Below are 72,089 nucleotides of genomic sequence, written 5' to 3'. Positions count from 1 at the left end.
TATAATTTGAGCATATATACGAAATTGTAAAATAAAATAAATAAAGTTAACAACTAAAAGAAGAATAAAAACAAAAAATAAAAAAAAGTGTTTAAAAATCCTATAATTATTAATTTTATAATAGTAATCACTCTTTTATTTAATAAAAAAAATAAAAATCTTTGGCCCGGCGGACCGGCCCACCCCGCCCCGCCAATTTGGCAGTGCGGGTTTGGCGGGTTTTTTTAATTTGGCAGGCTCCAAATCCTAGCCCGACCCGCCTTTTTTAGCGGGTTTAGCGGATCGGCCCGACGGGCTCGACCCGTTTTGCCACCCCTAGAAGTGATGGCTCTTGCTAAAGACCTTTAAACTAAGGTAATTTGACATGAAGGATCCTTTTTCTTCTAGCTTATGTCATACATATACATTTGTTCTAAATAATGCATTAAGTATGTATTCATCTCATAATTTTTATTTTTTATTTTATTTAAGGGTAAAGTATATTTTTTGTCTTTGAAGTTTGACAAAAGTTTCAAAAATATCCCTAAGTTTTATTTTGTTTCAATTTTATCCCAAAAGTTTTCGATTTGCATCAAATATACCCCTGACGGCTAATTTTTCAAAAAATTTAAGACAATTCAACAACAATTTCATAAGAACAACCCTCAACACAAGCAAATCAAGCATAATTTTTATGCATTATTGTCAGATTGATCTTAAATTTTTTAAAAATTTAGCCGTCGAAGGTATATTTGATGCAAATCAAAAATTTTTGGGACAAAATTGAAACAAAATAAAACTTAGGAGTATTTTTAAAACTTTTACCAAACTTCAAAGACAAACAGTATACTTTACCCTTTATTTAATAATGTAGAGCAACAAGAAAGTTTTATGGGGAATGACTCAATTATTCATGTATTCTCGCTCTATGCATGGTGGTGCTACTAGGTATATATCTTATATATGTGATCTTTAATTTATTCCAATTATATATGCTGAGTTGATGGCAAACAAATTGAGTTGTTTTGATAATTCCGAATTACAGATGTATGCATATGCTGCTGTTCAAGTGAAAAAGCCATGGAAGTACATTTGTGTGTATAAATTGAATGTAGCAGTAGTAGAAGAAAGATCCATTTGGCTAATTTAATTTGCAGGTGACACATTATTTGGGGGGAGAAAATTATATTTTCTGGGGTGGTCATGAAGGTTATCAGTCTCTTTTAAACACAGATATAAAACTAGAAAATTATATTTGGGAGAAAATTATATTTGGGAGCTTCTCTCTTAATAGCTTGTGCCTCCTTCTCATCTGGGGGTGTTTTTGCATGCTCCATATATCAGAAAATAGGGTCTATCCATGAGGGGAGGTTCGGCACCTGGGCTGTGCACATGACGATTGCAGGTTCAGTTGCTAGCCCCTGGATTAGGGATCTGTTCCCTGTCCCGGATTTGGTGCTTGCTAGCTTGGAAAGGAGGTCGGCTCGGACGTTTCTTTCTCTGGGGACGTGCTGGATTGTGACTTCTTCGAAGCTTTGGCATAGTTCTTTTACCTTTTCCAGGTATTTTTGTAGCAGCGCGTCCCTAGCTTGGTAGCTGCCATTTACCTGGGAGGTGACAACCTGAGAATCACTGCTGACTTCCACCCTAGACGCCCCGACCTCTTTGGCTAGTATCAGTCCCCCTATCAGGGCCTCATATTCGGCCTGGTTATTGGAGACCGAGAAGTCAAACTTGATGGATTGTTCATAGGCTACTCCTGCCGAGTTTTCGAGGATGATTCCGGCCCCTCCAAATGCTTGGTTGGATGCTCCGTCAACGTGGAGTTTCCACCGTGTGTTCGGTGGGTCGGGAGCCTCTCCTATGACTTCTACGAGGAAATATGCCATGGCTTGGGCTTTGATTGCCTGTCTGGGCTCATATTGCAAATCATATTGAGAGAGTTCTATCGCCCATGCCATCATTCTTCCCGCCAGGTCGGGTTTCTGGAGGACTTGTCAGATGGCCTGGTCGGTTCTCAGGATTATTGTGTGCCCTTGGAAGTATTGTTTTAGCCTTCTGGATGAGATCAGTCGGGCGTAGGCCAGCTTTTCCAACTTGGTGTACCTCGTCTCTGCTCCTTGGAGTATTTTGCTGATGAAGTATATTGGGCGCTGAGTTTTGTCCTCTTCTCGGACCAGTACTGCCGCTATTGCTTGCGTGGTTACAGCCAAGTACAAGTATAGGGGCTCCCCTTCTCTAGGCTTGCTGAGTACGAGAGGTTCCGAGAGTATCTTCTTGAAGTGGCTGAACGCTTCTTCGCATGCCGGGGTCCACTCGAAGGCGATCCCTTTTTTCATTAGGTTGAAGAATGGGATGGCCCTTTCTGCCGAGGTGCTGAGGAATCGAGACAAAGTCGTGAGCTTCCTGGTGAGTCGTTGTACATCTTTGATGCACCCAGGGCTTGTCATTTTGAGGTCGGCTTCACATTTATTCGGGTTGGCTTCTACCCCTCTTTGTGTTATCATGAATCCTAGGAACTTCCCTGCTTCCATGGCGAATGCGCATTTAAGCGGGTTGAGTCTCATGTTGAATTTCCTTAGTGCCTTGAAGACAGCCTAGAGGTCGTCTATTAGCTTGTTCGACTCTGCTGTTTTTACCAGGATGTCGTCAACGAAAACCTCTACCGACTTGCCGATGAGGTCGTGGAAGACTTTTCTCATTAGTCTTTGGTAGGTGGCTCCTGCGTTCTTCAGTCCAAAGGGCATTACTTTGTAACAAAAAGTGCCCCCTAGTGTTATGAATGCCGTTTTATCCTCGTCAGGTCGGTGCATTGGGATCTGATTATAGCCAGAATAGGAATCCATAAAGCTGAGAAAACGATATCCTGCCGCCGAGTCAAACAAGGTGTCAATGTTAGGGAGGGGAAAGGAGTCTTTTGGGCACACTTTGTTTAGGTCGGAGTAATCGACGCACATTCTCCAATTTCCGCTGGCTTTTTTGACTAGGACGACATTAGACAGCCATGTCGAGTACTCGAGTTCCTTAATGAACCCTGCTTCTAGTAATCCTGCTATTTGTTTGGCGACTTCTTCAGCCCTTTCTTGGGACATCTTCCTTCGCCGCTGGGCTATCGGTTTGGCATCAGGTTTTATGGCTAGCCGGTGGGACATGACCTCAGAATCCAATCCCGGCATGTCTAATGGGGTCCATGCGAAGATGTCGCCGTTTGCCCTCACGATCTTTATAAGGGGGCCCTTAAGTTCATGGGGCAGGTTTCTATTTACGAAGGTAAACTGATCTGCCATTTTTCCTATCTGGAACTTTTCCATGTCCCTTTCTGGTTCTGGTCTTGGCTTGTCCTCCATCCTGACATCCAGATCTGCCAGGAACACGCCGGCTGCCCTCTTAGATTCTTTCCTTAAGAAGAGACTGGCGTTGTCGCAAGCGACTGCCGTTTCTAGGTCTCCCCTTATGGAACCAACTGTTCCCTTGTCCATTATGAACTTCATTGTTAGGAACTTGGTGCATATTATAGCTGAGAATTCATTGATAGTTTTTCTTCCTAGGAAGATGTTGTAGGCAGTGGAGTCTCTAAGGACTACGAAGTCTGCCATAACCGATTTCCTGGCATCACTGGTTCCTAGGCAGATTGGGAGAGAGATTGTCCCGTCGGGTTTAATGTAGTTATCGTCTAGTCCCATGACTCTATGTTGGTGATTCTTGAGGTTGGATTCCCTGAGCCCCATGGCGTCGAACACGTTTCTAAATAAAATGTTTGAATCTGCTCCTGTGTCGACGAGGATACGCCTGACTAGTCATGTCCCGACCATCGCGGTAACTACCATGGGGGGTTTTCGGGGAGGTTATTGAACCACTTATCTTTTGGGCCAAATGATATTGTGGGATGCCTTTTGCTGGGGGCGGGGCCATCTGTCGAGATAGAGAGTACTCGGGTGTCCCTTTTGGCTGCCGACTTGGATTTAGGGGGGCTGTCGCGCCCGACCACGATGTTGACCACAAAAGTTGGGGGGTTATTGGCATCCCCTGTGGGTTCTTGCCTTGGTTTGATAGTTCGGCTCCGATCTTCCTCAGAGTGTTCCCTTTCCCGCCTCCTCGGTTCTCTGATGAGCCGGGAGAATTCACTCAGCTTTCCTTCTCTTATGGCCTGTTCCAGGGCATCCTTGAGGTCGAAGCAGTCTTGGGTTTTATGGCCAAACCCCTTGTGATAATCGCAGTAAAAGCTCTTGTTGCCTCCCGTTCTTTCCTTCAATGGCCTAGGTCTGGACGGGATTCCCTTGTCTGTAATTTGTTGTAGACTTCTACTATAGGCGCCGCAAGTGGCGTATAGTTCGTGAACCTTCCTACCCGTGGGTACTTGGGTGGCTTGTTTAGGGTGCTGATAAACTACTATTTTATGGTTTATCTTGTACTCAATTGAGTAGATTTTATCAATCTTTCATACACTTATTCATACTATTTGCATGATTTTACATTCTCCTTCCTGATTTTGTGCTATGATTGAAAACATGCTTCTTTGGCCTTATATTTTCTAATATTAATCCTCTCTCATTACCATTAGATGTCTTGATATGTGTGTTAAGTGATTTCAGAGTTTATAGGGGAGGAATGACTTAGAGGATGGAAAGGAAGCATGCAAAATGGAAGGAATACAAGAATCTGAAGGAACTGCTAAAGCTGTCCAGCCTGACCTCTTGATACTAAATCAACCATAACTTGAGCTACAGAGGTCTAAATGACGCAGTTTCAGTTGTGATGGAAAGCTAACATCTGGGGCTTCGCAACGATATATAATTTGTCATAGCTTCCTTGAAGCTAGGCGACGTGAACGCGTGGATCACGTGGACGTGTGACCTGGCAAAAACCCAATCCGCGCAAACGCGTGGACGACGCTTCCGCGTCACTTTCCCGCAACCTGTACGTACCAGAAATTGTTGGGGGCAATTTCTGGGCTGTTTTTGACCCAGTTTTTGACCCAGAAAACACAGATTAGAGGCTATAAAGTGGGGGAATGCATCCATTCAACAACATGTCTTCCATTATTCACTTTTCATAATTTAGATGTAGTTTTTAGAGAGAGAGGTTCTCTCCTCTCTCTTAGGATTAGGATTAGGATTTCTCTCAATTTTAGGGCTGCTTATCTTCATTACAGGTTCAATGTTCCTTTTATTTATTTTATCAATTTAGTTTATGAACTCTTTATGTTTAGATTGATTTTCTATTATTAATGCAATTGAGGTATTTCAGATTTATTATTTTTATTTAGCCTTTTATATTCTTGGCTTTAATTGATTAATTGGAGACTCTTGAGTTATCAAACTCATCGTGATTGATAATTGTTATTTTTGCTAATTGATTTGAATTCCAATAACTCTATTCTTTCCTTAGGAATTGACTAGGACATGAGGATCAAAATTGATTAGTCCACTTGACCTTCCTTTGTTTAGCAAAGGTTAACTTAGTGGGAAGCAAAATATAATTCTCATCACCATTGATAAGAATAACTAGGATAGGACTTCTAATTCTCATACCTTGCCAAGAGTTTACTTTATAATTATTTATTTATTTTTCTTGCCATTCAAATTACTTATTCCCTATTTCAAAAACCCAAAATTCTACCTTTTTCATAGCTAATAATAAGTCATACTTCCCTGCAATTCCTTGAGAAGACGACCCGAGGTTTAAATACTTCGGTTATAAATTTTTATTGGGTTTGCTTAAGTGACAACCAAAAACTTTTGTAAGAAACGAATTCTTGTCGGTCTAGAAGCTATACTTACAACGCAAATTTATTTGTGAAAATTCTAGATCGCGCGAGAGTTTCGCTCTTTCAAAATGGCGCCGTTGCCGGGAAATTGTAAACGTGTGCCTTATTATTGGTTATTGTAAATATTTGCTTTTTGATTTGTTTTTATTTTTGTTTTTATTTTTGCTTTTTCGTAAATTAAGAAGTTATTGGTTTTTATTTAGTTATAAAAAAAATTTCAGATTTTTATTTTAAAATTTTTTTATCTTATCTTATCTTAGTTTTAAATTTCAAAATTCAAATTTTTTTTTCAAAAATCATATCTTTTTCAAAATCTTATCTTATCTTATTTCAAATTCAAATTTCAAATTTCAATTAAATTCCAAAATTCAAAATTCAAATTTCAAAATTTAAATTTAAAATTTTAAAAATCAAACATTTTCAAAATTTAAATCTTTTTCAAATCTTTATCTTATATTGTTGACTTTTTCAAAATTCAAAATTCAAAATTTAATTTTCAAATTCAAAAATTTAAATTTCAATAACCTTTTAATTTAAATTTGTTTTTATTTTCGTTTTTAATTTTTATTTGCTATTATGAGTTCTCACCCCCATCGCTTTAAGTTTGGTTCCAATGTTGTTGTAAGGAATGGAAACTATAATGAAAATAGGCATCAAGGTTGGAAGAATCAAAGATGAGAGGAGCCACAAGGATTTGATCAACCCTCTTGGCAACAACCCCCTCCAATGCACTATAACCAACAACCATTCTGTGATGCATACCAAAATGATGACTATGGTGGAACCCCTTGTAGTTACCAACAAGCCCCACCATATGCTTATGAACCATCTCCTCAACACAACTTTGAACCACCATACTCACAAGCCCCTTACCACCAAACATCACCATATGACCCTAACCTGTATCCACCACACCAACCACCATATGAACCACACCCAGAACCACCACCTCAATATTCACCATCTCCATATCCTTATCAAGAAGAACCACCTTCCTATTATGAACCCTTTCTCCAAAATAATTAACCCTCATATCCACCCCAATCTCCAATGGATGACATCCTTCGTGGTCTTCTTCAAGGGCAAGCGAAGATGAAAAGGAATGTACTGGAATTAGTGACTGCCTTAACCGAGGTAGTAAATCAATTAGCTTCCCAACATCTGAACACTCAAGGAACCCCCACGGTTTTATGTGGAGAATCTATTGAAGAACGTAGCATGAAGGAGACACTAGAAACTCTGGTGGACAGTGAGCAGCACGACTTTGTATTGGAACAATTGGAGGAAGCCATGATCGTTGAAGAGGAAGAAGTAGTTGAAGACTTGGGAGATGCGGAACCTCCATGGGAAACTCAAGTCATAGAGCCCCCTTCTAAGGAGTTTGAAATTGATGTTGAGGAGGGTGTATGATGAGCGGATAATTTATACGCTTTTTGGCATTGTTTTTAGTATGTTTTTAGTAGAATCTAGTTACTTTTAGGGATGTTTTCATTATTTTTTATGTTAAATTCACATTTCTGGACTTTACTATGAGTTTGTGTGTTTTTCTGTGATTTCAGGTATTTTCTGGCTGAAATTGAGGGACTTGAGCAAAAATCAGATTCAGAGGTTGAAGAAGGACTGCTGATACTGTTGGATTCTGACCTCCCTGCACTCAAAATAGATTTTTTGGAGCTACAGAACTTAAAATGGCGCGCTTCCAATTGCGTTGGAAAGTAGACATCCAGGGCTTTCCAGCAATATATAATAGTCCATACTTTTCCCAAGTTTAGATGACGTAAACTGGCGTTCAACGCCAGCTCTCTGCCCAATTCTGGCGTCCAGTGCCAGAAACAAGTTGCAAAGTGGAGTTCAACGCCCAAACTGGCACAAAAGCTGGTGTTCAACTCCAAGAATGACCTCTCCACGTGTAGACTTCAAGCTCAGCCCAAGCACACACCAAGTGGGCCCCGGAAGTGGATTTATGCATCAATTACTTACTTTTGTAAACCCTAGTAGCTAGTTTATTATAAATAGGACTTTTACTATTGTATGAGACATCTTTGATCAGTTGTATGCTATCTTAGATCACGTTTGAGGGCTGGCCTCCTGGCCATGCCTGGACCTTCTTCACTTATGTATTTTCAAACGGTAGAGTTTCTACACTCCATAGATTAAGGTGTGGAGCTCTGGTGTCCCTCAAAGATTAATGCAAATTACTACTGTTTTTCTATTCAATTCATCTTATTTCGCTTCTAAGATATTCATTCGCACTTCAACCTGAATGTGATGAACGTGACAATCATCATCATTCCCTATGAACGTGTGCCTGACAACCACTTCCGTTCTACCTTCGACTGAATGATTATCTCTTGGATTTCTTAATCGGAATCTTCGTGGTATAAGCTAGATTGATGGCGGCATTCATGAGAGTCCGGAAAGTCTAAACCTTGTCTGTGGTATTTCGAGTAGGATTCGAGGATTGAATGACTGTGACGAGCTTCAAACTCGCGAGTGCTGGGCGTAGTGACAGACGCAAAAGGATAGTAAATCCTATTCCAGTATGATCGAGAACCTCCAGATGATTAGCCATGCAGTGACAGCGCATCAGACCATTTTCACAGAGAGGAATAGGATGCAGCCATCGACAAGGGTGATGCCTCCAGAAGATTAGCCGTGCTGTGACAGAGCATTTGGACCATTTTCCCGAGAGGATTAAAAGTAGCCATTGACAACGGTGACATCCTTACATAAAGCCAGCCATGGAAAGGAGTAGGACTGATTGGATGAAGACAGCAGGAAAGCAGAGATTCAGAGGGACGAAAGCATCTCCATGCGCTTATATGAAATTCTTACCAATGAATTACATAAGTGTTTCTATCTTTAACTTCCTTTATTATTTATTTTTGAAAACTCCATAACTATTTTATATCCGCCTGACTGAGATTTACAAGGTGACCATAGCTTGCTTCATACCAACAATCTCCGTGGGATCGACCCTTACTCACGTAAGGTTTATTACTTGGACGACCTAGTGCACTTGCTGGTTAGTTCTATCGAAGTTGTGGCAAATTATGAATTGAAATTAGAGCACCAAGTTTTTGGAGCCATTACCAGAGATCACAATTTCGTGCATCAAGTTTTTGGCGCCGTTGCCGGGGATTGTTCGAGTTTGAACAACTGACGGTTCATCTTGTTGCTCAGATTAGGTAATTTTCTTTTTGTTTTGTTTTCAAAAATTTCAAAAAAAATTCTTTCAAAAATTTCTCCTTTGTTTTCGAAAAAAAAATTTAGAAAATCAAAAAAATCAAAAATATTTTGTGTTTCTTGTTTGAGTCTTGTGTCAATTGCATGCTCATCTTGCATTTTTCGAAAATTCATGCATTCATGGTGTTCTTCATGATCTTCAAGTTGTTCTTGGTAAGTCTTCTTGTTTGATCTTGATGTTTTCTTGTTTTGCATCTTTGCTTGTTTTTCATGTGCATTTTTGCATTCATAGTGTCCATACATGCAAAATTTCTAAGTTTGGTATCTTTCATGTTTTCTTTGCATCAAAAATTTTTCAAAAATAAGTTCTTGATGTTCATCTTGACATTCAAAGTGTTCTTGGTGTTCATCTTGACATTCATAGCATTCTTGCATGCATTCATTGTTTTGATCTAAAAATTTTCATGCATTGCATCATTTTCATGTTTTTCTCTCTCATCATAAAAATTCAAAAAATCAAAAAAATATCTTTCCCTTTTTCTCTCTTAAAATTTCGAAAATTAGATTTGACTTTTTCAAAAATTTTTAAAATTTAGTTGTTTCTTGTGAGTCAAATCAAATTTTCAATTTAAAAATCTCATCTTTTTCAAAATCTTTTTCAAAAATCAAATCTTTCTCATTTTTCTTAGTTATTTTCGAAAATTCTAAAAACATTTTTCAAAAATCTTTTTCTATTTTTATCACATAATTTTCGAAAATAACATCATCAATTAATGTTTTGATTCAAAAATTTCAAGTTTGTTACTTACTTGTTAAGAAAGATTCAAACTTTAAGTTCTAGAATCATATCTTGTGATTTCTTATGAATCAAGTCATTAATTGTGATTTTAAAATTCAAATCTTTTTCAAAACTAATTTCAATCATATGTTTTCAAAAATATCTTCTTATTTTATCTTTTTCAAAAATTTGATTTTAAAATATCTCTTCTAACTTCCTATCTTCGTATCTTTTCAAAATTGATTTTCAAATTTGTTTCAACTAACTAACTAACTTTTTGTTTGTTTCTTATCTTTTTCAAAACTACCTAACTAACTCTCTCTCTCTCTAATTTTCGAAAATATCTTCCCCCTTTTTCAAAATTTCTTTTTAATTAACTAATTATTTTCATTTTTTATTTTAATTTTCAAAAATTACTAACCTTTTTCAAAAACTATTTTCGAAAATCACTACCTCTTTTTCAAAAAAATTATTTTCGAAATTCTCCCTCTCCCATCTCCTTCTATTTATTTATTCATCTACTAACACTTCTCTTCATCTCACACCTCTGCTCCTATCATCACCTTTGTGTTTGGATTATCCATTCTTCCTTTCTTCCACTTACACAGGGACCTCTATACTGTGGTATAAAGGATCTCTACTATTATTATTATTATTCTTTTTCTGTGCCCTCTTCTTTGTCATATGAGCAGGAGCAAGGACAAGAACATTCTTGTTGAAGCAGATCCAGAACCTGAAAGGACTCTGAAGAGAAAATTAAGAGAAGCTAAATTACAACAATCCAGCAAGCACCTTTCAGAAATTTTCGAACAGGAAAAAGAGATGGTAGCCGAAAATAATAATAATGCAAGGAGGATGCTTAGTGACTTTACTGCACCAAATTCCAATTTACATGGAAGAAGCATCTCCATCCCTACCATTGGAGCAAACAATTTTGAGCTGAAACCTCAGCTAGTTTCTCTGATGCAGCAGAACTGCAAGTTTCATGGACTTCCATCTGAAGATCCCTTTCAGTTCTTAACTGAATTCTTGCAGATCTGTGATACTGTTAAGACTAATGGAGTAGATCCTGAAGTCTACAGGCTCATGCTTTTCCCATTTGCTGTAAGAGACAGAGCTAGAATATGGTTGGACTCTCAACCTAAAGATAGCCTGAACTCTTGGGATAAGCTGGTCACGGCTTTCTTAGCCAAGTTCTTTCCTCCTCAAAAGCTGAGCAAGCTTAGAGTGGATGTTCAAACCTTCAAACAAAAAGATGGTGAATCCCTCTATGAAGCTTGGGAAAGATACAAACAGTTGACCAAAAAGTGTCCTTCTGACATGCTCTCAGAATGGACCATCCTGGATATATTCTATGATGGTTTATCTGAGCTATCAAAGATGTCATTGGACACTTCTGCAGGTGGATCCATTCACCTAAAGAAAATGCCTGCAGAAGCTCAAGAACTCATTGACATGGTTGCTAATAACCAGTTCATGTACACTTCTGAGAGGAATCCTATGAGTAATGGGACGCCTATGAAGAAGGGAGTTCTTGAAATTGATACTCTGAATGCCATATTGGCTCAGAACAAAATATTGACTCAGCAAGTCAATATGATCTCTCAGAGTCTGAATGGAATGCAAGCTGCATCCAACAGTACTCAAGAGGCACCTTCTGAAGAAGAGGCCTATGATCCTGAAAACCCTGCAATAGCAGAGGTGAATTACTTAGGTGAACCTTATGGAAACACCTATAATCTATCATGGAGAAATCATCCAAATCTCTCATGGAAGGATCAACAAAAGCCTCAACAAGGCTTTAATAATGGTGGAAGATACAGGCTTAGCAACAGCAAGCCTTTTCCATCATCCACTCAGCAACAGACAGAGAACTCTAAACAAAATACCTCTAATTTAGCAAACTTAGTCTCTGATCTATCCAAGGCCACTGTAAGTTTCATGAATGAAACAAGGTCTTTCATTAGAAATTTGGAAGCACAAGTGGGCCAGCTGAGTAAAAGGATCACTGAAATCCCTCCTAGTACTCTCCCAAGCAATACAGAAGAGAATCCAAAAGGAGAGTGCAAGGCCATTGAATTAATTACAATGACCGAACCTGTAAGGGAAGGAGAGGACGGGAATCCCAAGGAAGAAGACCTCCTGGGATATCCAGTGATCAATAAGGAGCTTCCCTCTGAGGAACCAAAGGACTCTGAGGCTCAATTAGAGACCATAGAGATTCCATTGAACCTCCTTATGCCATTCATGAGCTCTGATGAATACTCCTCTTCTGAAGAGAATGAGGATGTTACTAAAGAGCAAGCTGCCAAGTTCCTTGGTGCAATCATGAAGCTGAATGCCAAATTATTTGGCATTGAAACTTGGGAAGATGAACCTCCCTTGTTCACCAATGAAGTAAGTGATCTGGATCAACTGACATTGCCTCAGAAGAAACAGGATCCTGGAAAGTTCATAATACCTTGTATCATAGGCACCATGATCTTTGAAAAGACTCTATGTGACCTTGGATCAGGGATAAACCTCATGCCCCTCTCTGTAATGGAGAAACTGAGAATCTTTGAGGTACAAGCTGCTGATATCTCATTAGAGATGGCAGACAATTCCAGAAAACAGGCTTATGGACAAGTAGAGGACGTGTTAGTAAAGGTTGAAGGCCTTTACATCCCTGCTGATTTCATAATCTTGGATACTGGAAAAGGAAGAGGATGAATCCATCATCCTTAGAAGACCCTTCCTAGCCACAGCAAGAGCTGTGATTGATGTGGACAGAGGAGAATTAATCCTTCAACTAAATGAGGATAACCTTGTGTTTACAACTCAAGGATCTCTCTCTGCATCCATGGAGAGGAAGCATGAAAAGCTTCTCTCAAAGCAGAGTCAACCAAAGCCCCCACAGTCAAACTCTAAGTTTGGTGTTGGGAGGCCACAACCAAACTCTAAGTTTGATGTCAAACCCCCATATCCAAACTCTAAGTTTGGTGTTGGGAGGTCTCAACAAAGCTCTGCACATCTGTGAGGCTCCATGAGAGCCCACTGTCAAGCTATTGACATTAAGAAGCGCTTATTGGGAGGCAACCCAATGTTTATTTATCTAAATTTCATTGTTTTTCTTGTTTTATTAGGTTCATGATCATGTGGAGTCACGAAAAAAATAGAAAAATTAAAAACAGAATAAAAAACAGCAGAAGAAAAATCACACCCTGGAGGAAGACCTTACTGGCGTTTAAACGCCAGTAAGAAGCATGTTTTGGGCGTTCAACACCAGAACAGAGCATGGTTCTGGCGCTGAACACCAGAAATGGGCAGCATCTGGGCGTTTGAACGCCAGAAATGCACCCTGGAGAAGAGCTGGCGCTGAACGCCCAGAACAAGCATGGTTCTGGCGTTCAACGCCAGAAATGGGCAACAAATGGGCGTTCAACGCCCAAAACAAGCACCAATCTGGCGCTGAACGCCCAGAGTTGTGTGCAAGGGCATTTTGCATGCCTAATTTGGTGCAAGGTTGTAAATCCTTGAACACCTCAGGATCTGTGGACCCCACAGGATCCCCACCTACCTCCACTCACTTCTTTTCACCCCTCTTTCACACAATCCCATAAACACTCTTCCCCAAAACTCCTCACCAATCACCTCAATCTCCTTTTCCCATCACCTCTTTACCACTCACATCCATCCACTCTTCCCCATAAACCTACCTCATAAGCTCCACCTACCTTCAAAATTCAAAATCAATTTTCCACCCAAACCCACCCTATATGGCCGAAACTTAACCCCCCTCTCTTCCCTATATATAGCCCTCCATTCTTCCTCATTTTCACACAAAACAACCCTCTCTTCCTCTTCTTGGCCGAAACACACCTCCCCCCTCCTCTCCATATTTTCTTCTTCTTCTTCATCTATTCTTTCTTCTCTTGCTCGAGGGTGAGCAAAATTCTAAGTTTGGTGCGGTAAAAGCATAAGCTTTTTATTTTTCCATTACCATTGATGGCACCCAAGACCAGAGGATCCTCTAGAAAAGGGAAAGGGAAGACAAAAGCTTCCACCTTCGAGTCATGGGAGATGGAAAGGTTCATCTCCAAAGCTCATCAAGACCACTTCTATGATGTTGTGGCCAAGAAGAAGGTGATCCCCAAGGTCCCTTTCAAACTCAAGAAAAATGAGTATCCGGAGATCCGACATGAAATCCAAAGAAGAGGTTGGGAAGTCCTAACAAACCCCATCCAACAAGTCGGCATCCTAATGGTTCAAGAGTTCTATGCCAATGCATGGATCACTAGGAACCATGATCAAAGTAAGAACCCGAATCCAAAAAATTATGTTACAATGGTTCGGGGGAAATACTTAGATTTTAGTCCGGAGAATGTGAGGTTGGCGTTTAACTTGCCTATGATGCAAGGAGATGAGCACCCCTACACTAGAAGGGTCAACTTTAATCAAAGGTTGGACCAAGTCCTCATGGACATATGTGTGGAAGGAGCTCAATGGAAGATTGGCTCCAAAGGCAAGCCGGTTCAACTGAGAAGACTGGACCTCAAGCCTGTAGCTAGAGGATGGTTGGAATTCATCCAACGCTCCATCATCCCCACTAGCAACTGATCTAAAGTTACTGTGGGTCGGGCCATCATGATCCATAGCATCATGATTGGAGAGGAAGTAGAAGTTCATGAAGTCATCTCCCTTGAACTCTATAAAATAGCCGAAAAGCCCTCCCATGGGGCAAGGCTAGCTTTTCCTCATCTTATTTGCCATCTATGTTACTCAGCTGGAGCTTTCATAGAAGGAGACATTCACATTGAGGAAGATAAGCCCATCACTAAGAAAAAGATGGAGCAAGCAAGAGAGCCCAGTCATGGATCTCAAGAGGCGCATGAAGCTCATCACCATGAGATCCCGGAGATGCCTCAAATGCATTTTCCTCCACAAAACTATTGGGAGCAAATCAACACCTCCCTAGAAGAATTAAGTTCCAACATGGGACAATTAAGGGTGGAACATCAAGAGCACTCCATCATCCTTCATGAAATTAGAGAAGATCAAAAAGCAATGAGGGAGGAGCAACAAAGACAAGGAAGAGACATAGAAGAGCTCAAAGACATCATTGGTTCCTCAAGAAGGAAACGCCACCATCACTAAGGTGGACTCATTCCTTGTTCTTACATTCTCTGTTTTTCGTTTTCTATGTTAAGTGTTTATCTATGTTTGTGTCTTCATTACATGATCATTAGTAGTTAGTAACTATGTCTTAAAGTTATGAATGTCCTATGAATCCATCACCTCTCTTAAATGAAAAATGTTTTAATTCAAAAGAACAAGAAGTACATGAGTTTCGAATTTATCCTTGAACTTAGTTTAATTATATTGATGTGGTGACAATGCTTCTTGTTTTCTGAATGAATGCTTGAACAGTGCATATGTCTTTTGAAGTTATTGTTTAAGAATGTTAAATATGTTGGCTCTTGAAAGAATGATGACAAGGAGACATGTTATTTGATAATCTGAAAAATCATAAAAATGATTCTTGAAGCAAGAAAAAGAAGCAAAGAACAAAGCTTGCAGAAAAAAAAAATAGGCGAAAAAAAATACAAAGAAAAAGCAAGCAGAAAAAGCCAAAAGCTCTTAAAACCAAGAGGCAAGAGCAAAAAGCCAATAACCCTTAAAAACAAAAGGCAAGGGTAAATAAAAAGGATCCCAAGGCTTTGAGCATCAGTGGATAGGAGGGCCTAAAGGAATAAAATCCTGGTCTAAGCGGCTAAACCAAGTTGTCCCTAACCATGTGCTTGTGGCGTGTAAGTGTCAAGTGAAAACTTGAGACTGAGCGGTTAAAGTCAAGGTCCAAAGCAAAAAAAAGAGTGTGCTTAAGAACCCTGGACACCTCTAATTGGGGACTTTAGCAAAGCTGAGTCACAATCTGAAAAGGTTCACCCAATTATGTGTCTGTGGCATTTATGTATCCGGTGGTAATACTGGAAAACAAAGTACTTAGGGCCACGGCCAAGACTCATAAAAAAAGTTGTGTTCAAGAATCATCAAACTGAACTAGGAGAATCAATAACACTATCTGAACTCTGAGTTCCTATAGATGCCAATCATTCTGAACCTCAATGGATAAAGTGAGATGCCAAAACTATTCAAGAGGCAAAAAGCTACAAGTCCCGCTCATCTGATTGAAGCTATGTTTCATTGATAGTTTGGAATTTATAGTATATTCTCTTCTTTTTATCCTATTTGATTTTCAGTTGCTTGGGGACAAGCAACAATTTAAGTTTGGTGTTGTGATGAGCGGATAATTTATACGCTTTTTGGCATTGTTTTTAGTATGTTTTTAGTAGAATCTAGTTACTTTTAGGGATGTTTTCATTAGTTTTTATGTTAAATTCATATTTCTGGACTTTACTATGAGTTTGTGTGTTTTTCTGTGATTTCAGGTATTTTCTGGCTGAAATTGAGGGACTTGAGCAAAAATAAGATTCAGAGGTTGAAGAAGGACTGCTGATGCTGTTGGATTCTGACCTCCCTGCACTCAAAATAGATTTTCTGGAGCTACAGAACTCAAAATGGCGCGCTTATAATTGCTTTGGAAAGTAGACATCCAGGGCTTTCCAGCAATATATAATAGTTCATACTTTACCCAAGTTTAGATGACGCAAACTGGCGTTCAACGCCAGCTCTCTGCCCAATTCTGGCGTCCAGCGCCAGAAACAAGTTGCAAAGTGGAGTTCAACGCCCAAACTGGCACAAAAGCTGGCGTTCAACTCCAAGAATGAACTCTCCACGTGTAGACTTCAAGCTCAGCCCAAGCACACACCAAGTGGGCCCCGGAAGTGGATTTATGCATCAATTACTTACTTTTGTAAACCCTAGTAGCTAGTTTATTATAAATAGGACTTTTTACTATTGTATGAGACATCTTTGATCAGTTGTATGCTATCTTAGATCATGTTTGAGGGCTGGCCTCTCGGCCATGCCTGGACCTTCTTCACTTATGTATTTTCAAACGGTAGAGTTTCTACACTCCATAGATTAAGGTGTGGAGCTCTGCTGTCCCTCAAAGATTAATGCAAAGTACTACTATTTTTCTATTCAATTCATCTTATTTCGCTTCTAAGATATTCATTCGCACTTCAACCTGAATGTGATGAACGTGACAATCATCATCATTCCCTATGAACGCGTGCCTGACAACCACTTCCGTTCTACCTTCGACTGAATGATTATCTATTGGATTTCTTAATCGGAATCTTCGTGGTATAAGCTAGATTGATGGCGGCATTCATGAGAGTCCAGAAAGTCTAAACCTTGTCTGTGGTATTTCGAGTAGGATTCGAGGATTGAATGACTGTGATGAGCTTCAAACTCGCGAGTGCTGGGCATAGTGATAGACGCAAAAGGATAGTAAATCCTATTCCAGTATGATCGAGAACCTCCAGATGATTAGCCATGCAGTGACAGCGCATCGGACCATTTTCACAGAGAGGAATAGGATGCTGGCATGCAGCCATCGACAAGGGTGATGCCTCCAGACGATTAGCCGTGCTGTGACAGAGCATTTGGACCATTTTCCTGAGAGGATTAAAAGTAGCCATTGACAACGGTGACATCCTTACATAAAGCCAGCCATGGAAAGGAGTAGGACTGATTGGATGAAGACAGCAGGAAAGCAGAGATTCAGAGGGACGAAAGCATCTCCATAAGTGTTTCTATCTTTACTTTCCTTTATTATTTATTTTCGAAAGCTCCATAACTATTTTATATTTGCCTGACTGAGATTTACAAGGTGACCATAGCTTGCTTCATACCAACAATCTCCGTGGGATCGACCCTTACTCACGTAAGGTTTATTACTTGGACGATCCAGTGCACTTGCTGGTTAGTTGTATCGAAGTTGTGACAAATTATGAATTGAGATTAGAGCACCAAGTTTTTGGAGCCATTACCAGAGATCACAATTTCGTGCATCAGTGTACAACCTCCAAAGCATATCATGGTTGAAGACTTTGAAGGGGATGATCAAGAGATGGATTTAATCATTAATGAATTATTATCTACAATTGAATCCTCTCCCATTGGACTCGAGATGGAGATTCAAGAAGAAAAAGCACAACCTCCTATGCCCTTGGTAAGTAATAAAGAAGAGACTGAATTGGAAGAAATCTACCAAGAGGAAGAGGTTGAAATTGAAGAAGCTTGCAAAGAGGTGGAAGTTGTCAAAGAAGAGGCCAAGGAAATGGAGCTGGAAATCACCGTGCCAAGGTTGCTGGAGACCTCTTCCCCAAAGCCATCACCATCCATCCCTTCATTCAAGTGGGTAAATCTCTCATCTCTAAGCTTAATTAGCTCACTTGAATATGCTTTGCTTGAAACAGATGGTCAGCTTAGAGCTCTTTGTGGCTTTAAGAGTAAGAGGGAGATGGTTAGTGGTAGGAGTCGTCATGCAAGATTCAATATGGTGGAAATCTCAAAGTTTAAATGCAAAGGTTGGGGTAAATCCCAACTGAATGGGTTTAGGAAGTTGTTTGGCCGCTTTAGTGAGAAATTAGATTGCTTGCCACCCGGTTGGAACACTAATGATCAAGAAGAAGATGGGTGCAAAAGCAAGGTTTGGGACCCCGGAATTCAGTCTAGAAATCAACACTCTTGGGGCTTTGTCACTTGCTTTAACCTGCTTGAAGGCTTTCTATGCCTAGTTTGGGCCCCCGGAGGCCATTGGAATCACAAACATTGGTGGAGATTCCTGGTTGAGTTCAAGCACAAGCCACCATAACAAAGGACTCTCTAAATGTCCAACTTAAGGACAATAACTAAAAGTGCTAGGTGGGAGACAACCCACCATGGTATGATCTTTCATTTTTATTCTTAGTTTTATTTTATTTTATTTTCATTTTTATTAGTGGTCATTCATAAATTTTGCATAAGCATCTGCATTCTGCATTCTGCATTTTTTACATTAAAAAAAAATGCACGCGACGCGTAAGCGTTGCCGACGCGTCCGCGTCACAAGTGCATTAGGAAGACAAGAAAAGTGAACAGAAAGTCACACGAAAGCGTGGCTGGAGGCGTGCCTTAGGCACAAATATGATCACGCAACCACATCACTGATGCGTTCGCATCGTTTGCGAAATAGCCTCCCACGCGTCCACGTCACCCACGCGAACGCGTGGCTCTGTAAAATCGACGTAAAGGGGTGTATGGCAGTATGTTGGGCTGGAATGGGGCTGAACTCGTGCTGGAAGCGCAAGCCCTCCCACGCGAACGCGTTCCCCACGCGGCCGCGTCATTTTCCAAAAATGGTCATCCACGCAATTGCGTCAACCACACAACCGCGTCACCCAAAAATTTGGCAAAAAGAGTTTCGAACAGAGAGTTGCGCGAACGCGAGGCTTCACTCGCGCCAATCGCACAAATCAGGCCACGCGATCGCATGACCCACGCGTCCGCGTCACCTGATAATTATTGTACACCACGCGACCGCGTCACTCATGCGTCCGCGTCGCCTGCGTCGCACAACTTATCCTGATCAGCGCCAATTATCTTTTCTTTTCTTTTCTAATCCTAATTTTTTTTCTATCTTTTCTTCTTTCTTCTTTCTTTCTTACTTCATCTTTTTAACTTCTCATCCCTCTTCACTTACATTCTATTTTATTTAATTTATTTGCATACTTTCATCCATTGCATTTTAATTCTGGGTATATTTTTATTTTCTTTTCTAAAATTATTATTTTTTCATTGGTGTTAAAATTTTCTCATTCAACTGTTACATCTTTTTGAATTATTCTGGTGCTTCATGACTTATTTTATTCGAATTGGGTATTATTATTCATAAGTCAATGCCAATTTTTATAATACTGATATTCCTTTTGCATTGATATGCACTTACACTATTTTGCATTACCCACACCATCTTCCCCATTGTTGCAATTCTTGCACTATTGATATGCCGTATGCTTCTACTGTTTTCTCACTGCATGTTGTAGCTACCATGTAATTGAGACCTTTACTATTTGGCATTACCAACCCATATTTTATTTATTTTTCTTATCTTTATTTCTGGGTTACTTTTCTCCCTTTTCCTCTTCTTTCAGGATGGCCACCGAGGAAGGGAAAATGAAGCACTTCTATATGGGGAGACAGGCAAGTCAATCTGCAAAATCTATAGAGAAAGGCATCAGTTGGAGCAGCCCGTCCACTTGTACATCTTCGCATGCACCGAGGACGGTGCAACCTTTAAGTGTGGGGAGGTCGATACCGATCTCCATGGGTTAGTTATTCTCTTCTCAACACCAATGTCTTATTTTCTTCATTAGTTCATTGTTGCATTGCATAATAGATTGCATGTGTAGTTGATTGTTTGCATTTAAATACTACTTGGTTGAAAAATAATAAGTTTCTTTCTAGGACCCTATTTTTGAAAAAAAAATTTTACTAATTTAAATAAAAAAATTAAAATTTTCTATGTGTTAAATTTGTTTGAAGTTGTATTTGGGACATGATTTTTGAGCCACAGAACATACAACCTGTGAGATTTTGAGATTAATTACATGGTTACATTAGTTAACCATAAATATTTTATTCTTGTGTGTTTTCTTCTCTATAATTGCAATCTTTACTTTGTTCCACTCTATATGTCCATTATTTAGTGTATTTACATGCTTGCATATGATTGAGGCCATTACTTATTTTCACTCACTTATCCCAAATAAGCCTACCCTTTTATGTCACCCTTGTTAGCCACTTTGAGCTTTTTAACCCCCTCTATTCCATAACCACATTACTAGCCTTAAGCAGAAAACTAAAATAAAAATCCCAAGTTGAATCTTTGGTTAGCTTAAGATAAATATTGTGTATAATTTAAGTATGGAGAATTTTATGGGAACATGGGATGATAGAAAAAAAAGGAAATTAAATTGAATAAGTTATTTGAAAATTTGGGAAGCATGCTCATGTGAAATCAAAATAATTAAATTACCATGTGCATTGAAAAAAAAAAGAGAAAAATAATATTACCCCAAATGCAAAATAAAAAGAATCAATGCACATGGGACAAAATTCAAAAATAAGTTTGATACATGAGCATGTAATACAAAAGTGGAAAAAATTTGGGTAGTTAGGTAAAGCATTTTAAATTATATAAAGTATGTATATGTTAGGTGAGATCTTAGATTAATCAAGGATTCACTTTGTTAGCTCACTTAGCCTTATATATATATATATCCTTACCTTTACCTCAGCCACATTACAACCCTGAAAAGACCTCATGATGTTTGCATTGGTATACTAAATATTTGTTGATTGGTTAGATGAAGAACAAGGTTGAGAAAGCATGACTAGGGAAGAGTAGAGTGATTGACCTTAAACACCTGAGTAATTAGAGTGTATACACTTCCAGTGAGGGTTCGATGCTCGATTCCTTATTCCCGGCTTTCACGAGCTATTTTCTTCTGCAAGTTCACTTGTACTTTATTTTGTGATTTGAATTAGTGAAATCCAGTTCATATTTGTTCTTGAAGGAATTGTTTACTTTTAACCAAGTAGGTAGAAGTATTTTTGCATTTAGTTGCATTCATAGGTTGCATTTCATACATTCTACCATTCCCCTTCACTCTTTTAGTTCTCTTAAGCTTAGCATGAGGACATGCTAATGTTTAAGTGTGGGGAGATTGATAAACCACTATTTTATGGTTTATCTTGTGCTCAATTGAGTGGATTTTATCAATCTTTCATACACTTATTCATACTATTTGCATGGTTTTACATTCTCCTTCCTGATTTTGTGCTATGATTGAAAACATGCTTCTTTGGCCTTATATTTGCTAATATTAATCCTCTCTCATTACCATTAGATGCTTGATATGTGTGTTAAGTGATTTCAGAGTTTATAGGGAAGGAATGACTTAGAGGATGGAAAGGAAGCATGCAAAAGTGGAAGGAATACAAGAATCTGAAGGAACTGCTAAAGCTGTCCAGCCTGACCTCTTGGTACTAAATTGACCATAACTTGAGCTACAGAGGTCCAAATGATGCGATTCTAGTTGCGTTGGAAAGCTAACATCCGGGGCTTCACAACGATATATAATTTGCCATAGCTGTCCCAAAGCCAAGCGACGCGAACACATGGATAACGCGGACGCGTGACCTGGCGAAAACCCAATCCGCGCAAACGCGTGGACGACGCTTTCGCGTCACTTTTCCGCAACCTGTACGTAGATTTCTAGTCTATTTTTGACCCATTTTTCGGCCCAGAAAACTTAGATTAGAGGCTATAAAGTGGGAGAATGCATCCATTCAACAACATGTCTTCCATTATTCACTTTTCATAATTTAGATGTAGTTTTTAGAGAGAGAGGTTCTCTCCTCTCTCTTAGGATTAGGATTAGGATTTCTCTCAATTTTAGGACTGATTTATCTTCATTACAGGTTCAACGTTTCTTTTATTTATTTTATCAATTTAGTTTATGAACTCTTTATGTTTAGATTGATTTTCTATTATTAATGCAATTGAGGTATTTCAGATTTATGATTTTTATTTAGCCTTTTATATTCTTGGCTTTAATTGATTAATTGGAGACTCTTGAGTTATCAAACTCATTGTGATTGATAATTGTTATTTTTGCTAATTGATTTAGATTCCAATAACTCTATTCTTTCCTTAGGAATTGACTAGGACCTGAGGATCAAAATTGATTAGTCCACTTGACCTTCCTTTGTTTAGCAAAGGTTAACTTAGTGGGAAGTAAAATATAATTCTCATCACCATTAATAATGATAACTAGGATAGGACTTCTAATTCTCATACCTTGCCAAGAGTTTACTTTATAATTATTTATTTCTTTTTCTTGCCATTCAAATTACTTATTCCCTATTTCAAAAATCCAAAATTCTACCTTTTTCATAGCTAATAATAAGTCATACTTCCCTGTAATTCCTTGAGAAGACGACCCGAGGTTTAAATACTTCGGTTATAAATTTTTATTGGGTTTGCTTAAGTGACAACTAAAAACTTTTGTAAGAAATGAATTCTTGTCGGTCTAGAAGTTATACTTACAACACGAATTTATTTGTGAAAATTCTAGATCGCGCGAGAGTTTCACTCTTTCAGGTGTCGTCCCTGGGATCTTCTTTGTACCTGTTGACTTGAGGGGCTTGCCAGGCTGACGAGCTAGGGATCTGCCGTTTGTTGGCTGCGACAACCTGGCTGACCTCTTCGTCGTTGATGTATTCCTTGGCCACGCTTTGAATTTCCTGCATGGTCCATACAGGCTTGGTTGTGAGGTGCTTCCTAAAGTCTTCATTTAGCAAGCTATTTGTTAGGCATAGACTAGCGACTGAGTCCGTGAGGCCGTCGATCTCCAAACACTCGTCGTTGAATCTATCTAGAAACTTCCTAGTCGGCTCCCTGGGTTTTTGGGTAACTCCCACCAAGTTGATTGGGTGTTTTACTTTGCCTATGCGCGTCGTGAACCGAGCTAGAAAGCTTCGAGATATGTCTATGAAAGTTGTAATGGACTCTTGTGGGAAGGCGTTGAACTATCGAATTGCTGGACCGGCCAGTGTTACGGGGAATGCCCGGCATCTGACCGCATCACCTACCCCTTCCAAGTTCATCCTTACTTCAAAAGCTGTGATATGCTCCTGGGGGTCCTTGGTCCCATCGTACCTCATGTCCGTTGGCTTGACGAAGTTTCTCGGGAGCCAGACCTTGAGGATTGAGGGGTGAAAGGGGGTGGCTCCCATGATAATGGGATCTTGTTGTCTCCTGGGTTTCCTTTTCGTGGATTCCCAGTGGCTTTCCGACTCGCCTTGGGTAGGTCGGGAAGTTTCTTGTGTGTGCACCTCTTCGTGCCTTGTTAGGCTTCTTCCCTAGCTGTTGTGTGCTCGGGAGGAGGATCGGGTGCAGGCGTGGGACCGGCTGTCATCGCCATGCGAGTGGCTAACGTCTTCGTGGGATCGGTCCCTTGCCGCCAGCTCCCGCTCAAGATTTTGTACTCTATGCCTGAGTTCTTGCATGATCTTGGCGCTGTCAGCTCCCGTCCCCCCGAAGGGACGCCTTTCGGGTGTCTTGGTGTACATTTGTTGGTTGGGTTGAACAGAGGATCTCGGCTGTTCGGTAGCGCGGGCTATCAAACTTGTCCTGCTCAAGCGGGCCCCGCCTCCTTCACGGAGCTCCTCCGAAGTGATGGGTCGCTCCATGTCTGCGTCGGGTTCCCCACAGACGGCGTCAATGTTCGTTACCTGATGTTCTCGGGTAATCGGATGGTGATGAGTAAGAGAGAGGGAGAGACCCTGAGCGGACGTGGAGTGAGGGTTGAGGTGTGCTGGCGATGCCGAAGGTTGAACGAAACGCGGAGGGGGGGTGGCCACCTACAAGGACACTCCGACGATCAAGTCAGAGTCTGTACCAAAGGATGGCCGAATTAGGTAAAGATGTGACGTACCTCGAGGGGAGAGCTGACCTCTCCCCTTATATATGGTGTTGGATGGGCCCAAAAGATGACCTAGCCCACTGGCCAGGGTATTCGCGAGCTGCCCCTGTCCACGTGGGAGATGCTGGTCGTTTCCGGCGACTAGTTGGGCTAGACTTTGATGGTCCGTAACAGTAGTTTAGTGTGCAATACCTCAATTAAGAATTACCATGAAAATTCAAAATGGTAGCAGTCGCGGCAATGACGTTGTTATTATATTACGTTCTCAACTGGAGGTAAGGGAAAAAGCGCGGAAAGATCTCGTCGATAGGACGATCCATCAAACTTAACTAGTTCTATTTGTTGGAAAAGATTGTAAGGAGATTTGCAGAAGTGGATGAATATTAGGGATGAAAATAAGTTAGGTAGCTTGTCAAGAGTTTGTAGTCTGACTTGTTAGGGGTCTGTATTTGGTCTGACCTATTATACAATAATCATAGATTTAGACTCTTATAAAAATTTTAGTATATTAATAGATTAGATCTAAATTCATTAATTAATTTTATTAGTCTGTGAAATTTTTCTGAACCTCTTAAAACATAATTAAATACATAAATAATTTTATTATTAACAAAATTATTATATATTTTAAATTTATTATATTTAAATCATTTAAAAAATTTTATAAATATTAAATATGATTATATGATATATTACATATAAATATTTTTATTAAAAATAATTTTTTAAAAAAATTTTAAATATTTTTATTTTTATAAAAAAAACTGTGAAGTCTTTTAACAAGTTTTAAGTTAGATCAGGTTCAAACCAAATTTAATATTTAAAAAAAGGGTTTATAACAAACTTAAACTAAATTTAGATCAATTAACTACCTGATAAATTTAATTTGTTAAGAATAAAGAGTGACCTGTTTTCATCCCTAATGATTATAGATTATGAAGAAAAAGCATGGTCTTGAGATAGATGAAGTAGGTTGAATAATAATAATAATAATAATACAAAGGGGAGTGAAATTGGGAGTCGGAGTGGGCACAAGTAACAATATCCGCTCTCATTGACCAAATCAGATAATTGTTTTTTAATACAACAATAGAGAATGGTGCTATTTTTTAGAGTCGATGATCTCCTTTTTTATATATGATTTTTGAGTAAAATAAACAATGGAGAAAAAAACTTTGTCGGCTATAACTCTCCTAAGTTTTTTATTATATATATATATAATATTGCTTTACATAATTTTTTTATGTATATTTCGTATTTTAACATGTATTTTATATAAATAAAAATAATAAAATTTTTATCAAAATATATTTATGCCAGATTATTTGTTATAGGATAAAAACAAATATCCACAAAATTCTCATACAAATAGAGACCTATCCCACGAATAAATAATGACAAAAACAAAAGAAAAATAATCTTACAAACAGATCTGTTAACTATCCTTGATATTTGAAATGATCAAATTTTCATTAATTTCTATATGTTTATAAACCTAAGACTAGAATTAGAAATCATACTCTAATTGGAATGCCATCATGCTACGCCTGGAGATGAATTTTGTGCTATGCTTTTTTCATTGTGTTGTTCTTTTACCGAAGAGATTATGAATTTTTAGTTTACAATATAGATTAATTTATGTTATGTATATTGTATTTTTTTTTATAGATTCTTAACAAAATTTTCTTTTAATATATCCATCATTTCTACATGGATAAATTGATAGGAATCCACAACAGATATATGTCTTTTCTAAAAATATAGAAGAAAATGAAAGGCATTTTCTTTAATGAGGATAAGGGTGGAGAAGAATATTGTTTATGAAATTTCATTGTTATTTTTATATTTAAAAAATAGATTTTTTCATAAATAAATTAAATATTTTATTTACGGATATAAATAATTTGTAGTATATTTATTAATTTATATTGTTTAACTTATTTCGTTTACAGTATAAATGAGATAAGTTTGTGTATATCTTGTTTATACTGTAAACGAGATAAGACATGTTTGTCATTGCATGTATCACATTTGTACACGTGATACATGAAAGAAAACGATCAACATGTATCTCGTTTAAAGTGTAAATTAAATGAGATATTAAAGAATTTATGACATTTGCACTATACACAGGATAAAGTACGACAAATTTTGAGCAGTTATAAAAGGAGTTGCAACTATTTGTATTCTCCAAAAATATTTCATCATTTCTTCTCCTCCCTTTTTCTTTACTGAATTTAGGAAAAATGTCTAGTGGTAGTGGCTATGTTGTTGTAAGTTTGTATCTCAATTGTGATATGAGAAACAGTGACAATAAAGTTATATTTAAGTGTGAAAATCCTATTCTGTTGCGCATTCAGAGAACAAATTCTTTGTTTAAGCTAAAGAGTCTAATGTTGACGAATCTCAATGCTAATAGGACAAAAAAGGTTGAAAAAGTTGGGTAGGTTGATAGCACTAATGGAAAAACGGAATTTTTTAGTTTTGCCTATTTTGGCTCGATAGCGATGAGCATGTGCGTCCCATGTTTGATATCCACGGAAGAATTTCACAGCGAAACAAGTGATGGAGTTTTTTATGGAGGTTGGTGATGTTGGTGGTGGTGGTTTTGGCCACTCGAATTTTGTCCAGAACGACCCATCTCTTGCACCACTACCGTTGCACTGTACTAGTCAAGTGGTAGACATGAACGTAGATGATGAGGAGTCCAATGAGGAGTATGTTGCCGATAGCAATAATGATGGTTCTTCTGAGGTGATGATGAGGAGGAGTTTGTACTAGAGACTCCGGTAGGTGTTTCAGTTTAGTATCTTCTGCTTGCCCTACAACTAATTCCAGAATTATCAGTTGTACCCAGTCATTATCATACATTGGAAGTAAAAAATGGTTCGAAAGTGACAACAGTCACGCTGTAAACGCCTTGCTTAACTTGTTTACATTGTAAATGAGATAAGCCCTGTTTCACAACACGTGTGCAAATGTAATAGATGCAACAACAAACATGTTTATCTTATTTACAAATGTAAACGAGATAAGTTAAGCTATGCAAATTGATAAATATACTACAAATTATCTATATCCGTAAATAAAATATTTAATTTATTTATTTAAAAAAATTCTATAAAAAACTAGGTTGGTAACTAAGTTTTTTTTTGTTATACATAAATAACATATATGTTAAAAATTTAAATCATAAATAACTGAGTTAACAATACTCAAATTGTTTTTTTTCGTCACTTTCAATCAAATTTTTATAATAAGCGTGCTGCAGAAATAAATTTCTAATTAATTTTAGAGTTTATCTACTTTAACAACACTTGTTAAATTTATAAATTTAAAAAAATTATTAAAAATATAAAAAAATTTAAATTTTTAATATATTTATTTTGTTTTTATTAAATAAAAATATTAAAAATTTTTTATTAATAATAAATTTATTATATACCCTTAAGACTCGTGTTAACTAAATCTTTAATTCTATTACAAAATAATTAAAGTATTAAAAATACACTCTCAGACAAATGTATCATTATTTTCGAAGGAAGTGGTGCCGTTGTTAGTAGTTACTACACAAAAGGCTACGTTTTCTCGCCTTAATAGGCACCGATAAAGTGTGGGTCTCCAAAAATTGGGTGGGGCCGTGGGGGCCTTAATAGAATTTGTTCGCACTTTGCAGTTTGCACAGACGATGACAGTCACCAACTATACCAAAAAACAAACAAACAAACAAAAAAGGAGAGAGGCACCAACTAACTAACTAAGCAACTAAAATTCATTCACCATTTGTTCGTTGCAGAATTCGTTGAAGACGATGAAGCTTGGTGCGTTCTCTCTTGTGACTTTGCTTTCTCTTCTCCTTGCGCTTTCTGGGCTCTGCGTCTTGGGATCTCGCATGGTGGAAGAGCACCACGACAACATCATTCGTATGAAGCTCGGAGGGCTTCGTGACTCCCACCACGACGCCGTTTCGAACCACGCTGAAATCGAAAGCCTCGCTCGTTTCGCAATTCAAGAACACAACAACAAAGAGGTATTCACCTGTCTAATTGATTTCCTTCATGTGTGTTAAAGGTTGAACTTTATTGACCTGTGGATTTGATTCCTTTCTTCATTTTCCCAATATTCGTGCTTAATTTCTAGGGATTTTGTGGAAGTTCATCGTTTGGTCACTGGTCGTCTAGATAAGTGGTGTCTTTCACTTAACCACTTAACCCTGCTATTTGATCTTGGGAGTTTTCAATTGGGTTGCTTAAACCAGAGTTACATGAATTACCAATTTCGCATACTAATTCGCAATTCATCTGCATACCAGAATGCCATAATTATATTTTTCACATAAATATTTTAAACGTGGCCCACTGCGTACCCATCCCCTAGCAAACCGTATTGTGTTCCATAGAACTATAACTTAAACAATTAACTACTTGTGTACTTGCTTCCCAAATGGGACAAATCTTAGTTGAATAGTTGTTTTAACTTTTTACTCAATTTTATTAGAGAGAAAGGAACCATGGAAATCATTACCGCTTGTTTGGGTTTATGTTTATCAGATTTTTGTAAAGGAAAAAAGTTGGTTGAAAACAGGGAACAAATTTAGAAAATAGGTTTCTTGATTCCAACCAAATCAACCTATAAAGGAATTTTCTTAACTTGGCCATTCTAACCATGTTTCGCTCTTCCCATGCAAATTATTTAATCAAAGTCCGAATCTTTAGCTATATTGAGTTATTTCTCTTTCATGCAGAATGGCCTTCTTGAGTTTGCAAAGGTATTGAAGGCAAAAGAGCAGGTAGTAGCGGGTAAGATATATTTTCTTACGCTTGAAGCAATTGATGGAGGAAAGAAGAAGTTATATGAAGCCAAAATTTGGGTGAAGCCATGGATGAACTTCAAGCAGTTGCAGGAATTCAGGCAAATTCATGCTATCACTCCCTTTAAGGGTTCAGACCTTGGCGTTCAGCAAGGTAAAGATTCCTTAAATCTATTCATGAATTCCCATAAAGAATGTTTCATTTATCATCTGTTCCTCCCGCTTTATTGATGACACAAGAATTAGCTGTTAGCAGTTTCGTTGTTTGTATGATTTAAATATTCAAGAGGTGGAGAGTACGTTTTCTTCTAATTGTTGAAAAGATATGGATACTGACATTGACCTTACCATGGCTGTGAATTTATCCTTTCTACATTGGATAGATGAACCCAGAAAAGCTTATATGCATGGAGGTGCATAATAGTAGTGTGTAACTAACCTTTTAGCACATTATATAATTTTTAAGTCATTATCTGCATAAATGTTTAACCTTATTTTGGCACTCTTGTTATTATTACTTGACTCAATAACAGTAAACATTGGATTTGGCACCTAGTTGGCAAGAGAAAAATAAGCGGGTTGTGTTGTCATTATTGAAAAAGTAACTTATTTAATTCATCTGGACCATTTATTTGTAGTTTTATGTGTTGTTTGTGATAGATTGGTGCTACTAGAGTTTAAGGAAAAAATTATCGCAATCATAAGAACTAAGATGCTGTATGGAATGGAATTTTCAATTTTGGGCAATAAATTCCATGACAATAGTTTAAATGTTGTAGAAACAATCAAGATCACTTCAGGGATAGTTTTTATATCCTTACAATCTCAGAGAAACGTGAAAACCTTCCGAGAAGGCGAGAACCATCCGCCGAAAAAGAGTATGTTTTTTGCCCATAGAATTTTTGTCTAGTCCTGCCGCTGCTTGTACAGTTGGGATCATAGTTGTTACATTAAAACTTGGATCTCTTCCTACTTTATTTATTAACATTTTTTTTCTCTCCTATTTAAATATCAGTGTTATTTCTAAGAAAATGATATTACTCTTAAATCAGGACACAAACTGGGATGGCATGAAGTGCCAACTCTTGATCCTGAGATCATAGACGCAGCCAGTTATGCTGTAAAGTCCATTGCGCTAAGATCCAACTCTTTGTCTCCATATGAACTTCTGGAGATTGTTCTGGCCAGAGCCAAGGTGAGGAGTCCTATTAGCAAAATACTCATCACATGCTTCCATATGATCTGCTTTTTCCTCAGTTCTTGCTTTGGATTTGTTTCTTTTGCATTTCTAGTCTTCTGTTATCTCTTTCTTCAATTGGCATGCTTCTTTTGGCTAAAATTTCAGGTAGTTGAAGATTATGTGAAATTAAACTTGCTTCTGAAGTTAAGAAGGGGGATGAAAGAAGAGAGGTTTGTGGTTGAATTAAATAAGAAAGTTGGTGGAAGGTTTTATGTAAGCTGGATGAAACAAGATTCTCCCTGAATTCAGTAGCTATCTTCGTTTAATTTATGTAAATGGAGTGACACTTCTCTTACCACTAGGACGAAATGTGTTGTGTGTAGTGTATTATACATTATAGGAACTAGTTAATACATATAAAACATGCCTTTAATACTTTGATGTAAATAATAAATGCATAATGTGGCTTGCCTTGTAAATTTATTCTGCGTTTGCTCTTACTACATGTTAATATGTTTATTCTTCAGTAATAACAAACTGTGTGACAAGTTATGTGAAGTGATAAAAATACAAGTAATTGGATTTTGCTTTACAAATTTAGAAAGGATTCTGCCTATCTATATTTGAAGTGCTTCTTGTGCAGTTGTGCTTTACTTTCTCTTAGCATAGCATAGACATGTTAATAGGAAGCATGAGAGGATGATGCATCACTTTCGTTTTTCATGTACTATATATAGGTATAGGTAGTATGATTGGACAAGAAGGAGAGTGTTTACTCAACTCATATGAAAAGATATAACTTGGAAAGAGAATGCATTAAGCATGCAAAGAATTAGATATACAACCCTCGCTTTCAAATACCAAGAACAAGATGCTTAGAGCTACTTCACTTCAATTCTCTTCCTGTTTAACTATATTTCATGCTAAATTAAAAACTATATATTTCTCTTAAGTAGGAATTTCATTCCAAAACCTGAATGGGACAAACTTTGTTGAGTTTGAAGGTGTCAATGTAAAATACATAAAATCCTTAGGTTTCTCATTGTAATTTCAATGATAGTTACAAAGACATAATAGCAAAACATACTACTACCAACAACAAGAAGGAGGAGAAGTTCCAAAAGCAACAAAAGGGAAAAACTTGTCTTATTTGTACTCAAAGGTGAAAATGAGTAAACAAAATATTTATGGATTAGAAAATATTAAATATCAGCAGGCACACGTTTGTACAAATGTGAGGGCAACCTAGGAGTTGGCACAGCCTGAAGTGGTGCACTCATGTAAGTGACCAACCCAGGATTCTCCGACATGTCAATCTCCTCGGGCCTCGTTCCCTCAGGTGGGGCCCAACTAAAATGATGCAAAAGATGACCCAACATTGACGTCACCAAATTGATCCCAAGTTGTGCACCGGGGCATACCCTACGTCCAGCACCAAAGGGGAGCAGCCTAAAATCATGTCCCTTCATGTCCACATCCTCCTCAAGGAACCTCTCAGGCCTGAACTCCAGTGGGTTTTTCCATACAGCTGGGTCACGTGCCACGGCCCACACGTTCACGTGCACGTTGGAGCCTTTTGGTATGTCATAGCCACCAACTTTGACGTTGGAATTGGCCCTGTGTGGGAGCATTAGTGGGGTTGGTGGGTGGAGCCTTAGGGCTTCCTTTGCCACGCATTGGAGGTATGGGAGGCTTGAGAAATCTAATTCTGTCATTATCCTTTCAAGCCCAATCACCCTGTCTAGCTCCTCTTGGGCTTTCTGTTGGACTCTTGGGTTCTTGATTAGTTCAGCCATGGCCCACTCAACTGATATTGCTGTTGTGTCCATGCCAGCAGTAATCATGTCCTATATAAGTAATGAAGTCAATATATGTATTACCAAAAAAAAGAATGAAGACAAATATGTCAATTATGGTTTTGGTAGGTGAAATAGAATAAAAGAAAAAGAAAGCAAGCACCAAAATAGTTGCTAATACTTTAAGGTAGGTAAATGAAATATCATCAATTTTTTTCACTCCTTTTTTTACACATATATCCTTCAAAAATAAAATAAAATAATTAAAAATTAAAGAGTTCTCTTGATACTCTTATAGAAGTAAATTGCACATTGCATCATGACACGTTCTCAGTATTGTTGATTAGATAAACTGATCAATGTTGAGAATTTGTGCATGATGGACTTACATGCAATTTACATGATTTAATTAAGCATTATGAATACATTGGATCCGAAACTGTATGGTAACTAGTGAGTAGAACATACCCAAAGTAGACCAATGATGGTGTCTTCACTAAGGTCATATTTTTCTTGCAATGTGAGGAGGGCATCAACAAAATGTTGCTTGGCACCGGATTTCAGCCGCTCTTGAGTGTGCTCTTCCATGATGGCTCTGGTGAGTTTGTCGCGGTGAGCACCGTGCTTGGCGAAAGCCTCCTCTTCGAGTGGGAACATCCATCGCAGCCACGGAATGTGCTCGGCCATGGCCAGAGATGCTCCTAGCTTCAATCCATTTGCCACTACAGCCTTGAATTCTACTCCTTGCTCATCCATTATACCTTCTGAGTTCACAAATCTTTTGCCAAATGCTAGCCTAGTGATGTTGTTGAATGCCACGGCTCCCAAGTATTTCTTCACCAAAAAACTTTTTCCTAAGTTTTCTGATCAAAACGAAAAAGAAAAAGTGTGCAACCACTTATGTTAAAAAAAAATTGTCCAAACCTTTCCAATTCTGAAAAATTGGAAGATACCAACAAATAAAAATGTTTATTATAATGAAGATATTGATTTTATGGTTACAAGTATAATTTATGGCAAACCAGAGAAAGTTATTACCAGTACTACTACCCAATATAGTTATGGACTTGTGATATCATACTAGTAATTTTATTTGGGCTTCAAATGATAGACAACTAATAATGAAAAGATATAAAACTAACTTATAATCATGAACGATGTTTTCCGCTTGTCAAAACTATCTAATTATTAACATTAGATGTAGGATAAATCATTAACGTCGTCTTAATGATTAGTCAGTTTTGGTCAGCGTTTGTTACGAGTTAATTTTACTTTTTTTTATAATTAATTTTGTCAATGTATTAATTTTTTAGGGTTAATTTTGGTACTTTAGTTGTTCCTATAATCAACATGATTAAGAATAGGTGTCCGTCTAATCACTCCCTATTTCGGAAATGGATCCTCTCCAGTTTTTTCAACACTTGACAAAATACAGTGCAATCTCTCACCTTTGATTTTAATAGTGGGACCAGAAATAAATAAGAGAGAGAATGTAGTGAATGGTTAGATTAAACACTGCACACCATCCAGTTTTTTATTCACGGGAGAGGATCCACTCCCCCCTATTTCCCCCTCATCCAAGATATCTTTGTTTTGTCTCACCGCATATAGAAGATTAATTGGCGTCACAACTTTTGGGAAGCAAATTTGGTGGCTGATTGTCTAGCTAAGTAGAGTCAGAGTCTACCGTTAGAAATTCATATATATGATACCCCTTCTCCTACTATAGTTTATTCTCTTATTTCTGGTTGTATGGGTATTGTTAGGACAAGAGACTCTTTCTAGACTTTCCTTTGTTTTTCTTTTTTGCTGTTTGGGGTCCTTGTTAAAAAAAAAACCATATATATAGGAAGATAAAAAGAAAAAACCAAAATAGGGTCATAAGGAATAACTGATTCGTTGTGTGAGCCTTTATGTGTGAAGCTCTTTTTGCTAAAAATGCCGAAAAGCTAGGTAGAAGGCCAGTGGAACTTGTGGTTGGGAAGGAGCATCTAATAGTTGCAGTGTTTAGGTATGGGAGAAAGACATTAGAGCGCTAAAGGAGCTTTCACACACAATAAAAAAAGTCCAGCAAAGTTTTCAGTCATAGTTCACCAACCACAGCCAACCACTTCATTAGTTATTGTTTTTTTCAATAAAGAATTTCAATAATTTTTTCATTCTCAAATTGAATTATTCATACTTTCATAGTTCACTGTTAATAATGCCTGGTCTGTGAAAACTAATTTGATGATAGTTCTTGTCGGAAGAAAATGTGTCTACAAGGTGAAAATTATTAGAAAGGCTAACAATAAAATTATCCCACTTCAACAATTTTCTTTCAAAACAGAAACGATATATATATATATGAAATTGTGGCAGTGTGGCTTACGTTCTACGGGCTAATTTTTTTGATATTACAATCGAAGGAATGTAATACATTAATATTATACTAATTTGGTGTAATACATTGATATGGGGATTTTCAATACCATAAAAAATCATGACTTACGATTTCAGAAAGAGACAAAAAATTGTGAAAATGAGATTAACGATTTTAAGTAAGACAAATTTTTTTTTTTAAAATTTCTACAACCATGAAATCGTTACTCTCATTTTTTAAGTTGATTATAACCATTGATTGTTAATCCAAAGCTTTTTAATTATTGTTCCTCTTCACTCAAATCGTTGGTAACGATTTTAAACAAATCGACACTAACGATTTCTTTAAAATCAATTATGAGTCCCATAATTAAGTATTACACACCCAAAACTTTATTATATATATTACACAACTGTAATTAGCATATAAAAAATAATTAGTTCTACGTTCGGTACTCAGTTACATAGAAATTTTTAGTTAAAAGAGAAAAAGAAATAAGGAAATAATCAGTGGGTGAATTTGGTACACCAACCCCCTACTACGAATATATATGGTCCTACACTCATACAAAATCATAAACTTTATTTACTATTTAATTATTCATTGTTCCTAATTCCTATGACTGGTCAAGGCCCTACCTTATTAGTTCTAACTTCTAAAATACTACTTATACCCGTTTAGTTTCGGAAAATTTTTACGTTTTAAAAATAATTTATAAAAATTAAATTTTAAAAATTAGCTTTTCAAAAGTTATAGCATTTGTGTTTGGTAAATTAAATTAAAAATAATTTTTAATAAATATAAATAATAATAAATATGTTTGATAAAATAATTTTTACAATTTAAAAATATTTTAATAAATATTAATGTAAGAATTAAATTTAGATATTAATTAATGTATAAAGTGATATTAGATTTTTTAATTTTGATAAGTATAAGTTAATTTTAAAAAAATTTTCTTTAAATACTTTTAAAAACATTCTTAATTTAAAAAAAAAACAAACATAAATATACAAGCATTTTTATTTACCGAATACAAAATAAAATATCACAAACACCTCTTTAAAAAATTATTAAACTAAGCTTAAGTCATATATAATAGAGACCACGCCAAATGAACAAGCTAAATTTTCTGGACTCTATTTTAAGACACAATATTAAATATATACTAAAATTAATAAAAAAATTAATTATTAATATAAAATATATATTAAAATATAAAATATAATTATAAATAAATTAAAAGATATATATTTATATAAAATATATAATAGTTATTGGTGATTGATTTTAATATACTAATTATATCTTTTTATTTTGAAATTTATAACACAAATTTCTATTTCAATTAAAATGTTCTCAACCGGTGGAACTAACTAGCAGACTTCAACTCAAAATTAAATGTGTTGCCGCCCACTTTGCATAAGCTTGCAAAGCAAATTTATTAATAAATAAAAAATATTTTATTTAAATAATGCACTGTGTAGCATATTATGGTATAGTATATGTTATTATTAATAAAAAAGAAAAGTCAAATTATCCCAACACTTAGGAAAGCAAAACCGAGTAGCAGTAGTGCCGAAGAAACCCAAAACAACGAGGCAGAGAAATTATTACACACAAATACGCCTAATTCTCACTTTTTTTTTTCAAACCATTTAATTATTACACACAAATATTCCTTTATAAAAATATTTGAAAAAAATAAAAAATAAGTTTAAATAATTTTAAATTATTTTATTTTACTTTTTTTTATATTATCACTTATGTTATTTTATATTTTTAATTACTTTTAAATAATTAAATAATGTTAAATATAATAAATTCATAATTATAAATATTACAGATATGAAATGATAAATATTAAATTGAATAAAATCATTTTGAATTATTTTGTTATTGACTCCTTAAAATTTATCATTCTGTCTAATTCTCTTCAAAGAGTACTCAAATCACAAAGCACTCCAAGAATATAAACATTTATAATTTATTAATTGCAAGTAAATAAAATTTAATGTGTTCAAACTTCAAACTACCCACATTAGTCACCAAAAAAAAAAAAAAAACTACCCACATTAACTTCTCAGAAAAGAAAGAAAACGAAAATCAAATATCAGAAAATTAAATTCCTCGCCCCTCCCCAGCCCCCTTCCCTTCCAAGGAAAAAAAAATCTCAGAACAATAAATTCATGTTAATAAATGATAATAAAACATGAAACATACCAGGATTGATGCAGTCATTGAAAATGGATTCAACCATGGCAGTGACCTCATCTTCTCTTATAGGCCTCAAAGACTCAAGCCTCTTTGGGGAGAAGAGCTCAAGAGTGCAAACCTTCCTCACCTTCACATAGTGTGGCCCATAGTCGGCCCAAATGAGGTCCTTCCCGTCCCGGCTAAACTTCGCCGCCGACCGGCTCCTATGGCGGTCGGCCAGCTGCTGATCATGCTCCTTCAGCACCTCCTTTGCCAGCTCAGAGTTCGAAACAATTACATTCAAAGTCGATCCAAACCACACCGAGATAATTGGGCCGTAGGACTGGGCCCACTCCGCGAAGCATCGGAACCTCACGGGCTTTATGTCGTAGAGGTTTCCGACAACTGGCCACGGACGTGGGCCCGGTGGGAGCTTAAACCTTAGCCTGAAGTAGAGCTTGTAGAAAAGAAGTGCTAAGAGGGAGAGGGGTATGATCGTAGTAAGAAAAGCCATGGTTATGCGATTTGACGAGAGGAAATGGTGTGTGTTGTGGTGTTTTAAGAAAGGGTTGGAGGCTAGTTGGTGTTGGTATATATTACTGTGGAGAGAAGATAGGGAGTTGGTGGAAATTGGACGTTTGTGTAATTATATGTTCCACTTTCTAGTTTCTACAATTCTTTTTTTTTTTTTTTTTATAAATTCAACCTAATGCATTATTTTTTTTCATTTATGCAAATACTAAATAAAAATATAAAACAAAAAATTCACAAAATAATTGGATTAATTAAAAAAATATATATATACAATAAATTAATATCTTAATTTTTATAAGAAAATATGCGTATATGTTTTCTTGTAAACATTCCAAATTTTAGTTTAAACTGCAACATTGATCATTGTATATTCATAAATTATATTTTTGATCCCGTATCAAATAAAATTTAAATATTATTTATATTAAAATTTTTATTCAATTACAAAATAAAATACAAAAAAAACAATTAACGATAAAAATATACTAATTGATTAAACACACACATATATATATATATATATTATTATATATTGTTTTTTATTAATATTAAAAAATCTTTCACTTTGTAAAAAAGGTTATGATTGAATCACAATAATTTTTACAAGTCATTATTAAACATATGGACTTGTATGCTAATTGATTGTGTCTAATAAAAAAATTAGACTAATTAATTGTCACTTTAAAATGTATAATAAAATAAATAATTTTGATTATGCATGATATATGAATAATTTAATTAATATATGATAATTTTTTTAAATAATGATGAATTCATCCAAATAATAATATAATAAAAATAATAATAATAATTATTATTATGGAGAGTATTATAATTACGTAAAGTATTGTCAATTATAATTATAAACTTATTTAATAATAATAATGATAAGGTTGATCTGCTTTAAAATAGAAAAAATAAAATTTTATTAATGCTAAATTAACAATGAAAATAATTAAAAATTAATTTAATTATATATTTATTATAGTCACTAATTATAGTTATTAACTTCATATATTTTATATCTATATTTTTTATATATAAATATATATTTATGGATGACTAAATTTTAACTTGATCAGTATTTTTTTATACTTTAATAAAATTTTTAGTGCAATTATTAATATTTTATAGAATTATTTTTATGTATTAATAATTTAAAATTATACACAAATAAAATTACTTTTTATTATTTATTCACAATAACTTCATATAATTAATTAAAGCATTTGTCTTATTTTAAATTATTCTGTATGTATAGATATTTTATTACAAGTTTACAACGTTAATAATTTTTTTGGTACAACTAATAGTATTTTTTAGGATTTAGTTTTTGTTAGATCAATAATTTAAAAGTACAATTTACTATTAGTAATATTTTTTAACTTAATTATTGAAATTTTTCTTAGTTATACTGGAACAGTGGTGGAACTTAACTAGGGCAATGGGGTCATGCCCCCTAAACTTTTTAAAAAAAAAATTAGTAGTAGTTCTTTAAAAAGTTATCTTGCTATTTTGCTTCTCATAAGAATAAAAAGTTTTCTTGCTGCTTTGCTTCTCATTATAAAAATACGTTTTGCTTCTCATATAAAATTAGGTATTTTTATTTATTTAATTTATTATTATTTTATATATTACTGTTTATTTAATTTAATTTTTTATATGATAAAAAATATTAGAATATTTAATAAGTATTAATATTATTGTATTTGTATAAATTGATAAAAAAAATTAATAAATATTATAAATTTTAATATTTATCCTTTTAATTTTTTTACATATTTTACAGGATATATATTTAAATTTTTATATAAAATAATGATAAAAAAAATCAAAGAATTGATGCATTTTTTAAGAGAAAGACTAATATTCAAGAAAGAAAACATATAACTTCTACAATATCAACACCTGTAAATAGTTCTTCTACTTTAATGAATCACGAAAAAAGTGAGATATAACCTTCAAAAATTCAAAGAGTTGCATCAGATGAGTTTGACCTTAAATTTTTATGTTAAAATTTTAGCCCCCCAAAATTTTGCTTCAAGCTCCGCCACTGCTGGAAACCAATAAAAATAAATTTACAAACTGAAAAAAAGAAATTTTATATTAAAAAAATTTAAAAATAACATATCTAAAAAAATAGCCATAATATATAAAATGAGGTAACAATTTAAAATTTTTTAAAACTAATCTATTCAAATGCTAATATTAAAATTAAAATATTTAAATAATATATTAGCTATTCTAGACCTTAGACACAAATATATTATAGTCATTTTCGAAACAAGAACCAATTGAAATAATGGCATACCTTAAATATTTAGAATTTGTGAAAATTTAAATCATCCTCTTGCTAAACAAGTTTCATTATTCGCTATTTATGTGTAATGCTACAAGATATAAAATAGCCATGTCAAAAAATTAAATTGATCTTTATTCTCATCAATGACATTGCATTGACCTATCAGGAAGGGTGGTAGTTTCTGAAAAAAAAATCACAATATATCATGAAAATATTTTGATTATAAAAAATCTAAAAGAAGAACATTTAAACACAGTACTAATTTTTGAAACTGTATTTTCAAAGTTGACATAATTTTTTGAAAATTGAATCTAAATTGATAAAACTCAATCTCATTATATCCTTCAATTCGAAGATTTTCTAGTAGACATAGAAAGTATAGAGGGGATGGAATTTGAACATGGCATATAAATTTTCATGGAAGCAATTTCTCAATAAAAAATCAAGCTCCTCCTAAATAAACTAATTTTACCCACATTCCATTGGGTTGGTCATAATATATGAGTAGATCTAACAATCCATTACAAGAAACACCGTTAAAATCGACGGCAAAATTAACAGTGGATGAAGTTGCTATTAAGCTTGTCGATTTTTCAAAATTCTAATAAAATCGACGGCTTACTAGGCCGCCGAAAATAATTCATTAAAATCGACAATCTTCCCGTCTATAATATGAGTTTGAGAATTTTTCTTGCTTAATAAAATCGATAGTTTTGCCGTCGATATTATTATACAAAATCGACATTGTTTCCGTCCATATTTGATTCAATAAAATCGACAAAAGAGCGGTGGATATTATTATACAGAATCGACACCATTTTCATCGATATTTGATTCAATAAAATCGACAAAAGAGCCGTCGATTTAATTATTAAAATACCGACAAGTTCGTCGTCTATATTTTGTTTTCGTTTGTTTATTTTAAATTTAAAAAGCGACAATTTTACCGTCGATTTTAATAGCCACATTTTTTAATTATTTTTTCTATTTGAAAAATAGTAGACAATTAATGCAAATAAAATTTTAAATATCAAAATAAAATTTATACAAAATATTAAATAACAAGACAAATAAACTTTTAAATATAATTTATACTAAGGTTTAATTACTCTGTTGGTCTCTATAGTTTCGCAAAATTTTCAATTAGGTCCCTATACTTTTTTTCCTTTTAATTGGGTCCCTGCACCAAAATTTTTTTTTAATTGAGTCCCTACACTTTTTTTCCTTTTATTTGAGTCCCTATACAAATTTTTTTTAGTTGGGTCCCTATATAATTAAGCCAATTACTACCAACAGGGACCTAACTGAAAAAAATTGGTTCAGGACCCAATTAAAAGAAAAAAAAAGTATAGAAACTTAATTGAAAATTTTGTAAAACTATAAGGACCAACAGAGTAATTAAACCTTATACTAAATTGTTGAGTTAAGAAATTAACTAATATAATTGATGATGACAATTATTATTTTATTGGGCAAAGCATATAATTAGTGTTGATTGTTTATGATTATATGAGGCTGATTATTTGTTGTTACATGCCAAAACTCATCATTGCAATAGCCCAAGAGGAAGGAAAATAAGAAACAAATCTGGTGGGCTACAAATCATTAAACAAGCCCAAAAGGAGACTAGGCAAGGAACCAACGGGCTAAACTTGATACAAACCCGATCCAAGCCCGATTGGTTCTCTCATTCAAACTCTTCCCATGTGCTTTCACCAAAAGCAACGTACACCTATCTTGTCTCAATCAGAACTCAGAAAAAGAAAGAGAAAAAAAGCTTAGTCCTTAAGTTGTTTACAGAAGAAGAAAGAAAGAGAAGGTTAGGCAAGAAAGGTTGAGGTCAAATCAGCAAATTCAAACCAAATCAAGCTTAGGCAAAGGTTAAAGGTAAACCATTTCCTATTACATACATACTGCTTTCCTCTCTTCTTCCTAACACTCTGCGAGTCCGAAATAGGATACAAGGGAAAGATGATTTGTGTTGTTATCTGCTGTGCATCTACGGTCACAAGTGAGTCTTGGAGACCAAGTAGCTTCTCAATAGCCAAGATCTGGGTTTACCATTGAGGATATCTGTTTTCTACTTTTCTATGATTTTTGGTCAACAAGAGAAGGTCAGAACCAAATTTTCTATTCTGAGGAATAATAGGAAAAAGTGAGTTGGTATGGGTTGGTAAAGCACAAAACTCAAGAAGTTGACCTAGGAAGAAGAACCCAGCAACATGCAAGGAGATAAAAGAAGATTTTTTATCATTCAGAAGCAAGAAGAGATAACCAGTGTTCTTGAGGTGTATGTTTTGAGAAGAGCTCTCTGAAGAAGTTCATCTACTTGGACAGTCCTTTCTTTCAAAGGAGCTTTCCACCAAAAATGAAGAACTGAATCAGAGACATGCAAATATGGTTTATCACGTAGCAAAGAAGCTGTTGAAGAATCAATCTTCTTCATGTTTTACAGATTGTATTTTACTTTTCAATGTTTATATTTCTGTAATTTCTTGAGTGAAAATGCATATTGAGAGAGCTCAAGTAAAAGCCAATGAGTGAAAAGAGTCTGAGTGATACACTTGAGAGAAAACCTAGAGTTATTTCAGATTTCTTTAGGTAAGTTTGTGTCTTGTATCTTGTACCTGTGAGGTATCCCTTTCTTAGCTGGGTTAGAAATAAGAGTGAAGAGTTAAGTATTAGCATAGCCAAAGTCAAGTTAGGTTAAAACTTGAGTGTGAAAGAATTGTGTCAATCCTGTGGAATTGTTGTGTGTAATACTTTAACTATGTGGAAATTCCACCACTGTTGTGGTGGAGACTGGATATAGGTTGCATAGCACAAGACAACCGAACCAGGATACATGATGGTGTTAGATTTTCTCTTCTCTGCTCTTTCCTATTTTCTGATATTCATGAGAGAAAATGAAATTGTCTCATAAAGTTTTCACTGCTGAGTTCAAACAGATTTAAAGAGAAAATCAGTTTTAAAGGGTTAAGTTTATTAACACAAAAGAAGGTCATAGATTCACCTCCCCTTCTCTAAACCTTCTACAACCTTCAATTGGTATCAGGAGCTAAGGTCTCAAGAATCAAGCTTAACCGCTTGGAGCAAAGATCCAATGGCAAACAACTTGGGCACAACCACAGTTGCCTACACCCTCACTGAAGGCTAGTCAAACAACATGCCTCCTCTCTTCAACGGGAAGAACTATGCCTACTGGAAAGAGAGGCTAAGGATCTTCATCCAATCCACTAACTACAATATTTGGAAGATTGTTGTAAGCGGTCCCAAGACCCCAACAAAAACAAGTGCTGATGGAGTGGTGACTCCAAAAGAAGAAATTGAGTGGAATGAAGATGATAAGAAGAAAATGGAGCTGAATGCTAAAGCCATCAACCTTCTTCACTGTGCTATCCACTTTGAAGAGTACTGAAAGGTGTCTAGATGTAAGACAGCCAAAGAAATCTGGGAAAAACTCTAGGTTATACATGAAGGCACTAAACAGGTCAAAGAAACGAGGATTGATATGCTGCGAAAAGAGTACGAGATGTTCAACATGAAGGATGGAGAAAGCATTGATGAAGTGTTTGAGAGATTCTCAATCATAATCAACAACCTTGATACTATGGGTACAAACTACTCAAAACAAACCCTAGTGAGAAAACTCCTTAAAAGCCTCACAAAAGAATGGGAAACCACTGCCACTGTCCTAACCGAGAGTAATAACCTAAGCCCTATAACCTATGATGAGCTGAGAGGAAAACTCCTTGCCTATGAAACCACACACACACAAACCCAGACTCAAAGAAAAAGGGAATAACTCTCAAGTCAAAAATAGAATCAAAAGAGAGTGAGTCTAGTGATGGTATTTCAGATGATGAGCTTATGTTTTTTGCTAGGAGATTTAGAAGGATGATGAAGAACAAGGACAAGTACAAGGGCTCAAGCTCAAAGGAACAATATATGGACTTGAGCAAATTGACGTGTCATCATTGCAAGGAGGCTGGACACTTCAAGATAAACTGTCCAAAGCTCAAGAAGGAGGATAAAGAAAAGAAAGAAAAGAAGAAAGTGCTCATGGCAGCTTGGGAGGATCTTGAGAATGACTCCAATGAGGAAGAAGATTCTGAAGGTGAAGATAAAAACTATTTCATGACTGGAAACGATAATCTCGATGAGATAAATTTTTATGATTTATCCATAGATGATCTACACGCTATTATTGACGATCTCACTCTAAACACCTCAAAACTGCTAGATAAGTACAATAAATGCAGATTTGAAAAAGATGTGTTAAAAGCTGAAAATGATTTTTTAAAAGAAAAAGTGAAGGAAACTGAATGTGCTTTGGACATTATTGAAGAAAACAGATTTTTAAAATCTGAACTTAAAAAATTAAAAAGAAAGCACACTGTGGATCCTTCTCAAGAGTTAATTGCTGAAAATGAAAGATTAAATGATATGATTAAAAGGCTGAATAGTGACTTAGCAAAATTTGCTCAAAGTTCTAGTAACTTGGACAAATTACTTGCAAGCCAAAGACCATTGTTTGAAAAATCTGGTTTAGGATACTTAACCAAGGAAAGTGTAGTTTTTAATGATTTCTCTATGAAATTTGTGGCCTCTTCATCAAATACTAAATCCACATCCAACAAATCTGGTATTGGATATGTTCCCACACTTGAGGAGAAATTTGATGAAGTTTACACAAGTGAAACTGAACTTTCACCAAGAACCGAACCTAATTCAAACAGGTCAGGTCTAGGGTACATTTCGAAAAATGAGGTTGCTTTTAAGAAACCACAATTTTACAACAAAACCTCATATTCGAAAAGTCCAAAAGTTTTCAAAAATTCTGGTGAAAATGCATTTGCAAAGAGGAACAATTATAACAAAAACAAGTTTGTCAAAAGAAATGCACCTCTTCCAAAAACCAGAAAATTTCAGCCCTTTAATCATTTCCAGCAAAATAACTCACCTCAATTTCAGCGATATGCATCAGAAAATCATTGTTTTAATTGCAAAAAATTTGGTCACTCATATGCACAATGTTTCATTGAAAAGAGAGTTGTGGGAAACAAAATTTACAATGTTGTTTGTGATTTCAATGCACTTGGGCAACCAAGATGGATTAACTTCAAAAGATCCAAATTAATTTGGATACCTAAGGTTACTTGAAGCTTTTCATGCAGATTTGCCTAGCATCCAAGAACAAAAAGGATATGTGGTACTTGGATAGTGAATGCTCAAGGCATATGACTGGAAGGTCAACTTACTTCATCAAACTAAACAAGTATGATGGAGGTTTTGTGACCTTTGGAGATGATGGTAAAGGTAAAATTATTGTTGTTGGAAAAGTAGGTAATGAACACCCTACTTTCATTGATGATGTATTTTTGGTATGTGGATTGAAGCACAATCTTTTGAGTATAAGTCAGCTGTGTGACTTAGGATTGTAATACCCTAACTACCAAAGCTCACGCTTCCGGCTGCGCAACTCTGATAGCTCGGACATTACGACGACACTTATAATATTTAATACTAAAATATGAGCCTGTTTAAAACTTTAAACCGCAATACTGCTCCCAAAGATACTTTCATCCGATAACATACATCCATAGATACCATACAACTTACAACAACTCATAAAGAGTACCTCCATATATATACATAAATATATATAAATAATATTACAAGCAATAACCAATACAATTCCTATCCCTCTTACAAAATATATCAAGGTAAATGCGAGGGTTCAATAAACCATAACTAAAACAATACAGAGCATCTCAACAACAACTAAATAAACTCTTCGTGACTTCTACGCCCATATCCTGAAAGGGGAAAAATGTAGGGGGGTGAGAACATCATCCTCGAAAGGGTTCTCAATAGAGGGTTTTTGGGAATTACTGTAATAGGATACGTGAAGATAAACCGTACCAGTGATTAATAACCGTCTTATGCCTCTTTTCAAAAACAACGATTCACAATAAAAGAGGAACCGGAAAGCTTTTCTGAAAGAGGAATAGTTCAATTCTCAAAAACTCAAAAGCCTTTCAAAACGGTTTATCTATGCTGAACCAAAATAGCCTTTCATATTTTATTCCGAACCAGAAACATAAAACCGAAATCAACCATCGGTTCATCTCATTCCAACCATGGCCCTAGGCCCAAACAATCCAACCATCAACCAATCACCACAGTCCAACAGAGTTCCAATAGCAAACACAAATAAGAAGATGCAAGCACAAACAAACAGTTATTGCAAGTAGAACAATTAGCAATTAATCACATAGGCAAACCAAGTATAATATGCACACCCAAACAATGTCACATAGATGCATATGATGCATGCCTGTCCCTAGTGGCTGATGATATCATCTGTCGGTTATATAGCCAACCCGACACGTCCTGGTAGCTAACCATGGACAGAAACACCCATCGCGGAGCAAGTAGGTTTGAGCTACAACCCCATTGCTACTACCCGCTCAACCCAGAGCCAGTGGAATAACCACTACTGCGGCTACTACCCAGGCGGGTGTTTAAAAGCTCAACCTGGAGCGAGTGGAATCACCACTACTACCGCTACTACCCAGGCGTCACAGTCTCTGACCTGGAGCAAGTGGGACGAACCACAATCCTTGCTACTACCCAGGTATCTCAAGCATATATTCATTCAGTCCCAGCCATGGATCAACATCCATCTCAGCCATCCAGCTTGAATTCATAATTCATAGTCAGCCATACGGCCCATAACTCATTCGACAAACAACCATAAATCAATCTCATACACTGCCATTCTGGCTCACGGTTCAATCCAGAACCAGCTAATATTCATAATCATACACAGCCATTCCGGCCCATAACAAAACAACACTTCCACCATCCAACATCATCAAATTCATAAAATCGGCATTTAAGCCATAAATCACTTTTTCTCAAATCGTTTCACTTTGAAATCAAGTTTCAACTCTTTTCAGCCTTGGCTTTAGAAATCTCGTTTCTCAAATCATCTCAGGCTCATAAGCCAAATTTACTCAAAGTGAGTTCCCTTTTTAAAACAAAGCCACTCTCGGCATTCTCTTTCCAAAACTTCCAAAACCATGGCAAGTTAAGGATTTATTTCAAAATATTCAAAATCACCCATACAACAATGGGATTTTATAACAAAAGTTTCTTGGCAGAGTCCCAAGTCTTTAGGGAAGGTCAACCTATATCGATTCCTTAAAATTCATTGAAACTCTCAAAATCATAGCTTCTCGGTTCAAGTAAATAAAACTGAATTCACTATGAAACCGGCCATTCAAAATCACAAGTTCTAACCCGGTCCAAAAATCAACTCATTTGAAACAGAACCGGTTCATTTGAATCAAATCACATTCGGGTTTCTTTTTGGAATCCATTTTTTTCTAATCCTTCCAAAATGCCTCAAACTTAATTACTCAATCAAAAGTCTAGATTCCTTTGAAATCACTAAAAGACCCTTTTTATATTGAAATCAATATTAGAGCATCATTCTTTCCTTCAGTGATTGTTCATTTCTAAATGGGCCGAACTCAACGCATAAAGTTCATTAAATAAATTGAGCTTGAAAACATAATTATTCTCTTAATAAATCACATAATACAATTTCTCAAATCCATCCCTTTTTAAATAACTTTTCAAACACGACTAGGATTCTATAGAAATTTTGGCAGCACCTCCCCTAAAACTTGGACTTTTGCCACCCGGTTCGGGTCCCAACTAAATCATTTCTCATTCCTTTTTAACAACTCAAAACCAGAAATCAATTCAAAGCAAGCTAAATCCAACAGTAGCCTCAGTGGCATATCTCAAGAAAACCATTTCAAAATCAACTCAATATCAACCGATTTAACTCATTTCCAAAGCTTTAAAGAATCGGTTCAGCAATAAATTATTTATCAAAACCAAATCAATTAAAGCAACCCAGGATGAATTTCAAAAGTATTCTATCTTTCACATCATCAAAATAATTGACTCAATTCAAACCAATCCTCAACGGATTAAACTCATATTTCAAATCTTTAAAGAATCAACTTCAAACATTACATTTCACAAAGCCGCACAACAATTCAGCCAAACCAACATCTATAGTCATTCGAGTCAATCAAATAATACATAAGGCAGATACAATCACCAAATACACAATATCTCACAACAGTATCCATATGTAATAATTCCAATACTTAAAACATAGTTTTTGGAAAGCGCCCCTACCTCAAAACGCAATTCCATAACCCAAACGCCTCACAGAGTCCTTTCCGCCTCAACCGAACTGACGGCAACCAAAACCTCAGCTCCCAGCCACTTTCGCAACAGCATAAACAGCTCTAATTTACAACAAGCAACCTCGGTTACTAAATCCTAAGAACATTAATTTCGTAAACGCTTTAATGCACGTACAGAACAATAATGCGAGGATTTCCGAAACACAAATACCTACTGGGATCACAAAACGAGGCAGCTGCAACTCCGATCACGGAATGCAAGCACCGATACACAACCCTGTGACAAATAACGCCGCAACACCTCAGCCTAAATTATCAGAACAGTGACAAAAGGTTTCTCGAACCAAAACGCTTACCAAGACCGAGGGAGAATGGCTGAACCGAAATAGCGGCGGTCTCCGAACCGGTTCGGCGGCAGCCCGGCAGCGGCGACGAATTTCGATCACGACAACTGAAACCAATCATGCAGTGACTATAGAATTCTCGGAATTCAAAAAAAAAAGACAGAGGCTAATGACAAGACCCTTACCAGCAGTGGTTTTCCGGCGACGGCAGCGGGGTTTTGGTATCTCTGATCGACGGCAGCGGTGACAACCGGCGTCCTCAGAGACGATGGAGGCACGGCGGCGGCGCTCCTCCTCTGACGCGGCTTGACGGCGATCCCGTGGCAGCTGACCGCAACGGATCCGGCAGCACAGGCAGAGATTGGACGGAGCGGTTCCCTCCATCGCAGCCTTCTCTTTCTCACCTCTGTTCGTAATTCATGGTGGTGGCAGAAGCTTCATCCATGGCGACGCTGCAGCACCGGCGACAGATCGGCAGCAAGGTGCGGCTCTACGGGGCGGCGACGCATGCGACAACAGCGGCGGTGAGGCAGCAGATGCGACCGGCTGGGTGACGGCGCGGTGAAGCTCCCTTCCTCCTCCTCTCTTCAATCGCGTTGCTCCCTCTCTCTATGGTGATAACGCGTGTGGCAGATCCAAGGCAGTCCGGCGGCAAGGCGCGGCTCATGGCGCCGTAGACGGGACGACCATGGCGGCGCGGATTGGTAGCAGCATCAACGTGGCCTCCTTCCTCTCTTCCTTCTCTGATTCTTTTCTTCCTCAAGCTCCCTCCTCCATGATTTTCTGTTTCTTTTTTTTCTGAAGTTTTTCATTGAAGAGGGTGAAGGGGTGACGGCTGCTTCTGTTAGGGTTAGGGGTTGGGAAAATTAGGGTTTCATTTTTGAAAATAAGGGTTAGGGTTACTTTTGTAATTTCAAATAGAAGTAGGGGTAATATAGTAATTTCAAATGAAATTGGGGAAAATATGGTAATTGAAACCCAATTTAAATCCAACACTAATTATGTATAGAAAATACTATTTGCTCACCAATTTCACAAATTATTTTCAATAAAATGCCCAAATCTAAAAATTAGAAATAATATACTTAGTTTCTTTATTTTTTCCAAAATAGCAGTATTACTAGTTAAAATATTAATTATTTAATCCAAATCATATAGAAATCCTTATTATTTCATAACTACCAACTTTATACTCTGAATATAGAAAATAATCCAATAATTGTGAAATTGGATAATAATCATAACTTATCTCAAATCCAATAAATCAAAACTTGCCTTGATTATCTTTAATAAAATAATTTCTAAAATTAAGGCTATAAATAACTATATGATTTGAGACTTTATCATAAAAAGACTTTTCAAAGATTCTGGGTCTTACATTCTACCCACCTTATAAAAATTTTTGCCCTCGAAAATTGATACAAAATGAAAGAAATTCCATAACAGTTCACCCTTGAACACATTTAAGAAAGAAGCAAAAATATCTCAATATAATCATATATACGATTTTCAAATACTTTGATTGTCATAAGCATAAGGATGTAAAGGTAGGAGTGTGATTGCAAAGCAAACGTTACAAAGTAGGCTCAATGCAAAAGATAACATGGGTCAATCATGTGATAGTAGGGCAAGGCATCAAAGGCTATAAAATAGAATGGAGTTAAAACGATGTGCTCAATATCCGCACACTAATCTCATATCAACCTCAAGGTTTCAACTTTCCAACTCCATCAAGCACTTTACAATCCCATACTCGATCACAAGCCTTACAACCGCAAACCCGTCCGCAAGGAACAAAACACCCACAACTCATAACGTTGCACACCTACCGCTTCAACTTCCGTATACACACATCACATCTTAAAGAACTAACGCATCGCGTTACTACGTCTACAAGTCGCACGTGATATCAAAATAATTCTCGAGTCTACTCAGAAGGATACAAGATTTAGAAAGGAGAGTCAAATGTCAAGGGTAGTACTCATAGATTCGAGGAAATGTATCCAATTCTAGATAAACAAGGATACTCAAGTAATGAAATTTGCTAGACACAATTCCATTGACAACTTCAAAAATAACCCTTGGATCAAGAAAATTCAACAGGACAAATAAGAAGAAAGTCAACGCATTAGCTTGATACCAATTCAAGCTGAGCCAAAGAAGTATGAGATTTACAGAAAAAAAATATCTCGAACCGAAGACAAAACTCACAGAACTTAAGAGCATGATTAAAAAATACTTCCAAATACATTGTTCATAAAAGAATCGAAAACTTGCGGAAAATCACTTCGCAATTTAAAAGAAAAGCTCAATAGCAAACATTCCTCAAGGGGCAACAAAAGCAATAACGTGGCTTTGCTTTAATGCAAGTTCATGTGGAAGTAGATTTTGTAGAGTTCTAAAACAAAGTGCACGCAAGTTTGACTAAGAGCCAAAATATTTCCTCAAATATGTTAGAAAGATAATTAGGTGCACAACCTAATGAAACGCAATCATAAAATTCGGAAGAAAATCAAATGCTTGTTCAAAAATTCTCAAAGTTCATATTCAAACAAGCGTGTATAACATTTATAGCAAGAACAAAAGAGGAAGTTAAACTCTTTTTAGAAAAGAAACTCTGGGGTAAAAATTTGCCTACAATTTGGTAAAGGAAATAAGTGGTACGTTACAAATGAACCGATTTCCACTAAACAAGGGAGCTTTCCAAAACCTCATTTAAAATAGCGCATGCCAACTTTAAATTAACTTCGTCAAAATTGAACAATGGTTTCAATCTCAATCAAGCAACAGAAAATGAATTCCGTTTAATATTTCTTCAAAGAGAATTCAAAACTTCTTTAAAAGGTTCAAAACAAGACTCCAAAAGTGTTCTTGAAATCACCATCTCAGAAGAACATTCAAGAAGTTTAAGATGTACCAAAAAAAAAAAGGAATCAAGCCATACAAGGAAGGATCTTAAACCAAAGTAGTTCAAACAAGATTCACTAGGCATGAGTCATCAGACAAGCTTTCTATTGATCCAAAAGAATACAAAGCCTTAGGAAAAGACCAATCAATCATTAGAAATTTCCCAAGGATAAATCTTTGATTAAAAACTCTTGTAAAGACAATGAGAGGATAAACAATGCACTAATTTGAAACGAATCAAACTGACTCATATAAGAATGAGCTTCACCAGAGAAGAAAAACCAAGATCAATGATAATGTTCACAAAATGTAAAAGATTAGTTAAAAACAAAGTCAAGTATAACATTCATAGAGATGGAAGGTTTAATAGAGAATTTAGTCCGTTCATAGGAAGAAAGCTATGAGCCCAACACCTTCCAAAGAACAACAATGGCATAAACCATATAGCATGCTAAATCAAACTCGATTCAAAATAAGTTAAGTAAAGCTTATCAAACGAAACTCAACCGGGATAACAGTGAAAAATCCTTTCTTTCCAGAATTTTGAAAAATATCCAAATACATAATCAAATGAAGATGTGCATTGGAACTATAGTAAAATTACTAGAAAGCCAAATTGTAATTTAAGGTAAATGCAGTTCCATAAACCAGTAAAAGCATAGGCGAGGTATTAGAAATAAATAGTTGTTAAACTGTATAAGAAATTTTCAAAGCTTCATATATAGATAGGTACATATCTAATCAACAGCAACTTTTATAAAAATCTCAAAATTAGCTGTAATCACTGTCAAAGAAGAGGAAAATTGAACCAACAAGTTCTCTAAGAATGGACTCAGAATCCGAAGTTAAAATGAACAACGAATTAGGACAAGTTCAAAACCATATCAAAGAATACATGAATCAAGAAAAATTCAAACAGAGGAAGATAGATGTAACAAGGATTTTAAACAAGCATATGCACTTAAGGTCATACAAGAATGCATATGATTAGAAGAATAGAGTTGAAAAATCAAAATTCTTCTCAAAAGGATTAGCAAACAAGAACTTCAAGTTAGGATATAAAGAACAGGTCGACTCGAACAAAATTCAAGACACAACTGAATAGCCTCGAGAAATAGTTTTTCAACTTTTCCAAAACCCGCAATTCGCTTTACCCAAAACTCATATATCATCTATGATAACCCATCAGTGCTTTCATATACATAATTCACTAGTATTAAGCCAGCCAAACTTAATACCAAGAATTATGCAATGCAAGACTAACGGCATTAATCAATAGATCGTCATGTGCATAAAGCTCTAATTCTCGTCATTCGACAAGACCTATTACATGACAAATACTCAGAGTATGCAACTGAAGCATAGTCGGTCCATTCCTCAGGCTCTACAGGAAGGACTGCTCTAATACCATAATGTAATACCCTAACTACCAAAGCTCACGCTTCCGGCTGTGCAACTCTGATAGCTCGGACATTACGACGACACTTATAATATTTAATACTAAAATATGAGCCTGTTTAAAACTTTAAACCGCAATATTTCTCCCAAAGATACTTTCATCCGATAACATACATCCATAGATACCATACAACTTACAACAACTCATAAAGAGTACCTCCATATATATACATAAATATATATAAATAATATTACAAGCAATAACCAATACAATTCCTATCCCTCTTACAGAATATATCAAGGTAAAGGCGAGGGTTCAATAAACCATAACTAAAACAATACAGAGCATCTCAACAACAACTAAATAAACTCTTCGTGACTTCTGCGCCCATATCCTGAAAGGGGAAAAATATAGGGGGGTGAGAACATCATCCTCGAAAGGGTTCTCAGTAGAGGGTTTTTAGAAATTACTGTAATAGGATACGTGAAGATAAACCGTACCAGTGATTAATAACCGTCTTATGCCTCTTTTCAAAAACAACGATTTACAATAAAAGAGGAATCGGAAAGCTTTTCTGAAAGAGGAACAGTTCAATTCTCAAAAACTCAAAAGCTTTTCAAAACGGTTTATCTATGCTGAACCAAAATAGCCTTTCATATTTTATTCCGAACCAGAAACACAAAACCGAAATCAACCATCGGTTCATCTCATTCCAACCATGGCCCTAGGACCAAACAATCCAACCATCAACCAATCACCACAGTCCAACAGAGTTCCAATAGCAAACACAAATAGGAAGATGCAAGCACAAACAAACAGTTATTGCAAGTAGAACAATTAGCAATTAATCACATAGGCAAACCAAGTATAATATGCACACCCAAACAATGTCACATAGATGCATATGATGCATGCCTGTCCCTAGTGGCTGATGATATCATCTGTCGGTTATATAGCCAACCCGACACGTCCTGGTAGCTAACCATGGACAGAAACACCCATCGCGGAGCAAGTAGGTTTGAGCTACAACCCCATTGCTACTACCCGCTCAACCCAGAGCCAGTGGAATAACCACTACTGTGGCTACTACCCAGGCGGGTGTTTAAAAGCTCAACCTGGAGCGAGTGGAATCACCACTACTACCGCTACTACCCAGGCGTCATAGTCTCTGACCTGGAGCAAGTGGGACGAACCACAATCCTTTCTACTACCCAGGTATCTCAAGCATATATTCATTCAGTCCCAGCCATGGATCAACATCCATCTCAGCCATCCAGCTTGAATTCATAATTCATAGTCAGCCATACGGCCCATAACTCATTCAGCAAACAACCATAAATCAATCTCATACACCGCCATTCCGGCTCACGGTTCAATCCAGAACCAGCCAATATTCATAATCATACACAGCCATTCCGGTCCATAACAAAACAGCACTTCCACCATCCAACATCATCAAATTCATAAAACCGGCATTTAAGCCATAAATCACTTTTTCTCAAATCGTTTCACTTTGAAATCAAGTTTCAACTCTTTTCAGCCTTGGCTTTAGAAATCTCGTTTCTCAAATCATCTCAGGCTCATAAGCCAAATTTACTCAAAGTGAGTTCCCATTTTAAAACAAAGCCACTCTCGGCATTCTCTTTCCAAAACTTCCAAAACCATGGCAAGTTAAGGATTTATTTCAAAATATTCAAAATCACCTATACAACAATGGGATTTTATAACAAAAGTTTCTCGGCAGAGTCCCAAGTCTTTAGGGAAGGTCAACCTATATCGATTCCTTAAAATTCGTTGAAACTCTCAAAATCATAGCTTCTCGGTTCAAGTAAATAAAACTGAATTCACTATGAAATCGGCCATTCAAAATCACAAGTTCCAACCCGGTCCAAAAATGAACTCATTTGAAACAGAACCGGTTCATTTGAATCAAATCACCTTCGGGTTTCTTTTTGGAATCCATTTTTTTCTAATCCTTCCAAAATGCCTCAAACTTAATTACTCAATCAAAAGTCTAGATTCCTTTGAAATCACTAAAAGACCCTTTTTATATTGAAATCAATATTAGAGCATCATTCTTTCCTTCAGTGATTCAAACGGTAAAAATAGTTCATTTCTAAATGGGCCGAACTCAACGCATAAAGTTCATTAAATAAATTGAGCTTGAAAACATAATTATTCTCTTAATAAATCACATAATACAATTTCTCAAATCCATCCCTTTTTAAATAACTTTTCAAACACGACTAGGATTCTGCAGAAATTTCGGCAGCACCTCCCCTAAAACTTGGACTTTTGCCACCCGGTTCGGGTCCCAACTAAACCATTTCTCATTCCTTTTCAACAACTCAAAACCAGAATCAATTCAAAGCAAGCTAAATCCAATAGTAGCCTCAGTGGCATATCTCAAGAAAACCATTTCAAAATCAACTCAATATCAACCGATTTAACTCATTTCCAAAGCTTTAAAGAATCGGTTCAGCAATAAATCATTTATCAAAACCAAATCAATTAAAGCAACTCAGGCTGAATTTCAAAAGTATTCTATCTTTCACATCATCAAAATAATTGACTCAATTCAAACCAATCCTCAACGGATTAAACTCATATTTCAAATCTTTAAAGAATCAACTTCAAACATTACATTTCACAAAGCCGCACAACAATTCAGCCAAACCAACATCCATAGTCATTCGAGTCAATCAAATAATACATAAGGCAGATACAATCACCAAATACACAATATCTCACAACAGTATCCATATGTAATAATTCCAATACTTAAAACATAGTTTTTGGAAAGCGCCCCTACCTCAAAACGCAATTCCATAACCCAAACGCCTCGCAGAGTCCTTTCTGCCTCAACCGAACTGACGGCAACCAAAACCTCAGCTCCCAGCCACTTTTGCAACAGCATAAACAGCTCTAATTTATAACAAGCAACCTCGGTTACTAAATCCTAAGAACATTAATTTCGTAAACGCTTTAATGCACGTATAGAACAATAATGCGAGGATTTCCGAAACATAAATACCTACTGGGATCACAAAACGAGGCAGCTGCAACTCCGATCACGGAATGCAAGCACCGATACACAACCCTGTGACAAATAACGCCGTAACACCTCAGCCTAAATTATCAGAACAGTGACAAAAGGCTTCTCGAACCAAAACGCTTACCAAGACCGAGGGAGAATGGCTGAACCGAAATAGCGGCGGTCTCCGAACCGGTTCGGCGGAAGCCCGGCAGCGGCGACGAATTTCGATCACGACAACTGAAACCAATCATGCAGTGACTATAGAAATTCTCGGAATTCAAAAAAAAGACAGAGGCTAATGACAAGACCCTTACCGGCAGTGGTTTTCCGGTGACGGCAGCGGGGTTTTGGTATCTCTGATCGACGGCAGCGGTGACAACCGGCGTCCTCAGAGACGATGGAGGCACGGCGGCGGCGCTCCTCCTTCGACGCGGCTTGACGGCGACCCCGTGGCAGCTGACCGCGATGGATCTGGCAGCACAGGCAGAGATTGGACGGAGCGGTTCCCTCCATCGCAGCCTTCTCTTTCTCACCTCTGTTCGCAGTTCATGGTGGTGGCAGAAGCTTCATCCATGGCGACGCTGCAGCACCGGCGACAGATCGGCAGCAAGGTGCGGCTCTACGGGGCGGCGACGCATGCGACAACGGCGGCGGTGAGGCAGCAGACGCTACCGGCTGGGTGACGGCGCGGTGAAGCTCCCTTCCTCCTCCTCTCTTCAATCGCGTTGCTCCCTCTCTCTATGGTGATAACGCGTGTGGCAGATCCAAGGCAGTCCGGCGGCAAGGCGCGGCTCATGGCGCCATGGACGGGACGACCATGGCGGCGCGAATTGGTAGCAGCATCAATGCGGCCTCCTTCCTCTCTTCCTTCTCTGATTCTTTTCTTCCTCAAGCTCCCACCTCCATGATTTTCTGTTTCTTTTTTTTCTGAAGTTTTTCATTGAAGAGGGTGAAGGGGTGACGGCTGCTTCTGTTAGGGTTAGGGGTTGGGAAAATTAGGGTTTATTTTTGAAAATAAGGGTTAGGGTTACTTTTGTAATTTCAAATAGAAGTAGGGGTAATATAGTAATTTCAAATGAAATTGGGGAAAATATGGTAATTGAAACCCAATTTAAATCCAACACTAATTATGTATAGAAAATACTATTTTCTCACCAATTTCACAAATTATTTTCAATAAAATGCCCAAATCTAAAAATTAGAAATAATATACTTAGTTTCTTTATTTTTTCCAAAATAGCAGTATTACTATTTAAAATATTAATTATTTAATCCAAATCATATAGAAATTCTTATTATTTCATAACTACCAACTTTATACTCTGAATATAGAAAATAATCCAATAATTGTGAAATTGGATAATAATCATAACTTATCTCAAATCCAATAAATCAAAACTTGCCTTGATTATCTTTAATAAAATAATTTCTGAAATTAAGGCTATAAATAACTATATGATTTGAGACTTGATCATAAAAAGACTTTTCAAAGATTCTGGGTCTTACAAGGATACTTAGTGACTTTCAAAAGATTTGAATGCTGTGTGGTAAATGAAAAGACTAATGAAGTGCTTTTTGTTGCCAAGCTTTGTATTAATGTGTTTGGACTTACCCTTGATGAACTAAAAGATCAAAATATAGCCTGTTTTTATTCTAAAGAATCTGAAAAGTGGATATGGCACAAGAGATTGGGCCATGCAAGTATGTTTCAAATAAACAAACTTGTAAAAAAAGGGTTAGTAAGAGGTCTCCCTTTGATAAGGTTTGACAAAGACATCACTTGTGATACTTGCCAAATGGGAAAACAAACAAAAAGTTGTTTTAAACCAAAGGAAGACATCTCTACAAAAAGGCCACTTGAGTTACTACACATTGATTTATTTGGTCCAACAAGAACTCAAAGCCTAGGTGGTAAACATTATGGTTTAGTGATTGTGGATGACTATACTAGGTTTGGTTGGGTTTTATTTCTTGCACATAAAAATAAAGCCTTTTCGGCCTTTGAACCTTTTGCAAGAAAATTCAAAATGAAAAGAATTTAAAGATATCTTCTATAAGAAGTGATCATGGAACCGAATTTGAAAACAATTTATTTGAATCCTTTTGTGAGGAATTTGGAATATCTCATAACTTCTCTTGTCCAAGAACACCACAAAAAAATGGTGTTGTGGAAAGAAGAAATAGAAGCATACAAGAGATGACAAGAGCTATGCTTTGTAAGAGCAATGTTCCAAAGTTCCTTTGGGCTGAAGCGGTTAACACGGCTTGCCACATTTTGAATAAAACCATCATAAGAAAATTTTTGAAGAAAACTCCTTATGAACTTTGGAAAGATTACCCACCAAACTTATACTACTTGCACATCTTTGGATGCAAATGCTTTGTTCTTAATAACAAAGAAAATTTGGGAAAATTTTATGCAAAGGCGTATGAGTGCTTGTTTGTAGGATATTCCGCATCTAGTAAAGCATATAGGGTTTACCATCAAGATGCTAGGATAATTGAGGAGTCCATACATGTTACATTTTGTGATACTAATTTGGTTCAAAGTATTTTGGAAGACTGTGATGCAGGGAATCAAGTTCAAAAGGATTATGAAACTGTGCAAAATCATGAAAATGAAAATTTTGGAGAAGCTGAACCAGAAACTGCAGTTGCTAAAAATTCAAGAGACAATTCCATTTTGTCTCATGAATCTGAAGGAGACCCTGAAACCAGCAGCACCTAGAATCCCTTGGTATCTAAATCTGCCTCCAAGTCTACCAGACCTCGTGAATGGAGATTTCTGAAGAATAATTATCCTGAGGAATTTGTTATTGGGGACGTCTTTCATGGAGTTAGAACTCGGTCTTCAACTAGAAAGGCAAGTGAAGGAACAAACATAGCCCTTCTCTCTCAAATGGAGCCTCATAATGTCAAGGAAGCCCTTGATGACCCTTCTTGGGTTAAGGCAATGGAAGATGAACTTCTTGAATTTGAGAAGAATCAAGTGTGGACATTGGTTCCAAGGCCGAATGGAAAGAAATTGACCGGCACCAAGTGGATATTTCGGAACAAGCTAGGAGAGGATGGTAGCATTGCAAGAAATAAAGCAAGGCTAGTGGCACAAGGATATGACCAAGAAGAAGGAATAGACTTCGATGAATCCTTTGCCTCTGTTGCCCGAATGGAAGCCATAAGACTCCTCTTAGCTTATGCTACGTTTTATGGTTTTAAATTATATCAAATGGATGTGAAATGTGCATTTTTGAATGGTGTGATAGATAAAGAAGTGTATGTGGAACATCCACCTGGTTTTGAAAATAAAGAGCTTCCTAACCATGTTTTCAAATTATCAAAAGCTCTCTATGGTTTGAGTCAAGCTCCTAGAGCTTGGTATGAGAGACTTAGCTCTTTTCTTTTGAAAAATGGTTTTCAAAGGGGAACCACAGACACTACTCTATTTATCAAAAATTCTAATGATTCTTTCATTCTAGTCCAAATATATGTTAATGACATTATTTTTGGATCAGCCAATGAATCCCTTTGCACTGAATTTGGAAAACTCATGACAAGTGAATTTGACATGAGTATGATGGGTGAACTTAATTTTTTCCTTGGGCTACAAATTAAACAAACTGAAAAAGGTATTTTCATTCATCAAGAAAAGTATGCCAAGGAACTAGTTAAGAAATTTGGTATGGAAAATGCCAAACCCATGGGAACTCCCATGCACCCTAATTCAAAATTAGATAAGGGAGAAACTGAGAGAGATGTTGATGAGACTAGGTATAGAGGAATGATTGGAATGTGTTCAAGATTCCAATCTAAACCAAAAGAGTCTCATCTTTCTACAGTTAAGAGGATCATTAAATATGTCCATGGCACATCCAATTTTGGTTTTTGGTATCCTAAGATTGATGATTTTTTTGCAGTTGGTTATTGTGATGCAGATTTTGCCGGTGATAGAGTTGATAGGAGAAGCACATCAGGCTTATGTTGCTTCCTTGGAAAGTCCTTGAATGTTTGGTCAAGTAAGAAGCAGCCAACAGTGGCTTTATTCACTGCAGAGGCTGAGTATATAGCTGCTTCTTCTTGTTGTTCTCAGCTTATGTGGTTTAAAACACAGCTTGCTGATTACAAATTAAATGCTGAAAATATTCTCTTATTGTGTGACAACATGAGTGCCATTAATATTTCTAAAAACCCAGTTTTGCACTCTAGGACTAAACATATTGAAGTGACATTTCACTCAATAAGAGAACATGTCCAAAAGGGGGATATTAGCATTCAATTTGTTAAATCGGAGGAGCAATTAGCAGATATTTTCACAAAACCAGAGGACAGATTCTGCATGCTTAGGACTAGTCTAGGAATTTTAAGCCATGATTCTTTATTTGAAATTTGCTGATATGTTTGTTAGAGTTTTTGTCTCATAAACAGGGATGAGACAATTCTGGGCAAGTGAAGAACGTTCCCCTCAATTAGCGTGTTTTGGACCTATTGCACATGCTGATTCATCTAGGTGATGAGCGGATAATTTATACGCTTTTTGGCATTGTTTTAGTATGTTTTTAGTAGGATCTAGTTACTTTTAGGGATGTTTTTATTAGTTTTTATGTTAAATTCACATTTCTGGACTTTACTATGAGTTTGTGTATTTTTCTGTGATTTCAGGTATTTTCTGGCTGAAATTGAGGGACTTGAGCAAAAATCAGATTCAGAGGTTGAAGAAGGACTGCTGATGCTGTTGGATTCTGACCTCCCTGCACTAAAAGTAGATTTTCTGGAGCTACAGAACTCAAAATGGCGCGCTTCCAATTGCGTTAGAAAGTAGACATCCAGGGCTTTCCAGAAATATATAATAGTCCATACTTTGACCGAGTTTAGACGATGCAAAAGGGCATTGAACGCCAGTTTTATGCTGCAGTCTGGAGTTAAATGCCAGAAACATGTCACGAACCAGAGTTGAACGCCAGAAACACGTTACAACCTGGCGTTCAACTCTAGAAAGAGCCTCTGCACGTGTAACATTCAAGCTCAGCCCAAGCACACACCAAGTGGGCCCCGGAAGTAGATTTATGCATCAATTACTTATTTCTGTAAACCCTAGTAACTAGTTTAGTATAAATAGGACTTCTTACTATTGTATTTGACATCCTGGATTGTATTTTTGATCCTGTGATCACGTTTTGGGGGCTGGCCATTCAGCCATGCCTGAACCTTTCACTTATGTATTTTCAATGGTAGAGTTTCTATATTCCATAGATTAAGGTGTGGAGCTCTGCTGTTCCTCATGAATTAATGCAAAGTACTACTGTTTTTCTATTCAATTCAACTTATTCCGCTTCTAAGATATTCATTCGCACTTCAACATGAATGTGATGAACGTGACAATCATCATCATTCCCCCACGAACGCGTGCCTGACAACCACTTCCGTTCCACCTTAGATTGGATGAATATCTCTTGGATCTCTTAATCAGAATCTTCGTGGTATAAGCTAGATTGATGGCGGCATTCATGAGAGTCCGGAAAGTCTAAACCTTGTCTGTGGTATTTTAAGTAGGACTTTGGGATTGAATGACTGTGACGAACTTCAAACTCGCGAGTGCTGGGCGTAGTGACAGACGCAAAAGGAGGGTGAATCCTATTCCAGTATGATCGAGAACCTCAGATGATTAGCCATGCTGTGACAGAGCATTTGGACCATTTTCACAAGAGGATGGGATGCAGCCATTGACCACGGTGATTCCTCCAGATGATTAGCCATGCAGTGACAGCGCATCGGACCATTTTCACAGAGAGGATGAAAAGTAGCCATTGACAATGGTGATGTCCTTACATAAAGCCAGCCATGGAAAGGAGTAGGACTGATTGGATGAAGACAGTAGGAAAGCAGAAGTTCAGAGGGACAAAAGCATCTCTATACGCTTATCTGAAATTCTCACCAATGATATACATAAGTATTTCTATCTTTATTCTCTGTCTATCTATTATTTATTTTCGAAAACTCCATAATCAATTATTATCCGCCTGACTGAGATTTACAAGATGACCATAGCTTGCTTCATACCAACAATCTCCGTGGGATCGACCCTTACTCACGTAAGGTTTTATTACTTGGACGACCCAGTGCACTTGTTGGTTAGTTGTATCGAAGTTGTGAATGAAAAACGATTTATTAAGACGTGCATACAGAGTTTTTGGCACCGTTGCCTGAGATCACAATTTCGTGCACCAAGTTTTTGGCGCTGTTGCCGAGGATTGTTCGAGTTTGGACAACTGACGGTTCATCGTATTGCTCAGATTAGGTAATTTTCTTTTTGTTTTATTTTCAAAAATTTTTCAAAAATTTTTCAAAAATCTTTCAAAAATTTCTCATCTGTTTTCAAAAATTATTCTAAATTTTTTTAAGAATGAATTCTAGTGTTTCATGAAGCATGTTGAAGCCTGACTGGCTGTAAAGCCATTTCTAAATTCATTTAGACTGGGGCTTCCAACCCAACATTATCAAGAGCAAGCTAGTTGTTGCTAATCCACCTGCTGCTGTTCCTGATCCAAAAGATTTACATGCTAAAGCTTGACTGGCTATTAAGCCATGTCTAACCCTCAGATTGGAGCTTTAGACTAAGAGTACAAGATTCCTGGAATTCATATTAAAAATTTTGGAATCCTTATCTTTCTTTTTCACAAATAAATTTCGAAAAATACCAAAAAAAAAAAAATTAGAAAATAAAAAAAAATAAAAAATATTGTGTTTCTTGTTTGAGTCTTGAGTCAATTTTTAAGTTTGGTGTCAATTGCATACTTATCTTGCATTTTTCGAAAATTGCATTCATGCATTGCATTCATCATGATCTTCAAGTTGTTCTTGATAAACCTTCTTGATTGATCTTCATATTATATTGTTTTGTGTTGTATGGTGTTTTTCATATGCATTCTTGAATTCTTAGTGTCTAAGCATTAAAGATTTCTAAGTTTGGTGTCTTGCATGTTTTCTTTGCATTGAAAATTTTTCAAAAATATGTTCTTGATGTTCATCATGATCTTCAAAGTGTTCTTGGTGTTCATCTTGACATTCATAGCATTCTTGCATGCATTCATTATTTTGATCTAAAAATTTTCATGCATTGCATCATTTTCATGTTTTTCTCTCTCATTATAAAAATTCAAAAAATAAAAAAAATATCTTTCCCTTTTTCCTCTCATAAAATTCGAAAATTTGAGTTGACTTTTTCAAAAATTTTTAAGATCTAGTTGTTTTCTATGAGCCAAATCAAATTTTCAAATCTTATCTTTTTCAAAATCTTTTTCAAAAATCATATCTTTTTCACTTTTTCTATTTATTTTCGAAAATTTTTTAAAATATTTTTCAAAAATCTTTTTCTTATCCTTATCTCCTAATTTTCGAAAATAACATCATCAATTAATGTTTTGATTCAAAAATTTCAAGTTTGTTACTTGCTTGTTAAGAAAGATTCAAACTTTAAATTCTAGAATCATATCTTGTGATTTCTTGTAAGTCAAGTCATTAATTGTGATTTTAAAAATCAAATCTTTTTCAAAACTAATTTCAATCATATCTTTTCAAAAAATATCTTTTTATCTTATCTTTTTCAAAATCATATCTTGTTCAAAAAAATTTTGATTTTAAAATATCTTTTCTAACTTCTTATCTTCTTATCTTTTCAAAAATTGATTTTCAAATTTGTTTCAACTAACTAACTAACTTTTTGTTTGTTTCTTATCTTTTTCAAAACTACCTAACTAACTCTCTCTCTCTAATTTTCGAAAATATCTTCCCTCTTTTTCAAAAATTCTTTTTAATTAACAAATTGTTTCAAATTTTAATTTTAATTTTCGAAAATCACTAACCATTTTTCAAAAATAATTTTCGAAAGTCCTTCTCTCTCATCTCCTTCTATTTATTTATTCATCTACTAACATCTCTTCCTCACTCACCAAAAATCCGAACCCTCTCTCTCTGTGAGTTCATATTTTCTCTTCTTCTTTTCTTCCACTCACCTAAGGGAACCTCTACACATGGGCAAAAAGGATCCCTATTATTATTATTTTTCTGTTCCTTCTTTTTCATATGAGCAGGAGCAAGGACAAGAATATTCTTGTTGAAGCAGATCCAGAACTTGAAAAGACTCTGAAGAGGAAACTAAGAGAAGCTAAATTACAATAATCCAGCAGGCACCTTTTAGAAATTTTTGAACAAGAAGAGGAGATGGCAGCCGAAAATAATAATAATGCAAGGAGGATGCTTGGTGACTTTACTGCACCTAATTCTAATCTACATGGAAGAAGCATCTCCATCCCTACCATTGGAGCAAACAATTTTGAGTTTAAACCTCAATTAGTTTCTCTAATGCAACAAAATTGCAAGTTTCATGGACTTCCATCTGAAGATCCTTTTCAGTTCTTAACTGAATTCTTGCAGATCTGTGATACTGTTAAGACTAATGGAGTAGATCCTGAAGTCTACAGGCTCATGCTTTTCCCTTTTGCTGTAAGAGACAGAGCTAGAGTGTGGTTGGACTCTCAACCCAAAGATAGCCTGAACTCTTGGGATAAGCTGGTCACGGCTTTCTTAGCCAAGTTTTTTCCTCCTCAAAAGCTGAGCAAGCTTAGAGTGGATGTTCAAACCTTCAGACAGAAAGAAGGTGAATCCCTCTATGAAGCTTGGGAGAGATACAAGCAACTGACCAAAAAGTGTCCTTCTGACATGCTTTCAGAATAGACCATCCTGGATATATTCTATGATGGTCTGTTTGAATTAACTAAGATGTCATTGGATACTTCTACAGGTGGATTCATTCACCTAAAGAAAATGCCTGCAGAAGCTCAAGAACTCATTGACATGGTTGCTAATAACCAGTTCATGTACACTTCTGAGAGGAATCCTGTGGGTAATGGGACGCCTCAGAAGAAGGGAGTTCTTGAAATTGATACTCTAAATGCCATATTGGCTCAGAACAAAATATTGACTCAGTAAGTCAATATGATTTCTCAGAGTCTGAATGGAATGCAAGCTGCATCCAACAGTACTCAAGAGGCGCCTTCTGAAGAAGAGGCTTATGATCCTGAGAACCCTGCAATAGCAGAGGTGAATTACTTAGGTGAACCTTATGGAAACACCTATAACCCATCATGGAGAAATCATCCAAATTTCTCATGGAAGGATCAACAAAAGCCTCAGCAAGGCTTTAATAATGGTGGAAGAAATAGGTTTAACAATAGTAAACCTTTTCCATCATCTACTCAGCAACAGACAGAGAACTCTGAACAAAATACATCTAATTTAGCAAACTTAGTCTCTGATTTATCTAAGGCCACTGTAAGTTTCATGAATGAAACAAGGTCCTCAATTAGAAATTTGGAGGCACAAGTGGGCCAGCTGAGTAAAAGGATCACTGAAATCCCTCCTAGTACTCTCCCAAGCAATACAGAAGAAAATCCAAAAGGAGAGTGCAAGGCCATTGACATAGTCAACACGGCCGAACCTAGAGAGGAAGGGGAGGACGTGAATCGCAGTGAGGAAGACCTCCTGGGACGTCCAGTGATCAATAAAGAGTTTTCCTCTGAGGAACCAAAGGAATCTATGACTCATCAAGAGACCATAGAGATTCTATTGAACCTCCTTATGCCATTCATGAGCTCTGATGAGCATTCCTCTTCTGAAGAGAATGAGGATGTTACTAAGGAGCAAGTTACCAAGTACCTTGGTGCAATCATGAAGCTGAATACCAAATTATTTGGTATTGAGACTTGGGAAGATGAACCTCCCTTGTTCACCAATGAACTAAGTGATCTGGATTAACTGACATTGCCTTAGAAGAAACAGGATCCTGGAAAGTTCCTAATACCTTGTACCATAGGCACCATGATCTTTGAAAAAGCTCTGTGTGACCTTGGTTCAGGGATAAACCTCATGCCCCTCTCTGTAATAGAGAAACTAGGAATCTTTGGGGTGCAAGCTGCTAAAATCTCATTAGAGATGGCAGACAATTCAAGAAAACAGGCTTATGGACAAGTAGAGGACGTGTTAGTAAAGGTTGAAGGCCTTTACATCCCTGCTGACTTCATAGTCCTAGATACTGGGAAGGATGAGGATGAATCCATCATCCTTGAAAGACCCTTCCTAGCCACAGCAAGAGCTATGATTGATGTTGACAGAGGTGAATTAGTCCTTCAATTGAATGAGGACTCCCTTGAGTTTAAAACTCAAGGACATCCTTCTGTAAACATGGAAAAGAGGCACAGTAAGCTTCTCTCAAAATAGAGTCAACCAGAGCCCCCACAGTTAAACTCTAAGTTTGGTGTTGAACTCCCATATCCAAACTCTAAGTTTGGTGTTGGGGAGTCTCAACAATGCTCTAAATATCTGTGAGGCTCCATGAGAGCCCACTGTCAAGCTATTGATATTAAAGAAGCGCTTGTTGGGAGGCAACCCAATTTTTATTTATCTAATTTTAATTTATTTTTATTGTTATTTCATGTTTTACTAGGTTCATGATCATGTGGAGTCACAAAATAAATATAAAAATTGAAAACGGAATAAAAAATAGTAGAAGAAAAATCACACCCTAGAGGAGGATCTCACTGGCGTTTAAACGCCAGTAAGGAGCATCTGTCTGGCGTTCAACGCCAGAACAGAGCATGGATCTGGCGTTGAACGCCAGAAACAAGCAGCATCCTGGCGCCTAGACGCCAGAAATGGACAGTGAAGAAGAGCTGGCGCTGAACGCCAGAAACAAGCATCTGGCTGGCGTTCAACACCAGAAATATGCTGCATCTGGGCGTTGAATGCCCAGAACAAGCATCAGTTCGGCGTTTAAACGCCAGAATTGCATGCAAAGGCATTTTACATGCCTAATTGGTGCAGGGATACAATTCCTTGACACCTCAGGATCTGTGGACCCCACAGGATCATCTCAGCATCTGTGGACCCCACAGGATCCCCACCTACCACCACTCACTCTCTTCCCTCTTCTCAATGTTTATCCTCTCTTCCCAATAAACACTCTTCCCCAAAACTCTTCACCAATCACCTCAATCTCTCTTCCCTATCACCACTTCACCACTCACATCCATCCACTCTTCCCCATAAACCTACCTCATAAACTCCACCTACCTTCAAAATTCAAAATCAATTTCCCACCCAAAACCCACCCTTATGGCCGAACCTTACCCCCTCCCTTCCCTATATATAGCCCTCCATTCTTCCTCATTTTCACACAACACAACCCTCTCTTCCCCTTCTTGGCCGAATACACCTCTCCCTTCTCTCCTCCATATTTTCTTCTTCTTCTTCATCTATTCTTTCTTCTCTTGCTCGAGGGCGAGCAATATTCTAAGTTTGGTGTGATAAAAGCATAAGCTTTTTGTTTTTCCATTACCATTAATGGCACCCAAGACCGGAGAATCCTCTAGAAAAGGGAAAGGGAAGACAAAAGCTTCCACCTCCGAGTCATGGGAGATGGAAAGATTCATCTTCAAAGCTCATCAAGACCACTTGTATGATGTTGTGGCCAAGAAGAAGGTGATCCCCGAGGTTCCTTTCAAGCTCAAGAGAAATGAGTATCCAGAGATCCGACATGAAATCCAAAGAAGAGGTTGGGAAGTTCTAACAAACCCCATCCAACAAGTCGGAATCTTAATGGTTCAAGAGTTCTATGCCAATGCATGGATCACTAGGAACCATGATCAAAGTAAGAACCCGGACCCAAAGAATTATATTACAATGGTTCAGGAAAAATACTTAGATTTTAGTCCGGAAAATGTGAGACTGGCGTTTAACTTGCCCATGATGCAAGGAGATGCACGCCCCTACACTAGAAGGGTCAACTTTAATCAAAGGTTGGACCAAGTCCTCATGGACATATGTGTGGAAGGAGCTCAATGGAAATTGACTCCAAAGGCAAGCCGGTTCAACTAAGAAGACTGGACCTCAAGCCTGTAGCTAGAGGATGGTTAGAGTTCATCCAACGCTCCATCATCCCCACTAGCAACCGATCTGAAGTTACTGTGGATCGGGCCATCATGATTCATAGCATCATGATTGGAGAGGAAGTAGAAGTTCATGAAGTCATCTCCCTTGAACTCTACAAAATAGCCGAAAAGTCCTCCCCCATGGCAAGGCTAGCTTTCCCTCATCTTATTTGCCATCTATGTTATTCAGCTGGAGCTTTCATAGAAGGAGACATTCCCATTGAGGAAGAAAAGCCCATCACTAAGAAAAGGATGGAGCAGGCAAGAGAGCCCATTCATGGATCTCAAGAGACGCATGAAGCTCATCACCATGAAATTCCGGAGATGCCTCAAATGCATCTTCCTCCACAAAACTATTGGGAGCAAATCAACACCTCCCTAGGAGAATTAAGTTCCAACATGGGACAACTATGGGTTGAACATCAAGAGCACTCCATCATCCTTCATGAAATTAAAAAAGATCAAAAAGCAATGAGGGAGGAGCAACAAAGACAAGGAAGAAACATAGAAGAGCTCAAGGACATCATTGGTTCCTCAAGAAGGAAACGCCACCATCACTAAGGTGGACTCATTCCTTGTTCTTACATTCTCTGTTTTTCGTTTTCTATGTTAAGTGCTTCTCTAAGTTTGTGTCCTATTACATGATCATTAGTAGTTAGTAACTATGTCTTAAAGTTATGAATGTCCTATGAATCCATCACCTCTCTTAAATGAAAAATGTTTTAATTCAAAAGAACAAGAAGTACATGAGCTTCAAATTTATCCTTGAACTTAGTTTAATTATATTGATGTGGTGACAATACTTTTTGTTTTCTGAATGAATGCTTGAACAGTGCATATGTCTTTTAAAGTTGTTGTTTAAGAATGTTAAATATGTTGGATCTTGAAAGAATGATGACAAGGAGACATGTTATTTGATAATCTGAAAAATCATAAAAATGATTCTTGAAGCAAGAAAAAGCAGCAAAGAACAAAGCTTGCAGAAAAAAAAAAAGAAAAAAGAAAAAGCAAGCAGAAAAGCCAAAGCTCTTAAAACCAAAAGGCAAGAGCAAAAAGCCAGTAACCCTTAAAACCAAAAGGCAAGGGTAAATAAAAAGGATCCCAAGGCTTTGAGCATCAGTGGATAGGAGGGCCTAAAGGAATAAAATCCTGGCCTAAGCGGCTAAACCAAGCTGTCCCTAACCATGTGCTTGTAGCATGAAGGTGTCAAGTGAAAACTTGAGACTGAGCGGTTAAAGTCAAGGTCCAAAGCAAAAACAGAGTGTGCTTAAGAATCCTGGACACCTCTAATTGGGGACTTTAGCAAAGCTGAGTCACAATCTGAAAAGGTTCACCCAATTATGTGTCTGTGGCATTTATGTATCCGATGGTAATACTGAAAAACAAAGTGCTTAGGGCCACGGCCAAGACTCATAAAGTAGCTGTGTTCAAGAATCAACATACTGAACTAGGAGAATCAATAACACTATCTGAACTCTGAATTCCTATAGATGCCAATCATTCTGAACTTCAATGGATAAAGTGAGATGCCAAAACTATTCAAGAGGCAAAAAGCTACAAGTCCCGCTCATCTGATTGGAGCTATGTTTCATTGATAGTTTGGAATTTATAGTATATTCTCTTCTTTTTATCCTATTTGATTTTCAGTTGCTTGGGGACAAGCAACAATTTAAGTTTGGTGTTGTGATGAGCGGATAATTTATACGCTTTTTGGCATTGTTTTTAGTATGTTTTTAGTAGGATCTAGTTACTTTTAGGGATGTTTTTATTAGTTTTTATGTTAAATTCACATTTCTGGACTTTATTATGAGTTTGTGTATTTTTCTGTGATTTCAGGTATTTTCTGGCTGAAATTGAGGGACTTGAGCAAAAATTAGATTCAGAGGTTGAAGAAGGACTGCTGATGCTGTTGGATTCTGACCTCCCTGCACTCAAAGTGGATTTTCTGGAGCTACAGAACTCAAAATGGCGCGCTTCCAATTGCGTTGGAAGTAGACATCCAGGGCTTTCTAGCAATGTATAATAGTCCATACTTTGACCGAGTTTAGACAATGCAAAAGGGCGTTGAACGCCAGTTTTACGCTGCAGTCTGGAGTTAAACGTCAGAAACACGTCACGAACCTGAGTTGAATGCCAGAAACACGTTACAACCTGGTGTTCAACTCCAAAAAGAGCCTCTGCACGTGTAACATTCAAGCTTAGCCCAAGCACACACCAAGTGGGCCCCGGAAGTGGATTTATGCATCAATTACTTACTTCTGTAAACTCTAGTAACTAGTTTAGTATAAATAGGACTTCTTACTATTGTATTTGACATCCTGGATTGTATTTTTGATCCTGTGATCACGTTTTGGGGGCTGGCCATTCGGCCATGCTTGAACCTTTCACTTATGTATTTTCAACGGTAGAGTTTCTACACTCCATAGATTAAGGTGTGGAGCTCTGTTGTTCCTCATGAATTAATGCAAAGTACTACTATTTTTCTATTCAATTCAACTTATTCCGCTTCTAAGATATTCATTCGCACTTCAACATGAATGTGATGAACGTGACAATCATCATCATTTCCCCACGAACGCGTGCCTGACAACCACTTCCGTTCCACCTTAGATTGGATGAATATCTCTTGGATCTCTTAATCAGAATCTTTGTGGTATAAGCTAGATTGATGGCGGCATTCATGAGAGTCCGGAAAGTCTAAACCTTGTCTGTGGTATTCCGAGTAGGACTTTGGGATTGAATAACTATGACGAACTTCAAACTTGCGAGTGCTGGGCGTAGTGACAGACGCAAAAGGAGGGTGAATCCTATTCCAGTATGATCGAGAACCTCAGATGATTAGCTGTGCTGTGACAGAGCATTTGGACCATTTTCACAAGAGGATGGGATGCAGCCATTGACCATGGTGATGCCTCCAGATGATTAGCCATGCAGTGACAGCGCATCGGACCATTTTCACAGAGAGGATGAAAAGTAGCCATTGACAATGGTGATGTCCTTACATAAAGCCAGCCATGGAAAGGAGTAGGACTGATTGGATGAAGACAGCAGGAAAGCAGAAGTTCAGAGGGACAAAAGCATCTCTATACGCTTATCTGAAATTCTCACTAATGATATACATAAGTATTTCTATCTTTATTCTCTGTCTATCTATTATTTATTTTCGAAAACTCCATAATCAATTATTATCCGCCTGACTGAGATTTACAAGATGACCATAGCTTGCTTCATACCAACAATCTCCGTGGGATCGACCCTTACTCACGTAAGGTTTTATTACTTGGACGACCCAGTGCACTTGCTGGTTAGTTGTATCGAAGTTGTGAATGAAAAACGATTTATTAAGACGTGCGTACAGAGTTTTTGGCACCGTTGCCTGAGATCACAATTTTGTGCACCACTAGGCCATTCTCAAAAATCTGAACATAAGTGGTCCAATGTGTTTCCTTAATCCAAACCACCTTTGGGCCCAATATGAATGTTACATTTGTTTTGTTTTATTTTTGTTGGGCTGTTTGCTTTAATTTGTTTTTGTTTTGTTTTGTCATTATTTCCAAAAAGATTTTTAATTAATTTCATATTTTATTTTCAAATAAAATTAAATCTTTCTTTTATGATGTCAAGTCATTTCAAGTCAAATCAGAAGGTGATGCAGTTGCATGGTTTTAGAAAATCTTTTTAGGTACGGTTACCAACACTCTTTCTCTTCCCCCCATAACTCCTCCTCAAACTCTTCGGTTTCCTCCACTACCTTTATCACTTCTCTTTCTTCTTAGCCAGAAACCACCCAAATGAGGAAGAAAACTGTTGTACAAAAGCCTCCTAGAGAAAAAGATACACAAGCTTCCTGCAAAACCTAGGCCTTCTACTCATTCAAGAGAGCAAACCTTCACTCCCTCACCTTCACCTCCTACCTCTCCTCCACGAACTGATCCCATGGCACGAACCAAGAACACACTAAGATTTACAGTCTCTGCCAAGCCGATGCCACCACCAAAGGCACTGCCTTCAAAACCAAGCTCTTTGAAACCTAGCTCATCCAAGGGCAAATGCCCTGCTGCTGAAGAACCTGCTCCTGAGTCAACTCAGCCTAAGCCAAGGTTTGTTCCATTACATTCACAAAGAGGTAAACCTTGTCTCCCTCTCAAATCAGTTAGAGAACCAAACATTGATCCTTTTGCTCATAAATCCCACTTCATGACATATCACCAGACTATAATCCTTTTAGATTTAGGTCTGCCATGAACAATGACTTTTATGAAGGAGTTATCAAGTACCGTAAGCTGTGTCCCTCTTTTCTTGCTGATTTACCTACTTTAAAAAAGAAAGGTTTTCCTTTTGTTGAAAATCTAAAATTTTTAGACTGGAATCATCTTTTTAAAATAAAAAAGCCTGTGTATCCTCTGTTGGTCAAAGAGTTTTATGCAAATATGACATACCATGAAGGAAGTGGGCATTCTTATGTTAAGGGCAGAGACATTGTTTTAAATGATGAAACAATCAGTGATTCTTTGAAGTATACTGATGTTGGGCAGTGTGATTATACATCTGTTAAGTGGGATGAAGGATTTTGTATTTCTTACAATGATGCTTTGGCTCACATTTATGAACATGTTTCCTTAATTGATGGCATCACACCCACTCACAAAGCCCTAGGATATGAACGTGTTCAGTTGCACCGAATTGTCAACCACATCTTACTTCCTCAAAGTGGTTCATATCAAAGAGTTTCTTACACAGACACACTTGTTTTGTATGCCCTAATCACAAAAACAGAAATTTATTTTGCCTATTTGATGGTTAGATACCTGTTTGATTATGTTAGAAGTGAGAAAGACAAAGCCCTTCCTTATGGCATGTTTCTAACTTGTGTTTTTGAG

General features: G+C 36.7%; 2 protein-coding genes and 2 non-coding genes across 5 annotated transcripts; 1 reads left to right on the top strand and 3 right to left on the bottom strand.

The window, feature by feature from the left end:
- Positions 1-10,928: 10,928 nt before the first annotated feature.
- LOC148562318 (small nucleolar RNA R71) lies at positions 10,929-11,032 on the bottom strand. Its single transcript, XR_015887516.1, has one exon. It is a non-coding gene; the product is annotated as a small nucleolar RNA R71 (small nucleolar RNA).
- A 16,726-nt stretch (positions 11,033-27,758) lies between these two features.
- On the top strand, positions 27,759-30,599 carry LOC107604698 (cysteine proteinase inhibitor 12). 2 transcript variants are annotated; one of them, XM_016306344.3, is made up of 5 exons: positions 27,805-28,160; positions 28,875-29,094; positions 29,720-29,818; positions 29,993-30,135; positions 30,286-30,599. In XM_016306344.3, the coding sequence occupies exons 1-5, from the start codon at positions 27,942-27,944 to the stop codon at positions 30,421-30,423; spliced, it is 819 nt and encodes a 272-aa protein (XP_016161830.1). In that variant the 5' UTR covers positions 27,805-27,941; the 3' UTR covers positions 30,424-30,599. The 2 variants fall into 2 exon arrangements, with proteins under 2 accessions (XP_016161832.1, XP_016161830.1); XM_016306346.3 differs by lacking the exon at positions 29,720-29,818 and having other exon boundaries at positions 27,759-28,160.
- A 480-nt stretch (positions 30,600-31,079) lies between these two features.
- On the bottom strand, positions 31,080-37,138 carry CYP98A3 (cytochrome P450, family 98, subfamily A, polypeptide 3). Its single transcript, XM_016306343.3, has 3 exons — positions 36,502-37,138; positions 32,385-32,779; positions 31,080-31,967 (listed from the first exon to the last, which is right to left on the bottom strand). Exons 1-3 carry the CDS (start codon positions 36,986-36,988, stop codon positions 31,323-31,325), a joined length of 1,527 nt encoding a protein of 508 aa, XP_016161829.1. The 5' UTR covers positions 36,989-37,138; the 3' UTR covers positions 31,080-31,322.
- Positions 37,139-63,841: 26,703 nt separating this feature from the next.
- Positions 63,842-63,949, bottom strand: LOC148562317 (small nucleolar RNA R71). Its single transcript, XR_015887230.1, has one exon. It is a non-coding gene; the product is annotated as a small nucleolar RNA R71 (small nucleolar RNA).
- Between the last annotated feature and the right edge of the window lie 8,140 nt (positions 63,950-72,089).

The sequence above is a fragment of the Arachis ipaensis genome, chromosome B6 (genome assembly GCF_059453495.1).
Source record: "Arachis ipaensis isolate K30076 ecotype BB chromosome B6, ASM5945349v1, whole genome shotgun sequence".
Taxonomy (NCBI): Eukaryota; Viridiplantae; Streptophyta; class Magnoliopsida; order Fabales; family Fabaceae; genus Arachis; species Arachis ipaensis.
Note: the sequence above shows the minus strand (reverse complement) of the source record. Positions and strands in the feature narration are given on the sequence as shown.

Coding starts and splice junctions, on each gene's coding strand:
- LOC107604698 (XM_016306344.3), top strand. CDS start 27,942: ATGAAGCTTGGTGCGTTCTCTCTTGTGACTTTGCTTTCTCTTCTCCTT. Junction 28,161..28,874: donor AAGAACACAACAACAAAGAG/GTATTCACCTGT, acceptor TCTTTCATGCAG/AATGGCCTTCTTGAGTTTGC. Junction 29,095..29,719: donor AGACCTTGGCGTTCAGCAAG/GTAAAGATTCCT, acceptor TAAATGTTGTAG/AAACAATCAAGATCACTTCA.
- CYP98A3 (XM_016306343.3), bottom strand. CDS start 36,988: ATGGCTTTTCTTACTACGATCATACCCCTCTCCCTCTTAGCACTTCTT. Junction 32,780..36,501: donor CAATGACTGCATCAATCCTG/GTATGTTTCATG, acceptor CGTTTTGATCAG/AAAACTTAGGAAAAAGTTTT. Junction 31,968..32,384: donor CCATCATTGGTCTACTTTGG/GTATGTTCTACT, acceptor TTACTTATATAG/GACATGATTACTGCTGGCAT.